This window comes from Abramis brama (genome assembly GCF_963993115.1).
Source record: "Abramis brama genome assembly, chromosome: 14".
NCBI lineage: Eukaryota > Metazoa > Chordata > Actinopteri > Cypriniformes > Leuciscidae > Abramis > Abramis brama.
In genome coordinates this window covers 3,526,422-3,598,510 of record NC_139976.1, presented here as the reverse complement: position 1 = coordinate 3,598,510, position 72,089 = coordinate 3,526,422, and the positions used below count along the sequence as shown (strand labels likewise).

At 37.3% G+C, this 72,089-nt stretch overlaps 3 protein-coding genes across 7 annotated transcripts; all 3 read right to left on the bottom strand.

Moving 5' to 3' along the window:
- Positions 1-10,895: 10,895 nt before the first annotated feature.
- Positions 10,896-15,536, bottom strand: LOC311096127 (uncharacterized protein). Of its 4 annotated transcripts, none has more exons than XM_084135111.1 (5): positions 14,838-15,536; positions 13,298-13,397; positions 12,718-13,011; positions 12,589-12,624; positions 10,896-12,229 (listed from the first exon to the last, which is right to left on the bottom strand). In XM_084135111.1, exons 2-5 carry the CDS (start codon positions 13,389-13,391, stop codon positions 12,114-12,116), a joined length of 540 nt encoding a protein of 179 aa, XP_083991237.1. In that variant the 5' UTR covers positions 13,392-13,397; positions 14,838-15,536; the 3' UTR covers positions 10,896-12,113. The 4 variants fall into 4 exon arrangements, with proteins under 4 accessions (XP_083991237.1, XP_083991240.1, XP_083991238.1 ...); XM_084135114.1 differs by having other exon boundaries at positions 10,896-12,238; positions 14,838-15,530; XM_084135112.1 differs by having other exon boundaries at positions 10,896-12,238; positions 13,298-13,365; positions 14,838-15,529.
- A 1,769-nt stretch (positions 15,537-17,305) lies between these two features.
- On the bottom strand, positions 17,306-20,711 carry LOC311096129 (uncharacterized protein). 2 transcript variants are annotated; one of them, XR_014608961.1, is made up of 5 exons: positions 20,642-20,711; positions 20,466-20,551; positions 18,681-19,341; positions 18,552-18,587; positions 17,306-17,551 (listed from the first exon to the last, which is right to left on the bottom strand). XR_014608961.1 is itself a non-coding variant. In XM_084135116.1 (5 exons), the coding sequence occupies exons 2-5, from the start codon at positions 20,539-20,541 to the stop codon at positions 17,469-17,471; spliced, it is 492 nt and encodes a 163-aa protein (XP_083991242.1). In that variant the 5' UTR covers positions 20,542-20,551; positions 20,642-20,711; the 3' UTR covers positions 17,306-17,468. The 2 variants fall into 2 exon arrangements, 1 of the variants encoding a protein (XP_083991242.1); XM_084135116.1 differs by having other exon boundaries at positions 18,681-18,977.
- A 1,771-nt stretch (positions 20,712-22,482) lies between these two features.
- On the bottom strand, positions 22,483-67,981 carry LOC311095966 (uncharacterized protein). The gene is made up of 16 exons (XM_084134869.1): positions 65,622-67,981; positions 65,349-65,466; positions 64,530-65,049; positions 63,964-64,410; positions 59,563-59,748; positions 58,210-58,290; positions 57,422-57,534; positions 56,752-56,810; positions 53,176-53,265; positions 44,346-44,389; positions 30,987-31,159; positions 30,274-30,344; positions 28,314-28,471; positions 27,357-27,501; positions 26,615-26,758; positions 22,483-24,567 (listed from the first exon to the last, which is right to left on the bottom strand). Exons 1-16 carry the CDS (start codon positions 67,776-67,778, stop codon positions 24,292-24,294), a joined length of 4,782 nt encoding a protein of 1,593 aa, XP_083990995.1. The 5' UTR covers positions 67,779-67,981; the 3' UTR covers positions 22,483-24,291.
- Positions 67,982-72,089: the final 4,108 nt, after the last annotated feature.

Here is a 72,089-nt window from a genome sequence, read left to right as displayed (position 1 = left end):
AGTGTGTGGAGTTCGGCTGGCTTCCATCTCCATTACCCTCCAAATTACAGACAGTTTTACAGTAATTTACATTATGCATAACTGCATGTGTACACTGTAAAAAATTTAACCGTGATTTTTACGGTAACCGGCAGCTGTGGTTGCCAGAACTTTACCGTCAAAAATACGGTAGCAACGTTATTGGTTTTACAGACTTAACTTAAAATTTACAGTAATAAACCGTATTTTATTATCTGATATAATGTGAATTTACCGTCCTATTGAAGTATTAATATCTGTTTTATACCATTGAAATACACTGATAACCACCAATCACAGCAGTGATGAGTCACATGATCAATCAATGCTCATCACAAGCAGCTCTTCCACAAGAAAGTTAATACTAATATAAGCTGCACAGTGTCATTCACACAAACATTAAACACCATCACGGTAACACACATGAAATTTTAAAAATGCAATAAACATTAATTTAACAACATTAAATGTAACATAGAACCCTAATGTGCATAACTGATTAGAAAAAAAAAACGAAGAAAACTATGAAGAAATATAGTTATTTCAACAAAAATGCATCAAATGTGAAGTGTCACACAGGGAATTGTGGGAATGTCAATTTACGTTTTTTCACTGTAAATTATACAATGAGTTGTTCTTTTTCACTTTCAAAAACTGTAAATTTAACGGTATTTTACAGTAAAATTACATTAAGTGTACCATTAGATCTATCACAGTTATTTGCCGTATATAGTATGGAAACTTTCTGTCTTTTACCGTTAAAATTACGATCATTTTTTACAGTGTATGTACCCTGTTTGGTTACTGAACACAGCCAGTACATTCGGAGTGAACTGTCTATGGTCGTTTTCGTTGTGAAGGAGAACGACAACGGATGTTATTTCGGAGACATGGTGACTGGAGTCCCGTGCACTGCTGAACGGAGCAAGATATCATGTTGGTAAGCGTCCGAGCCGCTGGATGAATGGCGCACTGCTGACGGCTGTTGAGTGTGTCTCGCGACGGTGAGATGGATTCCGGTTAGGATCCCGATGGACTGTGACCGATCGTGATTTAATAGATCCAAATCTTCAGCAAAGGTCTTCAGCAAAATCTTCAGCAAAAATCCAAATCTTCAGCAAAAATGCCTATTTTGTTTTATTTTATTTGTGGCTCAATTGAGTGAAGCGGCCGTGTGTTTTTTGGCCTCTACGAACCCAAGCAGCGGAACAGGCCTGCAACAGAAACTAAGGGGTATTTAAAGTATTATTTGCAGGCTTAGGAGGTTATTCTATTTTCTTAAACTTTTCTTTGTCTCTTTGATTTTATTGATTGTTGATTCACATGTGAATTTCATTTGAAAGAGAAAAGGACACACACTTTGTATCTTGACAAAAGCTTTATTGAAAAGGATAACACAGTATCTATGGAGTTAGAATCATGCCAAAACCTCACACACACACAAAACGTGTTTTACTCACACCCAACGATTCACAAACAAACTCAGTGTGGTTTGCAAATACAAAACATCACTCACAAACTAATGCATTTTGTTCTGCAAATAAAAAACGTACCTATCAAACAAATACAGTATGTTTTACATATACAAAGAAACGTATTTCTTCAATGACAAAAATATCCTCCAAGTACAAACTAAAATCTTTCAAGTACAAAAAAAATCCTTCAAGTAAAAAAAAAAAAAAACTTCAAGTACAAAACAAAATCCTTCAAGTACAAAACAAAATTCTACAAGTACGAAAAACTGTCACGTGACTTTTGGCACTAATTTTCCGCCTTGCTGATCCACACACAAATGCCTTCAGATCCACACACATGCTAGTAAACGGTCATGTAATTCGCACTCCACAACAGCAGGTGGCGCTGTTACCGACTTGCTTAGCGCCGCCACGGACATGGAAAGAGAAGAGAAGAACGCTAGCGTGGGGGACGTTTTGAACATGATAGCTGTGTTCCAATGTGAAGGCTGCATCCTTCGAAGGACTGAAGACTTCAAGGATGCAGCCTATATGCTATGGCGGGTAGATAATGCCTTTTCTAAGTCTACCCTGAAGAAGGCGAAGGAGCAGTCTACCCTTCCGTCGCCGTCAGTCCGTGTCTATTTTTGAATGGGATTGATAGAGACGTCAGACGACAGACCGGCGGCGACGTGGCGACGGCGTACGTGAGAAATATAAAAAAATCATAACGTCTGAACCAGGCACGTCGCCTAATAAGACGCCTGATACACACGTCGTCCCTCAGTACGTCGCCTAATAAGACGCCTGATACACACGTCGTCCCTCAGTACGTCGCATAATAAGACACCTGATACACACGTCGTCCCTCAGTATGTCGCATAATAAGACGCCTGATACACACGTCGTCCCAATATAATGTTATTTTTCTCATGTTGATAACGAAAAGTGAATAGCATGAGTAAGATTGGATTTGCAATAGGTTATATCGGGAGACATGATTTTTGTTTTGTTTTGTAGGAAGCTTTTCTTTAAAGTGAATTTTTGTTTAATATTAAAGCCTATCTTAATTTTAAATTTGTTATCACCCAATTGCATGGATTTAATAAAAAAGAAGCGAATATTCCATAAACAGGCTCTAACTTGTTGGTCTTTCTACAGCAGTGTTTCAATAAATGGTCTATCTTTTCTAAACAGAAAAGTTAACAACAAAGTAATAAAAAATCTTTTATTTGCAAAATCTATCCCTGCCTCCAGATACAAATGGTCCCCCTTGTATGAAAATATTAATTGGAATAGAGCATGGAGTAACCCACATACATTTTTAATTACAAACAAAGTAAAAGAAATATCATTTAAAATTATTTACCATTATTACCCCTGTAACAAGATTATCTCTAAATTTATACCGTAGACGAAAAATGCAGCTTTTGCTTTATGGAAACGGAAACGTTAGACCATTTATTCTATAATTGCTCACATAGCTCTTCTCTGTGGAATGATATAGCCTAATGTTTCATTAATGGACAACTTGGCTCAAACATAGCCTACATTTATCTAATTTTGATATCTTCTTTTACTTTTCTGACTCAAATTTCTCTGTACAATATATAGTCAACTTAATAATTTTGCTTGGAAAATTCTTTATTCTTAAATCGAAGTTTAAGAAAAACTACGGTGACACATTGCTGCCACATAGGCTACATATAATTTTTTCCACTCAATTATGTCGTAATAACGAGATCTTATGTCGTTTTAACGACATATTTTTCTCGTAATAACGAGATCTTATTTCATTAAAACGACATATTTTCTTGGCCTTATAAGGACGTGTGTAGTCATGTACAAAATATGCCTTTATCCACATAAAATTGATAGCCAAGCATGTCTTTATCATACGTTCAAAAAGCTGAAGAAATAACAGCCCCCAACGGACATTCATGTTAAAAGATCAAATTCTGTACACGCCTTATTAATAGCAGATGAGCCCAGAATACGAACATTGTGTTTAATTCATAGACTGTAAAAAATAGGTTTAATTGCATATTAGGCTAAGCATTTTCCTCCCATAGAAAACCCTTATAATATGTGGCTTAATAGGCTACTTCAGTGATAAAGATCAAATGCTGTACACACCTTATTAATAAACCATACTATCCTACAGAAAAGCAGATGAGCCCAGAATATGAACGGAATGCATTTAATTATACGTTAAGCGTTTTCCGATAGAAACCCTTTATTATAAAGAAAATAAAGGTGGCTCTTAACGTGGCTTTCTATGGGAGGATGGCATTGCGGTGCACAGCAAATCATTTAAATGGTATTCAATGCAAAACAAAAATGAAAAATAAAAGTAGCCAATAAAATAAACAAATTATTGTGGCATTAATTAGCCACAATAAAAATGCAATAAAATGCAACAGAATTTGATTTGTTAAACATGAAGGACTTATCAGTCTGGCATGGCCGCTTGCTCTAACGTTAACCTAGATAAATGTTCGCTATTATTAAGCGCATATCCGAGTGTTTGTGCGGAGTGTGGAGCGCGCACTGCATGACACACATGGACGCGCCGGTGCCATCACTCGCATTTTCCTATCAACAGTGGAAACAACTTAAATACTCCATTTCTGGTCATACAGAAAAGAATAATACATCAGTCGCAACTACTTTTATTTGTGTAAACTCTCAACAACAAGAAAACGTTGTGCTTTTGTAAAATAAAAGAAAACGAACGCGCTTTCATGATCTCTGTGAATTGGAGCGCGTCTCAAAAATGAACCGAAAAATAGTTAGCCTCACAGACATGAGAAATATAACTATCTATATAAAGTTTATAAAAAAAATAAGAAAAAATGTCCACCAACGAAAAAAAATCCAATCGAAAGCAAATACGGTAGGCTACCATCTGATTATGTGATCCTGTCCGTATGAAAGGCGCATCTCTAGAGGCTAAATTACAGCGGAGATGTAGATTATGTTTGCAGGCAGCCTACACTGATTTAGAAAACACTAGTTCATTAATAAACAATTAAAATGCTTCATTATTTTTTTCAGACACATTTATTATATCATTAGCCTACTTTTGCCGGTGCTTTGCGGCAAGTTTTATGCGCTTGAGCGCGGAATGTAGGCTATTGATTAGAGTTGTCATAGACTAAAGGATTTTTTCTAGACTAGTAGTAATTTATTTAAGCAATTAGGACTAATCGCACGTTTATATTCAATCCTGGGTGTATATATGCGTCACCGTATGCTAGGGGGGAAAATAGATATTATTTTATTGTGATGCGACATTGGAGTCACACGTTGGTGTCACGCGTCAGTGGTGCGACGTGCTGTGATGCGACGTTGGAGTCACACGTGGTGTCACGCGTCAGTGGTGTGACGTGCTGTGGTGCGACGTTGGAGTCACGCGTTGGTTTCACGCGTCTGTGGTGCGGCGTACCCCTTCTGTCACGTAAAAGTACAGACTGTCGACTTCGGTAAGTTATCCGTGGCACTATCCACTCGTCATAATATGCGTCCTTCGAAGGACGCACCATGTAGCCTTCATAGGATTTCCTAATTGCGCAACCAGGTGTTTCTGATCACCGCTCCTGGTGCCAAGCAACGGTGCGAGAGGACAGCTGCCATCCTGATAATTCATTTGATATAATTAAGTAAACAGCTATGGAGCAAGAATTGGCTATTGTCATTTTTATGTTTTATATTTTACTGGAGGACATGGTGAGGATGTTTCAGCCCGGCGCTGCCAGGTCATGTATTTTCGGTTTAGCCCGGTTTGAATATAAAACCCAACTGAATCTAAAAAAGTCCAGTATTTCTCGCGCTCGTTATCGGCAGCTGTCACAGTTGCCAGGCGACAAGAACAATCCTCCACAGGCTAGACCGGTCCGAGCGCGTCAGATGCGCCCTTTGTGGACGCTGTAGTTAGCAACAATTTGTTAATATTGTGACAGTAGACCTACATTTTGTTTCTTTAATTTTAATTTTTTAATTTTTCTTTAAGTATTCACGTTCAAATGTGAAGTAACCTACTGAAGTACTTTTGTTCCCACACATATGATTTTACATTAAACTACACAATTATATAACAACCTTGAAAATATACATAAGTAAAATCCAGTAGTAGCATAATATAAATACAAAACTATAATAAAAACCCTGACAAGGAGTTTTTTTTCCCCTGCAGAATGCATACCTCTAGTTTTACTCTTGATACTTTAAGTACATTAGAGTATGCAAGATAATTTTGCTTAACTAAGGTTTTAGTAGTTTTCCCCCAATGCAGTATTAGTAGTTATTAAAAGTACTTTTTTCAGAAATATACTCTTTGAAAAAAGAGAAGAAAAAAAACCTCAGTGACATGGGAGCTGTCGATTGAGTCAGCCCTGCAGTCCTGTTGGTAGACAACTTAGTGGATAGTGGAAATATGCACTCAAACACTCTGGAGAGCATCCCAGATGATGTCCCACCAGCAGGAGGGGCAGCCCATCCCGGTCCAGCAGCTCCAGGGTCTCCCTGCTCAGCTCAATAGAAGTCTACATCATTTTTTTCTTATTTTATGTATTATAAATGTAAATGTTTATGTTGATTTTGATATGTTTAACGTATGTTGTTCATAGTTGGAAAAAGTACTTTAATGTAGCCTGTGGAACAAATGATTTTCATTTACCAATTGTATTTGAAAAAAAAAGTATAGAAGAATTTGTTTCATGTAGAAATTATTACTGTCATTACAAAAATAAACAATGACCAGAACAATTAATTCTCTTTTATTTACACATTTAAAGTTGCATAAAAACAATGTACAGATTTTTTCTTTCCTTTTAAAAAATAAAAGTGAAAAAAGTTCAACAAGAATAAACAATATATATTTTTCAATCATTCTCTCAAGAAGAGAAAACAGCCTGTCCATCCTCTCCCTACTCTCCAGTGCTCTCCTCGCCTCTGCCTCTCTGTCTCGCCGCCTTCATGCTGCTGGTGGTGCTGGTCCTGGCTCCTCCTCACCGTGGGCACCCACTGCTGAATTCGGCCCTGGTGTGTCCTCAGGGATTGAGGCAATGACGACAGGGGGGTTGGTGCAATGCCTCTGTCCCAACACCTCATCCATGAGGACAAACCAGGGCCAAGTTTCAGCAGTGGGTTTCCCACTCAAACCCTCACCTGTCCCAGGACACTTGCAATCCTAAGAGCAGAGCAAATTAACCATGGCTTGTTAACAACAACAGCACAATACATTTCAGCAAAGACGTGTATTAACTTTCTTACTTTGTATTTTTTTTTTCTCCTGAATTGCTCTAAAAAAGCTTAACACATGGGTGCAATCTTAAGTGCATTGTTAACACTGCAAAATATGACACATCAAGACATGCATACAAAATACTTAAGAAATCATATTCCTATATACTCAAATTTGGTTAAAACCACATAGCTTTCATGACAGCACTATCAACTGCTTTTCCTATTGTTGTGGGCTTTATAGGGTGAAAAAAAAATGTTATTTGAATACTATGAATTTGCAGTTTGTAATTAACTAGCTAAACTACATGATCCAAAGTACTTAACTACTGAAAAAGCTACAGAGATTTAAATGCACTGCAGTTTAACGACAACCAACTACTGTAAACTGTAGATTAACTGGTAATTGAACTATATGCATCATAAACAAATAAAATGGCCAGACATATTTTTACCAGTCTTTCTATTGTTATCATCATCTCATAACTTCGCCACTTCACATTAACTTGGAAAGGTAATAAAAAAAAACTTCCTAAAGTGTCACAATAAATGGGAAAAACGAGTCCAAAAAGACGTATAATAGGTGGATCTGGCAACACGGAGGCTGCACCCGCGCCCTCACTCACAGCACGCTCTCAAGCCCCGTTCACTGTTACCTTCTCGCAGCGACATGAATTGCAAACACTCATATGAAGTGGTTTAAAAGGCTAATTAATCATTCAGAGAGCTTGAAATTTTATTTTTGAATATACATTTTTTTTACCGAGGTCCGGACCTCGGTGACCTCATAGCTGGCTACAGCCATTCACCCTACCCACGACAGACTTTTCTGGAGTTTGATATTTACTAACTAAATATACTAACATTTCTAACATTTGATTTTTCACCAGCAACGACTGCAAACTCACCTGTTGGCCGCTCATCTTGTTCAAAAAACGTCCCCCACGCTAGCGTTTCTTCTTCTCTTCTCTTTCCATGTCCGTGGCGGCGCTAAGCAAGTCGGTAACAGCGCCACCTGCTGTTGTGGAGTGCGAATTACATGACCGTTTACTAGCATGTGTGTGGATCTGAACATAGATATCATATATAAACGCTAGATGTCTTATGGCGCAGTCACTTCCGGCATCACCGTTCGGCCATCTTATGTCAGTGCTCTGTGCATTAAGGTGAGTGATCAGCATGCACACAAATCCTCATATCTCGCTGAAATATTTACGGATTTACAAACGGTTTGGTTTCTTACAAACGTTATTAACGTGGCTATAATTCCGAATGCTTGAACATGTATGTTATAATTTTTCATATGTATGCAGTGTATGTATGTAGTGTCATAACTACATCTCTGACGTTTATAACAAACCAAACCGTTTGAAAATCGGTAGAAAATTGGGCAAGTTATGGTTATTTAAAAGTATTTGCACCATTAAACGAGTGAGCGAGCGCACTGCCGCAAGATGGCCGCCACGTGCGGACGTCGACCTCCATTGGCCAGCAGCGCGCACGAGACATCTAGCCTTTATATATGATATCTATGGATCTGAAGGCATTTGTGTGTGGACAGAGAATGTCTACTTCCGGTTTCTGGACTAGCTGCAGTAACACGTCTCTGTCCATGCGGGGGCGCTCGCAGGCGAGTGCAGAATGAATGGAGGTCTATGGCGAAAACCCCTCAAAATCCACTTTTCTCAGGATATAATTTTTTGTCTAGTAATTTGAAAGTTGTATTCGAAAGGAGATGCAAAGAAATTACACATTGCTGGGTGTTAGATTTTTTATCATCTATCATTTTAAACATACTGTATTTGTTTGATAGGTACGTTTTTTATTTGCAGAACAAAATGCATTAGTTTGTGAGTGATGTTTTGTATTTGCAAACCACACTGAGTTTGTTTGTGAATCGTTGGGTGTGAGTAAAACACGTTTTGTGTGTGTGAGAGGTTTTGGCATGATTCTAACTCCATATGTAAACCTCTTACATTTTATGAAGGCCCTTGGATCTTTGGGAGTGACTGGCTCTGAAGTCCCTCCTGGAATTCCCTCAGCCAAAAATGCTGCTACACTGCTAGACACTGGATGCTATTTAGTTATTTAATATGTCAAATGTTTGTAAAGTCAGGTAGCCTTCACCCATGATATGCTCAAGCCTTACCTGATTGAATTATGTTTTTATATTTAATTTTCAGCTGCTGCCATGTTCTTTTAATGCCTTTAGGATTGCTCCACATGAAAATTAAAATTAGGTTGAATAACACACTGTTCTTCCAGTTTCACCTCTGATATTATAACAGTTGGGTAAGTTACTCTAAAATAATTATCAATGTTATCTTCAACAGTGTAATTAGATTAATGTAATAATTACTATCTTTAGAAAGTATTGGTCTACTTATTACTAATTACTAAATCCTCAACCACTTGAACAATACAAGGAGAGACAAGAAACTGCACTTTTATTGCTTTCAAATAAACAATATACAATTGCATGAACTATTCTTGAATTGACCAAAGTGTGTAGAGGGAGAAGGTTACATAAAAAATATACCTTTTTAAAAATGTATGTTAAATCCACTATTGTTTTATACAGAATTGTTCTCTATAGTCTACTCTATGCAGTAGCCTATTTAATGTAATTACATCAGATTTTATTTTAAATTACAGAAGAATTAAGAGTTATCCCTTTAATTAAATCACAATATTTAGATTACTTGGTAATTAATTACACCCAACACTGTATAACAGTAATTCCTCTTTTTGTTTGGCGCTGTTGCCATGGTGACTCGTAATATCTGCGCTCCATTGATAATGGCTTTTTATAGTTGTGGTGCACGCGCTTAACTCAGAGTAGGTCATTTCAGCTGTTCTGTAACCGAAAACTCAGAGTTTCCCATCTCAGGGTAAGTCAACTCAGAGTTCAAGTTTTAACTCAGAGTTGGTTGAACCTCCTTATTGAAACAGGCCCCTGGTCAAAGACAAATATTTAATCTCAGTCGGACACGCCCTCTGCTGGCAGGAGAATGCATTGCAACAGCTGGGTAACATGGGGCAAAATGATTTTCTCCTGACAATAGAGGCCACAAAATCTCATCTCAACACTTTTAATGAATGGCTATAATATTTTCAATTTTGTCATTTCATCTGAATATTAACATTTGTGAGATTTAGTCAGCTGAAACAAAGTTAAGGATAATTGATTCTTGATGATACTATTTATTTATTTATTTATTTATTTGATATGGACATAACAACAGCATTGGACAAACCAGATACATTGTTTTTTAGTGTTGTAGCAAAACTGCTAATTTGCAACACTTAATTTGCAACACTATGATACTGTATTGTGTTGAATATCAAAGTTTTTTGTGTTTATTTGTTAATGAGTGATTTGTGGACACATTAGTGTTTTTTTTTATTTGTGGAGTAAAAGTTATAGTTCACATTTTATATTTTGAATGTTTATTAGATGTACATTTCAGACATGTTTGCTTTTATTAAAACCTATCGGTTAATTGAGTGAAATCATTCAATTCGCTTTCAGAGTTTCTATTATGACATATCTTCAATTAAAATATGGGCAATTCAATAGGTCAATATTCATTAGCATGTATATAAGTCATAGAATAATTTTACCTTTCAGATTAATCTCTGTTACTGGGATTCTCATTGGTTATAGTCTCATAGTCATTGGTTATTCAATTATTTAACTAAATGTAAAAATAAAATGTTAAATACAATAGCTGATTTATTATTTTACATTAATGCCATTTAAACAATATATAAATATTAATAAGAACTATATCAAAAGTAAATTATAAACTCTGTAAAAGTTTATCCAGTAGGGATCATCTTACCCCTAATTTAATATTTGTCATTTTGTGCTATAAAAGATTAGCAAATGTTTCTAGTTATTTCCTATAAAAACACATTGGCTGACGCATCATCATCATCCAGCACATGCTAAACTTATATTTAAATATGTTACACATTAAAAGTAAATCCACATTGTTCTTAAGAGAGGCATCTTCCTAAAACAGTATATTCATATATGTGTAACACTCGGCTTTCTGACTTTATATTCCTACATCACCAATTACCACAAACTAACTTGTAATTGTCACTAGTATAGTTTTCCCTTCACAGACATTAAAGTTCATCAAAAATTCTAAAAAGAGACTTTGGACAATATTGAGAGTATCATGAGACTTTAATCATTTAATAAATACAATTATAATGTTAACTTTAAAATAAAAGACAATCAATGGCATATACAATGTGGATTGTAATCACAAATCTCTTATCACCTGCAAAAAACAAAACAAAAAACAAAAACAATGTATATCTAAAATTCATCCAATGGAAATGAATCAATGCTGAACTTAAGCTGGACAATGACTTTCCTCTATCTCTGCTGTACAGCCGAAACAAACTTGCATTATTTTCCTGTTATCACTGTAAAGCTGCTTTGAAATGAATCAATCTGTATTTGTAAAAAGCGCTTCATAAATAAAGATGATCTGACACATAACAAATAAATAAGGCATACATTCAGATGATCTCTGTGAGCCACCCTTCACCCACTTTACTAGTTTTACTGGAAGCCGACTGTAATTTGCCCATCATCATGTGGTGATAAAAAACTGTTCAGATATTCATCTTTAGAGAGTATTACAAGACTTTATTCATTTATTTGTTGTTTTAATAATAAAGGACAATGTACAAAGCCACACTGTTCACAGTATTAGAAAATTGCAGGTACAGAGAATGATAAAAGTAAAATTTAATTTCCATACTTAAGGTATAACTTACCAAATACAAAACTGTCATTCATTATAAGCATTTCTGAAAGTCACAAAAAAAAGGACAAAACCAAACAGTTTGGGATTTGTTGCATTGTCTCTTAATGTTCACACACACACACACACACACACACACACACACACACACACACACACACACACACACACATATATATACAGATCAAACACACACACACACTGATCAAAGAGATCAATAATGTACCATTATTTCACAGAAATCAATATAAAACAGAAACGGAGTCATGATGTCACTAACTCGGGAGGAAGCTCTTGTAGTCTCTACCAGCCGTTTGTTGTAGTCTTTAAAAAGCAAATATCTCTCTTTGCTTTGAACTTTGAGTGTCGTAATTTTGCAGATGTTGTTTATGCTCAAACAGCAACATTACACACTAACTAAAGTTAGAAAAATGAATAATCAACCCCCCAGTCAAACAAAACTCAATGCTTTCATACTGCAGTCAGTGATATTAGAGCACATCTTCTGGATTTTGCTCTTGGAAATTGCTGTTGTTATCATCATGTTTATGGCACAGAAACATCCTCTGGAATGGTTTGCTGTAGTTTGGTTTCTTTTTGTAAATGATTGTCATATGATGATGATGATGAAGATGAAACAGCCTGTAACTGCGATGACAGCGTTCTTAGATCCAAAATCATTTTCTGTCCCAGGACTCGCCACTGTTGTTAGTATATCTCGCTGTGCTTTTAGATCTGAAAAGGTGCAAATAAAATAATAGTTTTTAAATCATAAAGTCAACTTCAGCCTATCAAACATCAGACAGATTCTCCACACAAACTTCACAAAACATTTCTGCTGCTGAGAATCTGATCAAACTGATTTCTTGACACACAGACCAGATCTAAACATCTCTAAAATCAAATATCTAGAGAGATGAATCTGTTTGGAGACCATGATCATACATACGTTTCCTTCTTAGACCTTAAACTATAAAATCATTTATTCACAGGTGATTTTTAAAATGATAAATATTCTGACAAGAGACTAAACATCAGTTTTCTGTGTTCCAGTAACTCAATAATCAATGTTATATATTTCTTACCAGGAGCTTCAGTGTCAGGTTCAGGTTTACTGGGCTCTGTTAACAGATTTTAAACCACTGTTAGTAGATTGAAAATAAAAGTACATTTACAAACATTTACTGAATTATAAACAACACTATATACGGTACCTGTTATGTTCACAGTGAATTCAGTTATTTTACTTCCACAATTTGTTTGGATAAAGAATCTGAATTTTCCCGTCATTACTGTAGTTGGACTGAAGCTGCATGTGAAGCTGTTTCTCTGTTCACAGTCCTGAGGAAACTCTTCTCTACAGATTGCAGAGTCAGTATATTTCTCAGGGTACATAAACTTATAGAATTGAATGCAGCATCCAGGCTTCTTCAGAGAGACGCTGCAGGTGAGAGTTACTTCTTCACCCACAGTTCCAGTCACATCCTCACAGCTTACACTGATGGGATCTAAAAAAAAAAAAAAAAAAAGTTTATATCAGTTAAATACATTAACAGAAAAATTATTTGTCATTTTACATAAAGAAATTCAATTTAAAGTTGAAATGTGTTGCTTCTGCAATATTACCATCACCAAACAAAAGTGCAAAAATAATGACTGCGCCCAGGCTTTCCAAACACTCCTCGTCTAAAACTCTTCATCTACCATGTGACTCTGGGTCATATACTGCAGTCCATGTTATGCATAATACAGAAAGTAAATACTTAAGAATTCAAGAAGAATGTATTCTCTTACCATCAGCAGCTGTGGAAGTCCAAACCAGAATGAACATCAGCAGAACATTACTAACACCCATGGCTGAGCTTCCGCAAAAACACATGACAAACATTTAGATCTGAAATGAAACTGCAGTTGTGATCCAACTAGGTCAAAAATTTGATTCCTTTTTGGCATACTTGTACATTTGTTACTCATTTTAAAATTCACTGAGTCACGTCATACATCATTCACTGCGTTCACTAGCTGTAACAAAGTCTCTTTCAAGGAAAAGCGGCCATATTTGCAACGCCTCTGGGCATCTTTCTCAGGCATCCAAGACCAAGTCCTATTTATTTGAATAGGGAAATCCTGAAATCTCAAAAACTTGCCATACTCACATTTAAATAACATATTTCAAATCAGCAACAAAATATGACGTCATAAACTGCCCCATAAATGTTGTTTACTCAAATAGCACCAATAAAGCTTATATTTCATGCTGGACCAGAAGGATGGTGACTGTTTCTATAGCAACTAGAGTGATGACTTCACCAATCTGTGATTGGCTCTTTTATTTATAAGGCGGGGTTATTCCACCATACTACACTTTTCCCATTAACATTCAAACGCACTGTTTTGTGTCTTTGATCAGTGAGTAAGTGAAAGAGAGATGAGGTGCAAAAGAATGGACCTCAGTGAGGGTAGATGCTATATTTATATTTCATTTTGAGATGTGGGCGTGGCACTCAGAAGTTGAGGCTGATTGAGTGAGATTGCAGGGGCGGAGCCTAACCCGACTAAATGATTGGAGAAATCCTGTATATGTCACCAGAGAGAAGTCTGAGATGCATGGATGAATGTTCACAATATAGAAGACCTAAAACACTAGGTATATATTTTGTTTCATGCCAACTTTAAGGCCCTATGTAATGTTTAATTTCCACAACACGTTTTTCAGATTCAGGAATTGTTTTGGGAATAGTATATATATATATATATATATATATATATATATATATATATATATATCCTCACTGGGTTCAGTAAAAACAAATCGTGTGAAAAGCTGTAACAATTTACTGTAACTGTGACCATCCTAGTCTGCCATACATTGAATTATATATTCATTCAATATATCGAACATTTCATGTAGGCCTAAGGGCGTATCGGGACATTGGTTTACAGAGTAAAGCAATTAATCACCTACACAACGAAAGACATACTTGCATTTCAATTCATAGAAACGCACAGTTTCGATTTAAAGAAGAGATTTGTGTTAAGTGTGACTATTAGCGGTAACTATTTGACTTGCTGTCTATAGCCTAATTCTTCGTCCAGTGAATTTATGAACTTTCAATTTCAAAATTACTGTGATTCAGTGGCGACATCCCTTACTCATTTGATGTATAATATAAACAACAGAAATTGACCAAAGTGGTCGCTTAAGGGAAGAATATCGCCTTCATATGCTGTATTGTTATTAAGTTAACGTTAGTTGTTTTGGACAACAGAAAAACATCATCGCTTAGTTCGCGCTGCTCATGAAACAGGACTAAAACACATCTAAAACACTCACCTACTCAGCTTCTTGACTTCCTAATTCCCATCAATCGAAATTTTGTATTCGCTGAGTTGGATGTTTGAGAAAAAGAAAAAGGGATTAACTCTTAGAATTGAAAATTAAAAAGGGAGAAACTCGCTTGTCGGTACAGTCTTCTCCGCCATCACAAAACCACTTCTTCTTCTTCTTCAGTGAATTTTATTGGCAGCTTGCAATCTTTGTGCATTACCGCCATCTACTGGATTGAGGTGTGATCACATTGGGGAGTCATAAATAAATGTATATATATATAAAAAAAATTAAAATTAAAAATTAAAAAATAAAAAAGAAGATCAGAGCCCAAGCTTCAGCTAGCGCTGCGTGTTCAGCTCCTCCAGCTTCAACCTCAGCTCAAACCTCCAGAAAAATAAATAAATAAATAAATTGGCCTAAAGTCTTCTTGCTAGTTGTGTTTTTTTTAGAAACTCTATCACTGCTTTAGTTGTAGACTGTGTACCAGGTAGACTCAACAGGTTTCTCAAAGTAACAGAGTTCTTTGTTACCCTCTTAAATATTTCTCTCTCTTCAGAGTACTGCCTACATGTCAGAAGTACATGCTTCACGGTTTCTGTTTCCGTACAATATGGGCACATTCCTGTCTCATGTTTCCCTATTGTGTATAAGCCGCTGTTCAGTCCTGTATGTCCTAACCTTAGCCTGATGAACCAGGTTTCCTCCTGTCGTGAAAGTGAGCTGATCATTTTAACTGTTACATTCTTTTGAATATTATATAAATGCCTAAATGCCTACCTTTATCACAAAACCACGTGACTGAGTCACGCCTTTGTTAACGTCACCGCCTACGTCACAACACGAGGCGGTGACAAAAACACCGAAGTAGTTCAACACATTTTTAATTCAAACACACATTTTAATTTCCAATAGCTATATAAACAGAAATTACTCTGCCATATATGTGCAGTTCGCTGTCAATGTGTGGCCTAGATTCGTACTGGTATCCAGTCTTGTTCTGGTTTCATACGCTTGTGGCATTTTTAGCTAAAGACAGCAAACACACAACCCCACTACACTTCAGTATAGTATAATATAGTCTTATGTACAATCTTTTATACAATATAATATATTATATATAGGCCTATATCTTATATGTAATATAATATAATTGTATATTGAATATAACATACCAATAGGCTATAGTATAGGCCTATAATCTACAGTATTATCTGTCACCAAATCCAAATTCACAAGAAAACCCTTTAAAGGACTGTTGATGTGCACTACTGTGGAGGCCACTGGAACTGATGCTAAAAATGTGACAAAATAATTATTATATATAATGTAAGATATTTGTAAGATATCAGTGAACATTTATTTAACCAGCAAAAGTACATTTCTTTTGTAAAATTTTCATCTGGTTTTTTTGTGTGTTTATTTAAAATTAGACAAATCTGATATTAGTTTAATCTCCCATCTGTTATTTAGCAGCTGAGATCGTTCTTTAACGCTTCGCTAAGTAGCAGAAGACACTAGCCGGGTTTAAATCCCAGTTGTGCAGGTGGAGAACACTGCGTTACAATGTGCCCCTATTAGAACTATTCTATTCTATTCTATTATGAATTCTATTGCGAAACCATGAGAAAAATGTCTATAAAGACTGAGTCAATGTTTAGAAATTATTAATTATTATTGTTTTGAACTATGCTGTATGGCCGTGTTTGTTGTCAAACTCAAATTTTTTTTTTTTTTAATTATTAAAAAATGCCATTATTTTATATACAAAAAATTACTAATTGAATGTTATTGAGAAAATATTTTGGTTTGTCTTGTATAATTTTTTTATTATCAGATAACTTTTTAATCTGTCATATGGTCATGTTACAATGTACCACATACTGTATATGGGGCATGTTGTCACATTTCACTTCCATTCTTTTGGGGTAAGTTGAGACATTTTTGTACACTGTATTAATGAAACAAAACCACACAATTGTACTAGACGTGTGAAATTAATGCGGGAAAAAATAAATACCCTGAACCCTAAGTAGGTTTACACAAACTGAGAAAGTCAAAAAGCGTTAGGTTGTGCCCCGCTCTCCCTTATAATTATATATCCCATATATTTTTATGGTCAATCTTTCTAGATAGTGCCTGTGGGTTTGCAGAAGTTCTACTCAAAATTGAGTATTTCTTTTATGGAATAGTTTAAATATAAATACAGTAACTCCAACTCATTCCTCAGAATGTGGAAAACTAGTCCCAAAATCAAACTAAAATCTACTGTATATGCTTACCATTTAAAAGAATTATATTTCTATCCAACATTTAACAACAAATGTCTAAAGATTTCCCGGAGAATAAGTTTAGTTCACTAGTTTTACACAAATAAATAAGGCATATTGATCATCTGTGTGTCTCCTCTTCAATAACTTTACTAGTTTCACTGGTATAACTTACCCATCATCACCATGATCCAGATATTCATCTTTAGAGAGAAGTCTTTATTCATCACATTGTTTTTTAACAATAAGGCACACTGTACAATACCACAGTACTCACACTATTACAAAACTGCATGTACAGAATACTTACAGTAAAAATCATTTTAATATATACTGTAAACTATATATGACTATGTATAAGACAAAATCAGTATTGAAGACATCCTTTAAAAGGCAGACCATCTTCTGCGGTGTCTTGAGATGTTCCTGATACGTTCTCGCTGGATTTCTCTGGAAAGTTGCATTAAACAAACATTAAAATCATAATTCACAAAATCAGCCTATCAGACAGTGAGATTCTCCATCACATCACAATATGATTCTTCTGCTGAGAATCTGGTCAAACTGATTTATTTACACATGCATATTGATATCTGTGCACTCTGATGTGTTTATATGGAAACCATGATCATATATCAGTTTCCTTCTTAAACTTTAACACTAATGCATGATTTCACAGACAAGCTTTAAGCCTAGTCTCAGACTAAAATGCATGTTTGTCTTAACTTAAAGCAATTTGCACTGACATTTCTTAAAATATATCAGTGGCATTGTTTTTTCTATCTCCAAAATGCAAACCATTTTTTTTTCTAAGGCATATTTAAAACATTTACTTGAATGTCCTTATTTAATAATCCTTAATCCTGACTTAATCTAAGCCCTGTCTGTGAAACCAAGCCTCAATCATTTATTTGTAGCTGGTTTAAAGAGCAGTTTTCTGTCTATATAAGTAATCCAGAGTAATCAATGATTATAATTAAAAATAGCTTTAACAAGATTTCTTTTTAAACTACTAAACTAAAAATAGATGCACATTTGCAAACATTTATTGAATTATAAACAACAGTATTACATTAAAATTCAAACGTATCAGGTCATTATTTGGAAACTCTTCCATGATCAATATTTGAACACTTTCTTGGACTTTAAGCATCCTTTAACATGTAATTTATTTCTGATTATTTCTGAAAAGTGACAGAAGACCAGTTTCCATTTTTATAGTAATTTGTGTCAGTAAATAACAATCAATTATATAAATATGGTAGATGAATTCTGTATTAACATGAACATCAATTCATGTTATATAACTACTTGATATTCTTGTTATATAACAACAGCAGGAAGTTGTTTTATATATAACAACTATAAGAGCTTTCTGTAAGTTCTGTAAGTAACCTGAATTCATACTCAATAATAAATAATTATAATATGTATGTAATATCTTTCTTACCAGGAGCTTCAGTGACAGGTTCAGGTTTACTGGGCTCTGTTAACAGATTTTAAACCAATGTTAGAACTGAAAATAAAGTACAGTTGCAAACATTTATTGAATTATAAACAGCAGTATTAAATACTGTACCTGTAATGTTCACAGTGAATTCTGTTAGTTCTCGTCCACAATTTGTTTGGATAATGAATCTGAATTCTCCCGTCATTACTGTAGTTGAACTGAAGCTGCATGTGAAGCTGTTTCTCTGTTCACAGGAGTCAGGAGGAAACTCTTCTCTACGGATTGCGGAGTCGGTATATTTCTGAGGATATTGAAATTTATAGAATAAAATGCAGCATTCAGAGTTATTCAGAGAGACGCTGCAGGTGAGAGTTACTTCTTCACCCACAGTTCCAGTCACATCCTCACAGCTTACACTGATGTCATCTGAAAAATAACAGAGTATATCATATAATACAGCAACTTATGTGCATAAAAAACTTGGGGGACTGAGGGACGTGTCCTATGCACTTTTAATAAAACATAAATTCATCCCCTGCATGTTTTTGGGCAAGTGTGTTCACTAGAGGTTTCATGAGCCAATATTAATAAATCTAGATTGAAATTCAAAGAGACATGATAGTCTATGCATGACCTGACGTTTTCTTCTCATCCAAAACGAGGCGATGTGTTTCAATCATACTGGAAGCCGGAGGGCGCTCTCGCAGAAAGTCCAGAACGGACTCATAGAAGTAATAATTTATGATGTTGCAGGAAATCTCTTTTCACAATACAAGTCGTTTCACAGCAGCTTTAAAGAAAATGCATGAGTCCACATTACAATTAGAGTGATCTGTTATCAGACGTAACTGTCTAAGTTATGCATTTCAGAAATGTACATATACAAAATCAGCTAGCTAAAAATGTATTAATTTAAACAATGTAATAATTTAAGGCAGAAACAATGAGCTCAAATGATTATGATATATAGGAAATTGTAGAATTGGTGCAAGGCATCCAGAAACATTTTGACTGATGAAACGTGAAGACAATAAACACACGATTGCGACAAATTACATGATTTATGTGTTTTTCAAACCATCTCTGTCTATATTCATAACAATAAAGTATATGAATAATGCAGTGCTAAGTGATATAACTTTTAAAAACTAAAAAAAATTATTTTCTGCCTTATTCTGTCATAAAAATTACATTTTGTACATAAAATGCACGATGAATTCATGCATAAGTGTTTGTAGGCTACACAAACCAATCATAAAATTGTCATTAGGACAATACAGGAAAAAAAAATGGAATAAAAGTTATTGCTTATTGTTCAGCAGTGTATTTGATTTCTTAGCCATAAAATCCTGCCATTTCTGTTAATTGGAGAGTTAAATATTTTTTATTATTTATTAATTGTACCCTCATAATGCGCACCATTCACTGCTAAAACCAGTATAATACAGCAGTTTTTATAAAACACAAAATATAAAATGCCAAAAGTGAATAAATAAACTAATTAAAAATGGGTTGCTTATGTGACTAAATGAACACTTGCTACTGCTAAAGACAGATGAATCTATATGATTACCAAATTTAAAAAAATTGAGAAAACTGCTGGAAATATAGGATATTTATGACATAATGTTGTTTCCCAGGAACAGTGTTTTATAGCACTTATAATAGACGTACTGTATCTGCATGCAACTTCCCTTTTCTTTTAATCATCTGCATCAGATATAATAGAAAAAGACGAGATCCAGCAGACTTGATGTGAAATGTAACAATGTACTTACTAAAGTACATGAACACATTGTTTAATGGAAAAAAGAGCTTGAGTATAAAAACATTAACTGGAAGAAACAACATGATGGATTTCACTTAAATGTGTAATGATTTACACTATCTTATAGATTTAGTTTATTATCTTACCATCACCATAGACTTGACAGATGGTGGTAAATGTCAAAACCAGAACCAACAGTTGCACAGCATTTCCAGCACTCATGGTTTTGTTTCTGCAATAAAAAAGACATTTGCATTTAGAATTAATAAGGAGGAACTACAAATTAGAGAGTAGATAAAGACTTTAAAGAGGATTCACTCACAGTCTGTATGTCTTCACACTGTGAGAGTTTATTCCAGTCACAAGAGCACATAAATAAGCTTAAATTTAAGTTTCAGAATGACTTCACTTCCTGTCCTGGCTCTATCTGACACTTCATTGGTTTTCAACGGATATGGTTAAAGTTATAAAAAACCCTGTACAGTGTGCCACAAACCTGAAGTGTTGCTAGCGCTGTTGCTTAGTGTCATTTTTTGAACTGACGTCAAACTAATGGGTAGGGTCGTTTAATGCTTATTGCATTATGATATTTGTTATATTAAATACATCATGTATGAAAGGAACTCACACAACATAATCCCACCTAGCATCATCTGACTCTGGGGTGTCAGTGCATGTACTAAACATCCTGAAAACACCTCTACAAACGCTGACCCCTCAAAAACAGTGTTTTAATATAATTCACATAAAGTGGAAATCAAGTAAAGCACCACTATGTAAAATGAACAATGCCGAACTGATTTAAATAACGTAACTTCTGCTGTTTTATGCAATCAAGAACTTCACACGGTAAGTATGGTGCATTTCATTATAGTCTGTTATTTATTTCTGTATTCTAGGCCATCATAAAGAGAGGCTGTACAAACACGGTCCTTACAGAACTTTTTACAAGCGAACCACATACTGTATGAAAGACCAGGAACAAAGTGAAAGAATAAAGAAACTTCAGAGAAATAATAAGTAAACAAAACATCTTAGTGTTTCCTTCACTTTCAGTCAATAACAGTTTCAGTTTTGTCCTCATTTACAATTATAACAAGCTTAAACAAGCAGCAATCCTCCACAAGAGTCATCAGACGACACTCAACCAACAACAGAAATGATGCATATATTCACCTCAGAACAAACAAGACACAAGATGCAGATGAGAGAAGAAGAATTTCATGCTGTTTATGTACATTCAGGTGCTGCTTAAATAAAAATATAGTATTATATGATAATCATATTGGTCAGAGACGACTGATTTCATCATAGCAGGACACGACAGACGCTCATTGTCATCGTGTGTGTGTGTGTGTGTGTGTGCAGAATTAGAGAGACAGCAGACAATAAATTGACAGGTAACCAGACGAGTGGTTACGCCAAGACACATTACTTCAGTCTACATGAAAAGTAAACAAAATGACAAATAAATATGTATACAAACACAAACCCAGCAATGCGTCAGTGGATCTTTCTACTATCGTTCCAGTGCTTGTGGCATAAGTGTGGCTGGAGACAGCGCTCTCTGCTGGTAGAAGAATGCATTGCAAGGGTTACATTATATTCATGACACCTGAGCAGAGAATGGCTTTCCCACTTTATATTCACCGATAAACGCACAAGACTATTCAACATCATGCTCTCTGGATATACAGCGCTGTATTGATGAGGTGTACTGTATTATAGGTACAACAGCAGATTTCATCATCGAAATCAACTCTAGTGGTTGATGATGAATTGAGTGACTCTTATAAAACTGGTCATGGTCCAGGTCATGATTTCACCCTCAAATCAATGTTTTGGATGATGAAGCCTATTTTTTAGGACCATTAAGGTTTTTGCATTGTACATATATATTTTGCCATTGGTGTCACGTGTGTGTGTGTGTGTGTGTGTGTGATGCCTATGCCAATAAAAATAATTTTACTACAGCATGTTTGTCATTAAACAGAATCTAATGAGCATTGTTTTTGCAAAATAAATGCATTAAAGTACTGGGATTTGGCGATGAAATGTTGCGTAATTGTCATGGAAATAATGTCACAATGTCAATATCAAATAAATGAACCTAATGATCCTAAAAAAGCTTTTTTTTTTTTTTTTTGACTTTGGGGTGAAATGTGACTTGGACATGATTTTTTTTTACAATATTCACCCAAAAAACATTACAAAGTTCATAAACAGACTTTTTTTTACTTTTACTTTTAGACCTCTTGTATTTCTTTTGCCCTTTAGACTCACTGTAACAGTAAGATACGCCAGTTTCGACTCAAGACCCAGAAATGTTTGTTACACCACTGAAACACCACACAGTATCTGCAAAAGGAACCATGAAAGAAAAACAAAGCTTGATTTTGAGATGTGATGCCAGAATCTCCTCACCGTGGTGAAACACATGGTACATTCAAGGGTTTCGAGCACCCGAAGTATTGGTCATCGTGTCACAGGAAGCCGCGTGCCGTGTATTTAAACATCCACATTTGCGTTGAATACACAAACAGGCCTATGCTGAATATTGCATGTGGCAGTTTGGATTTTGACACACCACATTCATTATAAGTTTTAAAACATTCCTTATATAGGTGATATATTTTTGCGCATATACAGACTCTCTTTCCTCGATTACATAAGAAAGCAATAAGGGGAAGTGCGTCTTAAACACTGACTAACTGCATTTAACAGGAAAAAGATGACATTCAGTGCGCTGCGTGGGTAACAGGTCCGTTCGACTCGTGAACTACACACCGCGTGCCTCCTACCGGCTCCAAAACACCAAAGATTGTCACTAGTCAGCCATGCCGTACACAGCAGACAACATTCAGCCAAGAGAATAATGCAGAAAGACGAGGACAAGAAGCTAAAATAGAGCATATTCAAGAAATGAACTATACAGACAAAATTTACGCGTCTGTACGTTCGCTTGACTGCAGAAATCATTTTCTCAAACGTTTTATAGTGTCTTGCTTTTTTCTCAAAAAAGATCTAAACATCCCTTTGCATATTAATGCATGTTTTCAGAGATAATATCTTGAATTAAGTTTTTTTTCCGCAAAGGGTTTAATGCATAAATCAAACAAAATTTAGCAAGGGCTTGTGCTTAAAAAGTAGAGGAAAAACAATCTGCTTAATTCAAGACTTGATACACAAAATGTGTTTCTCGTCTCATTTTAAGGACGTTTAAATATTTTTATCGAAAAAAAAGACAGACATACTGATTAAGCAAATGAGTTCTGCAGTGTAATAATACTTAGTGTTCAGTGCAAAAGGCGTTTTAGGGTTTTGCTGTGCAAATGGATGGATTGTAAAGGTGTATTTCGTGACTATGATGTCCTTGTGCATTATTGTACAGTTACAGATTGCTAATGTTGGAGAACAACATGTAGAAATGACTAGTTGCATACGGGCTAGTTAGTTCAGATAACCTGTTTTTCTGTTCGTCTACCGGTTCTAAACACCACACAAAAATAGACGCCCGTATGACAAATAACAAGCATTGTGTTTTCCTGATCCTAGACGTCGTTCTCAGGCATCGTATCTCGTCGCGTGAATATGCTTTGTAAACAAATGAGTTAATTCTAAGGATGCAAAACTAAAAACCTGCCAACAATATGGTATTTTTATATGGTTTTGAAGATGTTTAAGCACGCCAGGCCTAGGTAGTGTGCGATGAATGGCGAAAAGTCGCAGAAGAAACCGAGAACTAGAAGGCAAAGGAACATTTTATGCATTTCGTAATTCCCTTCCGAGAAACACGTTCTCCCGACCAGATTCCATAGCACCTTGTGTTGTGACATCACCCACCCATCAGCCAATCACAGAGTCAGATTCAGTCAGAATCAACACCACTTCCTGATGGCACAGAGCAGGAGGGCGCACACAGGAAAGAGAGAGACCTCACTTCCTCTCCGGTAACGCGAGCTTCCCGCGGGTTCACTTGCGGACGGCCTGCCGGTAGCTGTGTCTCTGGCCCTGTCCGCGGGAGCAGCCGTTGTTGGGCTCTTGCGGGCCACACGCGGTGTTGGTCTGGCTCGGGCTCGGGCCGTCTCTGGTGCTGCAGGTCAGACTGCTGTCCTGTAGTGTGGGACTGGATTGAGCTCTCTGTAACGCCCCTTCCTCCAGGAGCATGGACTCAAACACGGACAGGTCATCGCCCCCGCAGCGCTGCTTGGCCCGCAGGAGCATGCTGTACGTCTCGTAGCGCGTTTTCTGACAGAGAGAGAGACATTTTATCAACATTCAACTGTGCATTGCATTGTGGGCAGCCATTTTAGCAGTAATGGGTCATCAGGGAGATTATATACAGTACAGTGCATTAGTCTTAGGCATGCTTGTATTTTCACCCCAAAAATGGTTTTATGTCAGTTATTTATATATTTTGCTGTAGTGTGTCAGTAGGAAATGTCAGTTTACATGTCCAAACACTCCGTTAATGGTAATAATCCAGTAAGATTTTTGTATGCTCAAGGAGACAGCCGGTATGATCTGATCTCACTATTGTTGAGTCTGTCTGTGATTACATGAAGAAACAGAAAAAACTGAGAATAAATCCAGAAGAACTGCAGCAACGTCTCCAAGACGCCTGAAGAAACCTTCCCGCAAAGATACAGCACTGTGAGAAGTTTTAGGCACTTGTGTAGAAATGCTGTAAAGTGAGGATGCTTTCAAAACTAATGTCATAAATAGATTTAATTTATCAGTTAACTTCTATTAACTAAATCAAATCGATATTTGGTGTGAGCACTTTGCATTTAAAACCGCTTTTGTCCAGGTACACTTGCACATTAGCCTGGATGCCAGCCGAACTTAGAGGTCACAACATTTGAGGTCGGGAAGTTCGGTCTGGACTTGATCCGTTGTGGAGAAATTATGCTCGAACCAGAGCTGTTCGGACCAATCAAATTGTCAGGGCGGGCTTTATACGATGATGGACAGATGATCAACAGTAACGTAATCATCCACGTCACCAAAGAGCGCTTGGGTTGGAGAATTGAGGTGTAGATTCCGCCGTCGCGTCTGTTATAGAAGATATTGACAGCGCATTCATTTTAAAAGAGGAACAGAGAACCCCGATCAAGGCATTCGTCGATCGGAAAGATGAATGAAGAACATACGTCACTTACTCCGTCGCTCTGACTGGTTGTAGGTCTATCCAATTGAGTGCAGAGGCATTTTCTTTCCTGGTTCGGCTGAAACACGCCTCATAATCACAGCCCAATGGAGCAGTATCAGACTCACATTCTGACTAGAATCTGAGTATGACGACGTCAGGCTACTTGCACAGGTAGCTTTGTAGGAAGGTTTCTTCAAGCGTCTTGGAGACGTTGCCGCAGTTCTTCTGGATTTAGTGTCAGTTTTTTCTGTTTTCTTCATGTAATCACAGACAGACTCAATGACAGTGAGATCAGATCATACCGGCTCCTTGTGCAGACAAAAATCTCACTGGATTATTACAATTAATAGCAGGAATGTTTGGAAATGTAAACTGATATTTCCTACTGACACACTACAGCAAAATACATAAATAACTGACATAAAACCATTTCTGGGGGTGAAAATACCAGCGTGCCTAAGACTTTTGCACAGTACTGTATATCAGAGGTGTAAAGTCCAGGTTCAGAAAGTAAAAGTCCTCCTCAGTATTTTGTTCCAATCACCTGGATTTGCTAATTACCGGTAGTATGTTTGTCAGCCAGGAGAACTAATTAGTGAAATCAGCTGGATGAGTTCATGGGTGGAATAAACACGTGGCAGGACTTTTACTTTCTGACCCCTGGACTTTACACCTCTGCTGTATATAAAGATGTCGGTCGAAATGCTCGAATCGGTCCCACTTTATATTAGGTGGCTTTAAGTACCATGTACTTACATTGAAATTAATAGTTTGATACAATGGACTTATTGTGTACATACATGTTTTTTCATTGTACTTATATTTTGAAAATACCTGCATGTAATTACACGGTGGACCCTTCCCTTACACCTTAACCCACCCCATACCACCCGTTTCACAACTCAATAGCAGCAAAAGTGTTTGGTTTTACAACACAACATGAACACAATAAGTACATTGTAAGGAAATAGTACTTAAAGCCACTTAATATAAAGTGGAACCCATGAATCAAAAAAAAAACTACTTTTCAGGAAATGGAAAAACACTGCATTTTTTTTTAAATACCCCAAACTTTTGAGCGCTATGGCACACACTGTCCAGTATGCAGTACACTAGCAGTACTTTTCTTTTTTTTTTTTTTACCTCAAACTCTAGATATTCCTCTCTCAGTCGGTACTCCTCAAGTTCACGACCTTTGACCTTTCGGTCAGGCGGATAAGAGCGCAGTTGTACAAGCTCGGTGGAGATGGAGCGAAATCGTGTTTCATGAGCCTGTACCTGATCCTCCTACACACACACACACACACACACACACACACAAACTTAATAATACTGCAGCTTATATAAACACATATACAAGCACACATACACTCACAGTGAGCTACTGCCTACATAGGCAGCTACATCACGCAAATAGGTAAAATAATTATTCAAATGTATTGTTTTATTAAATAATTATATAATATTTATAAAATTATTATTCATATTTGTTTTATTAATATTTTATATTCTTATTAACATATATTTTATATTTATTCTCATTTGTTAACATTATTTAATGCATCAGTTAACAAGAACCAACTATGAACAATATATTTTTACAGCATTTATTAACCTTTGTTAATATTAGATCATATAAATACAATTCTTCATTGTTTGCTCATGTTAACAGATAACACTCTTTGATTTAAAAAAAATTATTAGTAAATGTAGAAATTAACATTAACAAAGATTAAAAAAAGCAATAGAAGTATTGTTAATTGTTAGTTCATGTTATCTAATGTAGTTAACTGATGTTAAAAAATGAAACTATATTTTAAAGACTTATATTTGATAAGGATAAGATACACATATGACAACATGTATGCTATTGTGATCATTTGACCTGTGATAGTTTGGAGGCGGAGCCTGGCAGCAGCGGTCGACTAAACTTCTTCTGTGAGCCAATGGCAGCAGGGAGGGGCGGGGCTGAAAACATGGCCGCCACTGTGTTGATGCGTGTGATCCAAGACTGCATTTGTTCAGCATTCCTACACAAACAAATCAAATAACTTCTTTAATAAAAAGTCTAAGATAAGTACAAGACTTTAACAGAGTGTGGGTTCTAGTAGAATTCATTTTCTCAAGCAGTGACACTTGAAGAACGACCAAGAATGAGCTCTGCGGTTGTTAAATGATGGTACAGAAGCAGTGTGATGAATATATATTTTTTTTACAAAAAAATGTGTTTAATTATCCTAGTGAAGAACAACACTAGCTATAATCCTGAGGACGGCTCCATCAATCTGAAAAGATGTGAAATCGCAGGAAAAAAAGCAGTGTTTATGTATGTATAAGTGCAAACATGTACCCACAAAAAAGTGGATTTTCCAGCACAAGCAATGAGAGCTGAAACTGGGGCAAACTTCAACTAGAGCAGAGCGAGTTCTCCTGGGGAACGGGAATGTGTGTGAACACACACACACACACACACACACACACACACACAAAAGACAGAAACACAGCCGACGGGACTGCATAAGTGTTTTGTCATAAATTGGACCGAAAAGATGCCAAATGCTGAGCCTCGTGCTGTACAGATTTATTTCAGTGATTTATTCCAGTTAAAGCTTACTGTTTTTGCTTTTTGTACATAAGCATATGCACATAGATGCTTAAGTGATTTTCACAATTGTGTGACACAGATTTGTGCATCTGAATGCTCATTTATCTCCTGAGATCTTTTTACAATACTGTGTCACACAATGCATTTCCAGTATAAAAAGTATTAAACAGTATCTTGAACTGGAACATCATAAAACGTAGGACGGGACTTTATCTGTGGGGAATTGTGTGAACTCACGGCGCCTGGAAGAGGTAGACTCTCCAGTCAGCGGTCCGGAGGTAAAACACGTTTGGCCGTTTGCTGTAGTCTGTGGCTCGGATGGCCAAGGAATGGTGAATCGACACAGCATTCTTCAAATCCTCATCGGATAGCTGTTTATCCGGCCGATACTCGCCCTGGAAAAGCAATTATCCAGTAATTAATTCAATACATGTATCAGAGATGACCTCATAGTACACTCTCGTAATCATTACTGATTTATTGATCATATTGTCATTCTACTCATTACATATATTACCATCAAACTGTGTATATCTGGACAAATGCAACAGCTGTTGGGTTTATATTAAGGCAAACAAATATTATTTGTTTGAAAGGCACTAAATATTGGCAAAAGTGCTGTTACTTAATTAGGGGTGTAACAACATATCGTGTCACAATATATCGCAATACAAAAATATAACGATATGTATCATGGATAGTGACAATATGTATTATGTATAGTTCACCCAAAATGAAAATTACTGTGCGTGAAAAAAATCAAGTTTACAGAGTTTTAGTGTCAGTACTACATTAAAATACTATATATAATGTTAAATATAATATATAATAATGCAATGGGGGAATATTTGTGTGTCCTGATAATGCCAAATATTTTATGTTACCAGTAAAAAGTGGCCTACATTATTTTAAATATATCTAGTCAGTGAAAGAGTGTAAGCAAATTCGTCTAAAATAATTCAGTATTTTCAGCTTCAGAATCATGAATATTTTTATTCTGGTGTCTCTATTGTCCTGTGCATTGGGTTACAAGTCCAAGCCTATTCATTTACACACACAATGTAATATAAAATTTAGCATTTTAATCAACAGTACATTTTTGGTTAACCTTTTACCATATGTCTTGGAGTATCGCAATAATATTGTATCGTGAGTTCAGTATCGTGATATGTATCGAATCGTGACATGAGGGTATCGTTACACCCCTATACTTAATATACCGATGAGTTATCATTTAACTGTGTAATGAACAAATCACACATATAATCACACATACAGTATGTGGAGGGATTTAACAGACTCAGTTAAATAAATATTTAATATTAATAAAAAAAACTACAATTAAATGTAAGCATAAATACATAAGGAGGGAAATACATTAATTTATTTGATAAAATTGTATTAAAGGGGTGGTATAATGCCCTTTTCACAAGATGTAAAACATGTATTTGATGTCCCCAGAGTGTGTATGTGAAGTTTTAGGTCAAATACCCCACAGATATTTTTATATAACATAATATAACAAAATTGTCACTTTTTGAGGGTGAGCAAAAACGCACTGTTTAAATGCAAATGAGCTGCTGCTCCCGGCACAGGGGGCGGAGCTTCAACAGCTTGTGTCCTTTTACCTCACACACACATGTACCGAAAATTTCAAAAACTTTTAGCCTTTTATGTTCAAACAGAAGTCAGACAAAGATGGAGAGACTCAAGAAGAAGTGACAACATGTAGAAGCAACAGGACATTTCTGAATGGTTAGTTGATGAATTTATGTAGCTTATGTGTAGTTATCTTCTAGTCATTGATTAGCATATTCTGTCATGACAATCTATAAATCGTGTTCTGGGGGCGGGGTTTATGTAAATTCTAGGGTTGGTGATGTCACTAACCCGGGAGGAATGTGGTGTAGTCTCTACCAGCCGTTTGTTGTAGTCCTTAAAAAGCGATTTCTTTAAAAGCAAATATCTCCCTTTGCTTTGAACTTTGAGCGTCGTAACTTTGCAGATGTTGTTTATGTTCAAACAGCAACATTACACACTAACTAAAGTTAGAAAAGTGAAATCATAATCAACCGCCCCTTTAATGTTTTTTTATGTAAAATTAAAAAGAATGTGAAGAAAGAAGGATGGGAGGAAAAAAGGAAGGATGGGAAGAAGGAAGAACAGGAGGAAGGAAGGAAGGAAGATAGAAACTCACCTTCTGCAAGTAAAGGATGAGTCCCTTAAGAACAGCATAAAATGTTTTCCATCCTCTTTTCCCACGAGGTGCTGCATTTCACATGAAAAATAAACAAACAAAAATGTAAACAGATTTTTATTATGCAGGAAAATGGACCAAATACATCAATACACTGGTGTTGACTAAAGAGTTTTTGATTGAAACCCACTACACTAAATAAATATTTTTTGTTGGCAGATGTTCTTACACCTTGTTTTATTTACATTTTGTGACATTGTATGCTACTGTTAAATAATATTAAACTATGTACATGCATATATTGTACATTTCAGAATCAGTAAAGTTTCTAAATCTCTACTATACTGGATATAGAATATTATAGCATAAAAAATGGGTTACACTTTATTTTAAGGTGACGTAGTTACATTGTACTTTACATGTATTTACAATAGAGTTAGGGTTAGTTACTTGTAGTTATGAATAATTTACTGTTATTACTATATTAAGTACATGTCGTAACATGTAACTACGTCACCTTAGAATAAAGTGTTGCAAACATTTTTTTGGTAAAGTTTAAAGATACTATTTGAAAAGATCATCAAAAGTAACCAAAACGTCCGTATAAAAGAGCAAAAAGTACTTCTGCTACTGTCCTAAATATAAATTTCTACATAAGACGACTCACAGTAAGGTATATGTAATAATCTAGGAATGCTGCGTTTATCACTCACTTCTCTTTCCATCACAGTCAGCGTGGACCTTCCTCACCAAGAAACCCGTTTTGTAGAGAAGAGAACCAGACGGAGAAACTAAACCACTGCCCGTCCGCTTCATTCCTCTGGAGTTTGATTCGTCTCGATGCTCTCCCAGCTCCGAAAACGACTTGCGTAACTCTTCTTCATCGCTGAGGGAAGAAACAAATAAAACATAATAAAGTACTGACCAGGAGGAAGTGCATAAAAGAGGAATATGAAACAATGAACTCATTACGTATATTACCATCCAACTCTGTATATTTGGAAAAATGCAACAGCTGTTGTGTTCAAATTAAGGCAAAAAAAAAAAATATATATATTTAAAATGTCATTGCAATATATAAATAAAAAACTACAATTAAATGTAAACATAAATACACAAGGCAGGAAATACATTTATTTGACATTTTTATTATAATTTTTTATTTATGTAAAATTAAAAAGAATGGGGAATAAAGTAATGCCTAATTTCAAAACTCATAAAAATACGAAAACTAAATACACTTTGAAAATGTAGCACACAAATCAGTCTATCATTCAATAATTGAATGCATCATGAAACGACTTGAGCAACTCTTCTTCATCGCTGAGGGAAGAACCAAAACTAAAGAAAAGAAAAGAAAGTATTGACCAGGAGGAAGTGCATAAAAGAGGAATACAAAACAAAGTGATCTCACAGATAAGATGCGTTCGTGGTAATCATTGTGTTATTTTTACCATGGCGTGCCTGAAATTATTACAAAAACAGGAATTATATTGAAACGCCTCATATTTTCCTTTTAGTTTCTATTAATATTGCTTATACTTAGTGTTAGGGGTCTGTTCCAGTAACTAACACTAAACATTAAACACTATATAACAGTTCATCCCACATCATTAGTGTTACAGACATGGATGAGGCCTCAAATCATGCAGATCGATCGAGATAACGTGACCACAAACGACTGCTTGAATGCACCGCTATTGCTTTTAGGAAAAGCACATCTAGGGCCCTATGTTACACCCGGCACAATGTAGCGTCAAGCGCGGCGCAAGTGTTTTTTGCTAGTTTCAGCCTGACGCAGTTACAGTATCATTTTCACATCCAGTGCCACGTAGTTTAAATAGCAAATGCATTTGCACCCATCTGTGTGCCCATGGGCTGCTGGTCTGAAAACAAGGTGTGTTCTGGCGCATTGCTATTTTGAGGCAACAGAAATATTTTTTTGTTATTTAAAGAGCATGTTAGTAATGTGCGCCTATAGGCGGGTCCACAACGCGCAAACACTCTGCTGCTTATTACACACACAGGGACGCACAGCAGCACACAAACATGCCAAATATTAAAATTAAAAGGATTACAATGTAAAAGATTATTATTGTGTACATAAAGATATGGTGGAATCCGGCTTGTCCCGTAGATGGTCTGCTTGTGCACTTTTACCTCGCGCACGAGCAGACCAGATGCTCTCTGGAGACGCGTTCGGTCTTTCCACTATCAAATTCTGTCATGTAAATAGCGAATCCGCCATGGCGCGAGCGCAACTGGCATTTAAAGGGAATGGGAGATGAGACTCTGATTGGTTTAACGCACGTGAATCCCAAAACACACCCATTACTCATTAAGAGAATAGAGACGACCCTTTTAGACCATGCACCGGGCACATTAAACTAGCAAAAGTGGATTCGGACACGCCCTAAGTGAACTTATGCCCTGTGCTTTAGACCATGCGCTTAGATCGTTAAAACAGGGCCCTTAGTGTTCTTTATACTGCAGTAACTGTGGAAAGAAATCCACCTCCACAATGTGTTTGGTATTTAAAGACTATGAGAGTTTGGATCCAGCCCCTCTGTCAGACTCGCTGTGATATTTCGGGCCTGTCCTGCTGTGTATCCCGCCTAGAGTGAATAAAAGTGTTTCCCCCGACAGTTTCCACCTCACTCCTGCCGACCATAAACCCCCCAGAGAGAGGCAGACAGTATGGATCGAGTGAGTGTTGAAGTAAAGTGCTCTTCCCAGCGGGTTTCTCCCTCACATCTGCCACCAGAGGTCTGATGCTTCTCTGCAGAAATCACATCAAAGAAAGGCTTGATCCGACAGGACAAACAATTACCGTACACCACTGTGAGCCGAGGTTAAACGCACTGGTGTATTAAAGCCCTCATAAAAATCTCATTTCTTTTTGGAAACTGATGTTCAAAATACTATTTAGACATGCTTTAAAGTGCCCTTATTATGCTATTTCAAAGGTACATCATTTTGTTTTGGAGTCTCCTACGATAGGTTTACATGCATCCAAGGTCAAAAACACTTTCATTTTCTCATACTATTCATTGCACATCACATCATTTATCAAAGAGTCTGAAAATGGTTCATTCAAAGATTCAGTTTCTCTAAACCCCTCCATCCACAAGCAGCTCTGCTCTGATTGGTCAGATGGCCCAGTCTGTTGTGATTGGTTGAAACGTCAATTACCATATCTGAAATTCATTCTTCCTCAACACTTGATACACAGTGATACGAACAGAAACGATGGGGTCTATTTTACCGTATCAATTCCAGTGCGACTCCTTATCCTTCGGAAGCGCATGCCAAGTAGATTCAAAGTGCTGAAAACATGTAGACAACATGATCCAAACTCTTCAACTACAACTAGTGTTTGAGGGCGGAGCAAAGTAGACGTTGTTTGCAGGCAGCCAATGAAGACCACAGGCTGACATTATGCAAATTTGTTACATTGTTACATAGGTATGTTACAGAAGCAAGACTCATTTCAGCAGTTCAGAATCGTGTCTTTCTTTTAGGAGACAATAACTTTACTTGTCGTGCACTTTGATCTTTAACACTTTGCAGAGCTTTTACATTCATAAACAGCTATATTACACATTGCATGAAAGGTAATTAGGGCTGTGACAATAACGCGTTAATTTCGATTAATTAATCTGAGAAAAAATAACGCGTTAAAAAAAAATTACGCAGATTAATCCATTCCGTATTGACCTTTGAACCTGGAGCCGTTCTAGCCACCATTCGACTGTAAAATGAAAGAGGGAGACGAGAACGCGCTGGCGCTGCCTGGGTCATTGATTGGAACATTTACTTATAAAAAAACAGCCGGCATTACAACGTTGATTCACCGGTGAACGTAAGGGACCAAGGTCGAATCAATGTTGGATTATGTTTCGATTGTGCAAAACGAATCAACGTTGAAATCGTGACGTTGTTTCACTGTTGATGTCGTGACGTTGTTTCACTGTCTCTTCTTTCAATATGGGTGAATAAAGATTGTATGTCGACGTTGAACCAATGTTGAATTATGCTTCGGTTTTGCAAATTGAATCAACGTTGATATTGTGACGTTGTTTCACCGTCTTACCTTTCATCATGGGATAATACAATTGTACATTCAATTACAACCTAGTTTGCAGTTGGAACATGAGTCATGACAATGCTGACTGAATTTGTGATTAACTGTACACTAAAATATTGTTAACTGTCAAATTACTTGCAGCAATGGCTTAATTAAACACATTTAATAAAAATATAACACATGCTCAAGATTGTAAAACAAGTTTTATTCTGAAAAAACAAAAGTCTAAAAATACTTTCTAAAACAGATGAAAAACATCTCAAACTTTAAATTGCAGCATTTTCGAAGTAATGTTAAAAACCTGTAAAGAAAGTGTAAATAATGTTTATAATTTAATGTTTAATATTAAATGTATAATTTAATAATGTTCAATAATTTAATAATGTTCAATTGTATTGTATTGATTATTTGCTAGGCACAATTATTTCAATGTTCACCCTTTGAACATTTGAACATTATTTCAATAACATGTTCAACACAATTATTTTTAATTGATTGACAGCCCTAATTTATATGCAATTAAAATGCGATTAATTTCGATTAATTAATTACAAAGCCTCTAATTAATTAGATTAATTTTTTTAATCGAGTCCCGGCCCTAAAGGTAATATTTAAAAAAAGGGACACTTTAACTAGGCCTGTCACGATTATGAAATTTGGCTGACGATTAATTGTCTAAAAAATAATTGCGGTTATGACGATTAATTGTCTGTGTTAGGGCTTTGGCGATTATGCCGATGAATTGTCTGTTTTAGGGCTTTGTGCTTCATTCATTAAATAATTGTGATGAATTTAATCCTTTGTAAGTTATCATTTTGCAGTGTAAGATTACAGTTAACACCTTTAAATATTAAATAAATATATTCAATAGCTATGACAATTTGTTTATTAAACTTAGTGAGTGTATAAATCAGCAGCAAAAAGTAATTTTTGAAAACATCTGCACAGTAATTTAATAAAATCTAAACATGTTAATAAAAACAAATGTGCACAAACCATGATAATATGATACGCTTCAAAACAGCGGAACAAAGCGCGTATGCGCATCGCGGGTGCAGAATGATGTGCTTAATGCGACATGGAGTCACAGTGCGCAGCGCTGCACAAGTGCGCATTTAAAAGTTCACGGCACAAAGCGAAGAAATGTCGAGGGCACAAATCCTAGTGTATATCTGTCCAACAGTTTATTGATCATTTGTTTCTTCACAGTTTTAAACTCCAGTTATTGTGCGTCTGATGCCAATTCATAGTCCTTGTGCTGTGTAGGCACACGGTAGCGAGCGAGTCATTTAGAAACAGCAAAAAACTCCAGCAAAATAAAGTCATTTTATGCAAATCCACAGCCCTTTATCTACAGATCAAGCATTATAACGTCAATGTCACATTGGAGAAAGTTTTACCGTGTATCCTGTCGTAACCGGACGACGCGCGCTGTTTGAATGCTGAATGGAATGATTGACAGCTGCAGACGAGTTTGTGAACTTTAATTTAACAATGTAAATATACTACTGTCCCTCACATTAAGCTATGGAATGGCTTCAGATGACTTTGAATATATTGCTGGAAAACGTAATTAGTGCTTGTCTATTTATTTTGGTCCATGACTCCCCCTTGTGCCGTAGGCCTATAAAAGAGCGCAATAATCGCGGTTGTCTGAAACAATCGCGGTTAGATCAAATAATCGCGATCAGACGGTTATTTAATTATCGCGACAGGCCTAACTTTAACAAAAAGGGACACATTCCCAATCATGAGCACATTTAACTCAACATGATTCTGTTTACTTTCTGCACATTTCTTATCTTTTAACGAACAATTCATCAATGTATGTTATTCCACGTTCAAAAAATCTTTACTTTACTCCACACCTCCAAAACAAATATTCTTTTGGGGTGATGTCACAAATCACTCTTTGTACATCCTCTGTTCCTCATGTAATGTTCATTTTTCCCAATTCCAGGCAGTTCTAATGGGAAAGAAAGCCCAACCTAGCTCTCCTTCACATTACGCAAGTAAAACGGTCTACAAATGCCACTTCATGTTGATTTTTAACACATGGCGCCTGCATTTACATATTAACGCCTATTGGTGATGCATGATGAATGCTAGAATAGCCAAATCAAAACAGAGGTCATTTACATATAGAAGTCTTAAAGGAACAGATGGAAGTAACCATGAAAAATGAAGCAATGTTTTTAGTGCAAGAAACCTTGACCAACATTTCAGCACGTTATTACGTTAACTGAAACTTTATGAAATAAAATAAATGTTAACTAAACTACAAATAAAAAAGCAGTTTTATTTTTATATATTTATATACATTTTGTTTGTTGAAGTAATAAAAAAAATAAAAAAAATTTTTTATATAGACGCATTTAAAAAACAAAAACTAATAAAAAAATTACAAATATATGAAAACAAACATGGAAAATACAGAATTAAAAAAAAAATATTTAAAAACAATTATATTAATGATGCTTCAGAGAAAAAATAAGATAGCAACTAAATAATAATAAAAATAAGAGTGAGTAGAGTAGGAATGTACGCATAAAATGTGGAGTACATGCCCTTTAAAAGCAGGAGTGTGTCCGTGTGAATGTTCATGTTTCAGTCTTTCTCGGCTGTTTTATGAGTTCTCTCGACACATTCGCTACACTCAGAGGTGTAATATTTCTTGTGAACACACTTCGGATTGTCTGAGGTCAGTTAACAGACCCCTTTTAATGGTGTCTTTCTCAGAGAAAGGACACACATCACACTGCCGTCCCGTCCGCGTGATGTTTCTCAGGGGAAAGACACTCGACAGAAGCCAACCTGGAAATCATGAGCTACGGTGGCCCAAACAGCCCAAAAACCTTCAACTCACCTCCACAAACCAACACCTAACCAGACACCAATAGTACAAAAACAGAGACACAAAAACAGTATCTTTCCCAAAAGTGTTGTTGCTCTAAGCATGGTTTAATAATCCCTTAATAAGTCTTTAACTGTACCTACTGTAAAAACGATGCAATAAAACCTCTTCAGAAACCCAATGCACAATAATCTTGCATAATGGTGGTGATCTTTTGCACATGCAATCTCACATTTACTTCTAATACGGAATCTCTCAGATGTCAAAATGGCCTTCTTGATACAATTTCGGATCTTCTGAAATGATCACATGACAACAATAAGCATTCAAATGGCACAATAAGAAACCGACTATGTGTGCGCTGCTCTAAAAAGGGTGAAAAAAAAACAGTCAATCAGTCTCGTACTGAGCATGTGCATTAAACTTAAAGCCTGTTGCCTGGTAACTGTCGGCACAAAAGAGAGAGAGAGAGAGAGAGAGAGAGAGACAGAGAGAGAGAGAGAGAGTGTGTGTGTGTGTGTGTGTGTGTGTGTGTGTGTGTGTGTGTGTGTGTGTGTGAGAGAGATGGTCGGAGGACTGGTGGGGAAAGAAACGCAAGCTAACGAATAAATTTATCCAGAGCCATTACAGCAGGACTGATGTTGCTCGCGGGACGCTCACGGCTCGACTCCAGACATGATTTCATGAAACACTGAGAGACTAATGACACTAATCACACACTCACACTCACACTCTCTCACACACACACACACACACACACACACACACACACACACACACACACACACACACACACACACACACACACAGGACCAGATCAAGACTTCACAACCTGACAAAGACACATGAGTGATACAGATAAAAAAAAACTGTACATCAACATTTTAAAGCCTTTTGGCAATTTTAATATGCAACTCAACTTTTCTTCATTTATTGTTTCCATTATTTAAACTAAAAATCCATTTGCAGCAAATTCGATTTAAAATGTTCAGATCAAAAAGTAAAATGCAGCACAAATACTACTTGCATTTTACGTTAATTTATAGTAAATGTGCACTATTGTTCAAAAGTTTGGAGTCAGTACGATTTTTTTTTTTTTTAAGAAATTAATACTTTTACTCAGCAAGAACACTTTGAACTGACAAAAGAAAAGTGACAGTAGATTTTCATTTAAAATAAAAGCTGTTCTTTTAAACTTTCTGTTCATCAAAGAATCCTGAAAAAAATGCATAATGGTTTCCACACAAATATGAAGCAGCTGTTTTCAACATTGATAATCATAAATTTTTCTTGAGCAGCAAATCATCATATTAGAATGATTTCTGAAGGATCATGTGACACTGAAGACTGGAGTAATGATGCTGAACATTCAGCTTTAATCACAGGAATAAATTCCGTCTCACACGGGGGAAAATTACTTGAATATTGATCATTTTGTGACACTGTGATGAATGCCATGAGAGTCTTGTGTCGGGTAATAAGAGTTCATTATCACTCCTGGCTGAGGAACGGCGGGTTTAAAACTATGACGTCAAGCATTAGAACAGATGTAATGGATGTTAACAGGTTAATGCACTTTAATATTACAACATTTTCAAATTGTAACATTTGTAACTATAATGCTAAGGTGTTTCTTACGGTCTCAAGCATTTCAAAATTTTATTGCAACATTTGAATAAAGCCACGTGGAGACTATAAATAATTTAATTGATTGATTGTAATGAACAGTTTGAACTGATTCAAGAAGATTAAACTTTTAAAGCTGAATTTCGTAAATATGTTTAAATCACTAAAAAAACACAAACACTAAAAAAATCTGTTGTAATGTTCTAAATGTCACTGAAAAGGTCTAAAAAAAAAAAAAAAAAAAATTATATATATATATATATATATATATATATATATATATATATATATATATATAGATATAGATATATATATATATATATATATATAGATATATAGATATAGATATAGATATATAGATAGATATAGAGGCAAAAATAAATATATTGTGAATTTTCAATACATCACCCAGGACTAGAAGACAGAAATAGTGGAAGAGAAAGAGTCGAAGCAGAGGAAAGGAACAGACACCGGGTTAAACGTGTAATCAGGAAAGGGCAGAATGATTAGATTCAGAGAGCGGCATGCTGGGAAAACAGGAGCGCCTGTTGAGGAGAGAACAATTCTCACATACTGACTGATCATCTGTATGCTCACACACACACACACACACACACACACACACACACACACACACACACACACACACACTAACATCACCGACTCTCTAACATAATGTGACAACACACACACACACACACACACACACACACACACACACACAGTAACATCAACAGCTCTCCAACATCCTGTAAGCACACACTCTCTCTCTCACACACACACACACACACACACACACACACACACACACTAACATCATCAGCTCTCTAACATACTGTAAACACACACTCAAACACAAACACACACACACACACACACACACACACACATCATCAGCTCTCTAACATAATACACACACACAGTAACATCATCAGCTCTCCAACATCCTGTAAGCACACACTCTCTCTCTCTTTCTCTCACACACACACACACACAAAGTAACATCAACAGCTCTCCAACATCCTGTAAGCACACTCTCTCTCTCTCTCTCTCTCTCTCTCTCACACACACACACACACACACACACACACACACTAACATCATCAGCTCTCTAACATACTGTAAACACACACTCAAACACAAACACACACACACATCATCAGCTCTCTAACATAATACACACACACAGTAACATCATCAGCTCTCCAACATCCTGTAAGCACACACTCTCTCTTTCTTTCTCTCTCACACACACACACACACACACACACACACACACACACACACACACACACACACATCAGCTCTCCAACATCCTGTAAGCACACACACTCTTTAACACTCCTGGCTGAGGAACGGCGGGTTTATTCTGCTGCTGTTTCCACCAAAATATGAAGCAGCACAACATTGATAATAATAATAATAATGTTTCTTAAGCAGCAAATCATCATATCAGAATGATTTCTGAAGGATCATGTGACACTGAAGACTGGAGTAATGATGCTGAACATTCAGCTTTGATCACAGGAATACATAAAAAAAAACAAAAAAAACTTATTTTAAATAGTAATAATATTTCACAATATTACAGTAGTTTATCAAATAAATATAGCCCAAACATGTGAACGGTAGTGTACAGTTAGCTGGTAATTATCGCAAAAACAAAGATCCCCAAAAGAAAACGCATTAAATGTAATATTATATTACATTTATTAAAACTTCTGCTAATAAAACTATTTCATTACCACATAGACAACAAGATGAACACTGCAACGTGTGATGCTGACGTTTGAGCATAAAAAAGATCTGCAAGGTTACAAAGATCAAAGTCCACTCCAAAAAGAGATATTTTATTTAGCAGAATCCCCTTTTCAAGAGCTGCAACGAACGGCTCATTTTGGACTACAAAGTCATTTTTCTGGGCTTTATGAATCCATAATGTTTCTCATTTAAATAATCCCTGCCCTCTGAATATGCAGAAACGCAGACGAGGCCTGGATGAGCTGCTGCTGTTTTTTCCACAACTCGTATGCTTGACCTTCCTACGGCTGACGAACTTAGAGTGGCTAACATTTATCTTAAACACTGTTCCTGAACATTATAATCCTGAAGTTTATCTGCGTGCTGCACATTTTTACGGAGAACAGCTTCCAGAACCATAATGCAGGATACACACAAAAGCTTCTCCTGAAACGGAGCAGTTTCCACTTTGTCGGGACAATCTGTTGTTTATGGATCACAACTTGTAAGTATGTCTTATTATTTGTAGTTGCATCTATTAACAGTTCTAATTATAAGTTTCGTGTTGTTGCTACGCTCTGCTGCTAGCCAACATTAGTGCTGATATAGTGTTGTTTACTATGGCTTTGTAAGCCCTCACTTTTGCAAGGCTGTTCATCGCTCCTTAGGAGAATTAGCCATGTTTTTGAGATCGATTACTGTTTGTATGACCATAGTTTTCAGACAAATATCATGATTAAATGGTGGATAACATCGTACCTATAATGTACAAGAAAAACATACCACTCTGAAATGTCCTGTGAAATCCGTGCTTGCAAAGTCGGTGCATGAAATCCATTCTGGATGCTCCTCTTGTTTGTTAACATTGTCAGGGTCTGAATCGGGTTTGAAATTGCCGCCATCCTTTATATTTACACTAGAGCAGAACTCGTGGTTATGGAGGGGCTGGACATTTCCCAAACACACGCCAAACGCTGTCAATAGAGTGGTGCAGGTATGACATCACTTTGTAGGCCAAATCGCGGAAGCGAGTTAGCATTTTAGCAATTCCTGTTCCATAATCCCGAAGTCAATGTTTTTTTATGGGATTTTGGTTAAATGGCTGAAATAAGGTCTGTGGTGAACACTCAAAACACTTTCACATTTTATTCTATGACATAAAATACATCAGTTTTATCCCACTCATGATTTTTATGAAGCTGTCTTGAAAAAGGCAGTTGCTAACAAAAGTGGATAAATGGGAGTAACAGAGTCTGTCGAGGAGATTAAACGTCATCACGCCAAACTGGTAAACTCAGTCTGCGTTTATACACTTGTTATGTTTATAATTGTGCTCTTGTAAACTTTTCTAACTCAAACGTTCTGGGAAAATGTTTTTAGATAAAAACTGAAAGAGTTGTCGGAAGCTTAGTGATGGTGACGTTGTAGTCGAGCGTTTATAGCCTACCGTTAGCTTTTTACTTCTGGCGACTGCATTTAGGGTTCAAAATTCATAAAAGTTGTGTTCATCTGTGATAATTATCTTGATGGACAAAACGTGCAAGTATCATAAACTTTTGTTGATTACAGAGCTTGTTTTTAGCGATAATCCAAAAGCCTATGGGAAAATCCTATTAGGTTTTTGTCGAGGGAACCAGCGTGATGCTAACAGCCGGTTGGCCTACAAAGTGACCATCCCTGCACCCCTCTATTACAACACACTGGGCCAGCTGACCAATCACAGCACATTTTGTATTTCGGAGGGAGGGGCTTCACTGAAAACAGCGCGTTCGGGACAGACTGCAGAGAGGGGAGCAGTAATAATGTAAAATATGTGAAAGATTATGTGTTTTTTTGAATAATCAAGCATGAAAGCATATTCTAGTACACCCCAAAAACAAAATCAAGCCTTTGTAAAAGGGCATAATAGGACCCCTTTAAAATAAAGTGTTACCATCCATTATAAATCGCACTGATGTGAAAAGACACGCATTATACAAAAATCTTTTACTGTTCAAACTTCAAACACACCATTGACCAATCAGAATTAATCTATTATGACAGCTAAATAAAAGCTTTTGCTAGACAACAAAGACATCAAATCCAAAATAACAGAGATTTATTTATCATTCTCAACCCAAGACTATCAAGTCATTCTCAGAATTTCAAGAAAAACTAATCTATGGCAGCCAGCAAGACACAGCAACAGTGAGTGTATAAAAATAATGTTCAATGCACCACAGAGCAAGGCATAAAAACACGTGTACAAGATCCCAGAATCAAAGTTTGAGCCGCTGGATGCGGATGAAGTGGCGTTTCTCTGCTGCGCACTCGTTCATGAGCTCAGGGAGGGACGGGGGAGGCTATTTTGGGAGCTGCAGTAGGTGTCTGTGGGTTCACCTTTGCTCAGGATGCGAACGGGACCCTTTCAAGAGCGTTCTGGCGTGTGTGTGTGTGGGCGCGTGGATGAGAACAAGGTTAGGGCTCTATGTGTGTGTGTGTGTGTGTGTGTGTGTGTGTGTGTGTGTGTGTGTGTGTGTGTGTGTGTGTGTGTGTGTGTGAGAGAGAGAGAGGGGGTGAATTCATATCGACAGAACAGAGCCGAGCGGTAACTATGCAGCGGTATCCATGGAGCCGTAACCATAGCAACGGCGCTCGGAAAGCCAGGGTCTTTAATTGGTGAGTGTGAATATATATATATAGAGAGAGAATAGCCAGCTCTGACACAATATTGTTTCTAGCAAACAATTCACATATTTATGGCCTGAATTAAACCTGCTTTTGTTTCACTGTTTGGAACCACTTTCCCCCTGTGACATCACTCGTGTACCTTTCAGCCGTGTGAACATTTACAATGGCAATCACATCAAAATTATTACAGTTATAAAGCATCACTATTAAACAATGAATTTACTTTCCAAGCCATCAAACATGCACTCGGGCCTGCTAGACCATAAAATGGACACGTATATCAATCTGATAGACTTGCACTCAATGTCTAGACACCACACAAATCATAGACCTAAATTTAAGATGTAGAATTATGTATTTGAAATGCATATACAATTTCCATTCATATGCATTACACAGATTTAACATAAACTTAATGTGATGCATATTTGTCAGTCGTGCATAGATGAAACGGGAATAAATTCTGTAATATTACTATTACAGAATTATTATTATATTAATAGCTTTAATTTGTCATCAATAAATCCAACTGGTTTCAATTTTAACAAGCCCGAATATTGCTTGAATATCCACAGCTAGCCATATTTTAATCATGCTCATACTTTCATGTTCAGATTTATGTTGTTTCTAAGCAGTTTGAATAAATGTATTTTGAAAATATGAATATTAAAATAAAACCAAATAGATGCAAATACGCTGTTTTTTTTTTTTTTTTGTAGAGATCCCGTTTCAAAAAATATGCATCACATTAAGTTTGTGCACGTTAAAAATGTGTGGAAATATTATATGCAATTCAAATAAATTGAGGCCTAAATATTAGCAAGAGAAAACAAACGAGAACACTCTGGCAGATGCTTGTTAATGCAACTTTTGCATGAGCAAATACTGTAACTGTATATAGTTGCAGATTTTACAATAGTGACAGAAACTGCGCTATTTTGGAGGAAACAATGGTTACCATGGTAATGTGTTCAGTAAGGGCAGTCAGAATCAGTTGACTCGTGTTTCGATGTGGGTAGTTTGGTAGTAGCACATTGCATCTACTGTAAAACCTTCCAGTTATTATCAGTGAAAGCAGGAAGAAAACACACTTACATTGTCCACTGCAGCTTTTCATTTTTAATAGAGTTGTACAGGGCCTGTGGATAGAGAGAGAGAGAGAGAGAGAGAGAGAGAGAGAGAGAGAGAGAGAGAGAGAGAGAGAGAGAGAGAGAGAGAGAGAGAGAGAGAGAGAGAGAGAGTCAGTAACACTCACACCTAAGCTGTGAATGACTGAGTTTGGTTTCAGAGGCTGCGTATGAGTTGCATCATATATATTCTGCTGTAACTGGCATCATAATCAGGCCGTGAGAGATGACAAACCCCAAAATAAACATATCTGACTCAAACACAGTTGCAAAGTCATTCTGGCCATACCTAATAATCAGTAAAGCATTCATTTAAATCTACAACTAAAAAAAATCTAAACTTTTTCCATTTTATATCAGCAAAAATATCAATAAATAAAACATAAATATTATATATTAATATAATATAAGAAAGGCAATAATAAAAAAAAAAAAAATTAAAAAAGAATAAAAAAAAAAAAACTTCTCTTTCAATACAAGAGATTATTAAAACAGAATCACAGAAGGCTGTTTCCTACTGATCATTAGCACTTCATTGACAAATCATCAGTGTAAATGACGAGTGTGTGGACGTCAGTCGTAAAACACCTGCGTCACAGTGGAATCCTGTCCCTACATTTGATAAAGCCTCCACATGAGAACATTCTCAATGATAATGATTCATTAATTCAATGTGATTTTGTTTGATTAAATATTAAAAAAGGCAAAGTTATGGCTTGGGTTGGGGATAATAATGATATTTATATAAAAGCAATAAAAGTCTATGGTATGTCCTTATTCAGATGGTAAGATGAACATGCATGTGTGAGGCTGTCTAATAAGCATATTATTCACTCTATATGTCCTTTCATCTAGAAAGAAGAAACCTCAGCATCAACAGCTCATAATCTCTCCACAAACCAACGTTCATTTCAAGCACAACTTCAGCTGCATTCTTCAAAATAAAGCTTCTCGATGTGTGTTTTAGCATCAGTGCCATTGAAGAACCATTTTTGGTTCATCAAAGAACCTTTCAGTCAACAGTTTTAATAACTTTTTCCACTTTAAATAACCTTTTGTGGAATGGAAATGTTCCGTGGATGTTAAAGGTTCTTTATGGAACCATCAATGTCAATAAAGAACCTCCATTATTAAGAGTGTAGAGTGTAGTGTACTAAACGTGCTGACTTTATTCCTTCAAAACACACACACACACACACACACACACACACACACACACACACAATTAAAAAGTGAGTATTATAAATTTGGAATCAAAATAAGTTTTTATTTTTAGTTTGTGTAAATGAACCTTCAGTCAATCTATTCTATTATAAGAACACTACTCTTCCATAAGGTATTTAAAGTGATAGTTCACCCAAAAAATTAAACGTTTACTCACTGTCAAGTACTTCCAAACCTGCGTGAGTTTCTTTCTTCTGCTGAACACAAAAGAAGACATTTTGAAGAATGTTGGTAACACTGTTTTCAGGTATAATTATTTTTTAGCAGGCATTGCATTTGGATATATATTTAGACATTAATCAAAGACTAATTTCTGTCACAGTATAGGTTTTTAATTTTCCTTTTTTTTTTAATGTTGTTGAATCTTCTGGCTCAACTACATGGTACCTGGTCTGAGCATTTGATCTCACTCTGCCTCTGTGTGTTTGTGTGTGTGTGTGTGTGTGTGTGTGTGTGTGTGTGTGTGTGTGTGTGTGTGTGTGTGTGTGTGTGTGTGTGTGTGGTCAATGGCTACCATCAACTGTCTTCTTCTAAATATCTTCTTTTGTGTTCAACAGAAGACAGAATCTCATTCAGGTTTGGAACAACTTGAGAATGAGTAAATGATGACAGAATTTCATTTTTGGGTGAACTATCACTTTAAAACAAACTCAGAATTGTGTCAGAACAATAGTGGAGAATAATGTTTGCATTTTTTGGCCTCTGGGGCAGCAAACATGACAGATGATCAGATGAGTGGTAAAGTGGTGTGAGACAGGGTTACCCTCTTCCTCTTGCGGGCCTGCGGGTGGTTCTTTCCATCTTGAGCTTTTCCCAGGAGGTCCGGGAACACCAGAGGTTTGAGCGATCGGGATCGGGGCGTTCGTGGGTAACGGAACGGGTCCATCATGCGGAAATCTCGCCCGTATCGGACCGAGCAGAGCGAACGTGAGCGTAAGCGCCCGGCCGAGTGCAGACTGTTCACTCCGATCATGCTCGAGAACGCAGTGCACTATGGGAAACTACTGACTCCAGGTGGGGTTTAGATCTCGAAGTGAGTTTTCAGAAAAAAACTGTTTACAAAAATATCTTCAATATGAGAAGCACATGAGAAACCCCAACATGTCTTCTTCCACAAGGCGATGAGGTAACTCCAAAAGACAAAAAAGATACAAAAATCCAGATTACAAATAGCGGAACATGACCTAATCCAAGTGCTTAGATAGACTGATGAGAAAAATAGGTGTAAATAAAGTGTAATAAACAACGCAACAGGGAGTCTGTGACCATCTGTGGGATTCACTAGCTAATCTCAACACACTACACGTTACGTTTGTGAGACGCTGACTGAGGAAACGCAGAAATAAACCACTGAAACCAGAGTGTGTTCGAGCAAAACAAAAATGACAGTGATGCCGAAATGGACAATATTTCCCTCGCGGACACTGAACACATGTAGTGGTCACTCACAAACACCATCGGGCCAACTTCTACAAGCTACACATTGATGCCACACACACTGAGTGATGGCACAGAAGGCAAGCAAAGCTTTCAGAAGTGTGAAAGAACAGCCAGGATCCGACAGATGGAATGAGGCGAACGGAAACCGGGATTAAACGTGAAACGCCCTCACAAAAACGAGGCGGTCAGCTCGTCAGAAAACACACAGCAATCCCCACACCTGTCCCCGCTCCAGATGATGTCCCAAATTCAGCACAAAGAATCCCACATGAAGACCGGGAGAATGTTAAGGATCTGTGAGCCTGTTGCTTCTGAGATTCAGATGAGATGTTCTTCCGTCTGCAACCGAACCGTTTCAAAAGATGTGCATCCCTCCTCTTTGCATTCGTTTATCTATCAGTCCATCTGGGATCCATCTGTCCTGGTAGAGCTGATGGATTTTTTGGTCCGTGTGTGTGTGGATGCGGTCTCCCTCTGGCCGTCACAGTCACACGAATGATCTGAAAACGTCCACTGCCCCGCGCTGTCCTGTGTGTTCTGTCTGTCTGCCTCCTGTTTTATCTTTCAGGCTCGCAGATGGAAAGTCTCTAAATCTCAGAGACTCGGAGGAGGATGAAGCTCTCTCGCTCGCTCGCTCATTCTCTCTCTCTCTCTCCCCCCTCAGGTTTCAGGCAGCCAATCACAGCGATCCAACACACACACACACAAGCACACGCACACACACACACACACACACACACACACGCACACGCACACACACACACACACACACAGTCGCACGTGCACACACACACACACGCACGGCTTGCTTTACTTTGAATGCTGATTAACATTCAGCACTTGTCCTCAGAGGTGGGATAGAGAGGGAGAGAACATGGGAGTTATGGAATTATGGGAGAGATGAACACAAAGAACATCATAAAACTACAAGTGTGACTGGAAAATATTCAATAAAAATGTAGTCTATAAAAAAAGCATTGAGACGAGGCGAGATATAAAGGCCTGAAGCTAATTAAAACACACCCAGATCACATTTCACACCAAAATAAGAAGAAATATGATTTTTTTTTTGCATTACAGAAGAGAGATTTTTTTTTTTTTTTGGATTGAAATACAGTATGACCAGTTTTAATATATATATATATATATATATATATAATATAAAATATATATATGCTGAAAGCATTCTTTAGAAATGTTGGCCCATATTGATAGGATAGCATCTTGCAGTTGATGGAGATTTGTGGGATGCACATCCAGGGCACGAAGCTCCCGTTCCACCACATCCCAAAGATGCTCTATTGGGTTGAGACCTGGTGACTGTGGGGGCCATTTTAGTACAGTGAACTCATTGTCATGTTCAAGAAACCAATTTGAAATGATTCGAGCTTTGTGACATGGTGCATTATCCTGCTGGAAGTAGCCATCAGAGGATGGGTACATGGTGGTCATAAAGGGATGGACATGGTCAGAAACAATGCTCAGGTAGGCCGTGGCATTTAAACGATGCCCAATTGGCACTAAGGGGCCTAAAGTGTGCCAAGAAAACATCCCCCACACCATTACACCACCACCACCAGCCTGCACAGTGGTAACAAGGCATGATGGATCCATGTTCTCATTCTGTTTACGCCAAATTCTGACTCTGAACAGAAATCGAGACTCATCAGACCAGGCAACATTTTTCCAGTCTTCAACTGTCCAATTTTGGTGAGCTCGTGCAAATTGTAGCCTCTTTTTCCTATTTGTAGTGGAGATAAGCGGTACCCGGTGGGGTCTTCTGCTGTTGTAGCCCATCCGCCTCAAGGTTGTGCGTGTTGTGGCTTCACAAATGCTTTGCTGCATACCTCAGTTGTAACGAGTATTTCAGTCAAAGTTGCTCTTCTATCAGCTTGAATCAGTCGGCCCATTCTCCTCTGACCTCTAGCATCAACAAGGCATTTTCGCCCACAGGGCTGCCGCATACTGGATGTTTTTCCCTTTTCACACCATTCTTTGTAAACCCTAGAAATGGTTGTGCGTGAAAATCCCAGTAACTGAGCAGACTGTGAAATACTCAGACCGGCCCGTCTGGCACCAACAACCATGCCACGCTCAAAATTGCTTAAATCACCTTTCTTTCCCATTCTGACATTCAGTTTGGAGTTCAGGAGATTGTCTTGACCAGGACCACACCCCTAAATGCATTGAAGCAACTGCCATGTGATTGGTTGATTAGATAATTGCATTAATGAGAAATTGAACAGGTGTTCCTAATAATCCTTTAGGTGAGTGTATATATATATATATATATATATATATATATATATATATATATATATATACACACATGTATATACACACACATGTATATACATATATATATATATACACATATACATACACATATATATATATATATATATATATATATATATATATATATATATATATATATATATATATATGTATGTATGAACAACTGCAAAGAGAAGCATGTATTTCTTTTTAAATTTCTTGATTATTTAAAAAAAAAGTATAAATAGATTTACTTTTTGCCCTTATAACAGCTACAACATATGAATTCGAAATACGGTTCATTTATTATTCATCTTCCTGTAATACATATTCAAATAAAAGATCTCGGGTAGAATTCATCTGCATATTTATAGTTTTAACATCCTAAAACATTATTAAAATTTAATTTTTAATATCCAAGACTACAATTTTATTATATGTTGGTGTAAAAAGTAAAAAAAAAAAAAAAAAAACCTGTATATAAATTTTGAAATCAAGTTAATTTCCCTTCTGATTTACTGACCATAACACTGGAGCAAAATGAACAAAACCTGACGATCAGGTTCTCCAGGATGATTTGAAAACTCGAAAACATGAAATGCAATTAGAAGCAACTTAAACATTTCCTTGCACAATCTTTACTCAAAATTCACTGTAACAAATAAGAAACAAAAAGTGCATGGCTATTTTTGATAACCTCTGAGCAATAATTGTTGTGGACGATATGACGTGCACAGTGTGTTTGAGCTGATCAGTGCAGGACACACACACACACACACACACACACACACACACACCCGCTCAGTCTCAGCACAGTGAGTTGGCTCAACAGGAGAAAGCTAATTGTTTCCACTCTCCGTCTGTCGTTATCTCACTACACAGACAGACTTGCAGTAAAATGGGTCGCCGTCAACCCGTGACCACCCTATCAATGCCTGGGCCTCAGTTCCCGCCCCTCCGTCGCCATGACGACGACGCACTTCAAGCACTCTTCATCACCAGCGTGTGCAAAAGCCCACAAGCAGCCCACGTGTGCGAGACGCAGTTACAAATCCATCGTCTTTCACCGCCGCACTAAATAAATGCCTCCTCGGGGCACACACACACAAAATCTTTGCATTTGACCTCATTTTCCACAACAGATGTGACTGAATATAAACTCACAAAGCATAAAACAACTTTAAATTAACAAATACATCTGCACAAATACTCTTGGATGGTGTCCACTATGGTGTAAATAAATACAAATAAAAAAACACACCCACATTGCAAACATAATAGGAAACTGTACAAAATGATTTAGAAAACAATATATCATATAATAAATAAATAAATAAATAAATAAATACACACACCTACACTCTAAATATAACACACACACACTATATAATATACTATTACCATAAATAATATTTATTATATTTACATTTAGATTTAAGTATATTTAGATTTATTTAAGAATGTATTACACATAAAATAATATTAACATAAAACAATATAAAACCATAAATAATAAGATAAATACGATTAGTAAGTAAATATTAGTAAAAATAAAAGTATATAATAGCTTCGTAAATAAATAAATCTACACACTAAATATAACAGGACCACAAAATCATTTACAAATGATTACACGCACACACACACATACATACACACACACACAATAATATAACATTACCATAAATAATATTTATTTTTATTTTTATAGTTTTAACATAAATATTATATTATATTATATATTTTATATTATATTTAATTTATATTATTATATAAATTATTATATATTTAATAATTTAGTATACATAAAATAATATTATGTTTATATATATATATATATATATATATATACACACACACACACACACACACACACACACACACACAAGTATAATAAGCATATAATATATAAAAAGTTAATTTATTATATTTTATTTTATAATAAATAAATAAATAAATAAATAAAAGCCACAAGAACCCATGGTTAAAGGATTAGGCTATTTACAGTTTTGATGGTGTCAAGCAACATGCCATATCAATATGATCTTTCTGATGTGTGATCAGTGGAGTGTGTCGTCTTTGAAAGTTGCTCATCCAATCAGATTTCAGAGCCAAAACAATCCACTTTATAATAAACAATAACCCTGTGCATGCAGTAATTTAGCACCCCACAATAACAGCTTTGCTTTATATGACAATGTGTGAGTGAGATGTGCTTATATAAGCTGCCCCGCTCAGCTGTTGAGTTTAAATGAGAGAAAGAGAACGAGTAGGAGGAAAGAATGTGAGAACTGATGTTGCGAGGGACAGAGAAAAGGATCGCCAGAGGGAAAGAAAACTAAAAGAGAGAGAGAGAGAGAGAGAGAGAGAGAGAGAGAGAGAGAGAGAGAAAGTGAGGTCGTCATAAGAGCTATAGAGACTGTTGTAAAGCACTTGGCATGAACAGAAAGATCACAGACTGTCAAACTGCTTCTATCCCAGCGAGGAGTCAGTGTTTTCATCAAGAAGATGAAGACTAAAACACAAGCAGCTCCTCAGATAAACCTCACTGCTGTGGCTTTAGAAGAGCACTGAGATTTCAAAGCACTCATGCCATGAAAAACAGGATTTTCTCGGCTTTTCTACGGTCACAATGTGATGCAGCTTCGCAAACGAGGCCATTATTGAAGGATGGGTCAGTGCAAACCAGACTGGATCCAACACAAACCCACTATTGTTCAGAACAGCATACTGTCATAATTCTCTTTCTATTTCTGAGTGTTGTATAATGTGCGTAGTATAAAACTGTTCCACATTAAATTTGCTGAATGCATTTTGCAAAATGCACAACGACCTTTCACTACCTGTGTGGAAAATACACCCAAATGTGATGATTAGTAACATCTCATTCTTGATTCATTATTTCGTCTGACTGACAACTGTTTAATCTGAAAAATTTAATAAAAATGCGAAATACTGGACGATGGTAGATAAAAACATACAACTTCATGAGGTCACATGACATTGGGATCATTACTGCTATCTTTCACATAATAGTGGTCAAAAATATTAGTCAGTATGCAGTAAAAAGTATGATATTATTTGAAGACCACGGGCTGACATTATGCAAATTTGTTGTGCACTTTGATCTTTAACACTTTGCAGAGTTTTTACATTCATAAACAGTTATATTACACACTGCATTAAAGGTAATATTGCATAAAAAAAGCATAATAGGGGCATTTTAAATTACTATAGTTCTTAATTGCCTTTTCTTTAAAAGCTAGTTAAATGAGAAACCATCACATATAGTTGAATCTCACTGAATCAAAAGGAGATTTTTTCATCTTGGCCTCTTCAAATGATCATTTAAATGAAGTGGCCATCATCAGAGTCCAGCTGCCAGATAACACACAGCCCAAAACTAATCTAACCCTCATTTAGCTCATTAGAATTAACTCAAGAACTAATCTGATCAGCTTCAGAATGTGCCTGCAGGGTTAATGAATGGAAGAAAAACATCCCCAGTTTCCTACCAATGACATTACAGCTCTAATCTAATAATATAAACCAATAAATGACCTACTAAAGAGTCATCGCTTCCCACCGGGACACAAATCTCTCCTGCTTCAAATAACAAACAGCAGCGCTGAACGCTATAGCACTGCTGTCACACGCTTGCACAGGTGTTTACACAATCAACCTGTGCCAACACACACACACACACACACGCACGCGCACACGCACATCTATTAAACCTGCACATCCTCCAACAACTTCACTGTGGACAATTTACCATCAATAACACAATAATGCATACACTGCGGTTTCAAAATGCAGTTTAGTAAGAGATATGTATGTAATATACAGCGCATTACCTTGAGGAGGTCTTTAGGAAAATCACTGCCACTGTTTAGTCCTTCCAGATTCCCGATGAACTGAGAGCAGGACATTCGCTTGCCGACGTTCTAACAACAGAAAAGATCAACACAAACCTGATAAATGAGCACAACTGCATTATGAAAAAGCATTATAACTGACTGAAATACATTTTTCACATTTGATCATTATTTACATGACAATTAAGCACTTTAAATGCAATTTAGCACACTTAGTTAAAAAACAAAAAAGTTTTTATTATTTAAATTTTAATGCACACTTGTAAAGAACAATTGTATATATATATATATAGTATGTATATAAACATATATACTACATAAATTATATAGCACATAATTTATCATTTTCTCATTATTTATTTATTTTTTGCAGATTTCTCTTTTTTAAACCTGGGCAGGATGATTTCCAGAACTGTTCAGGAGTAATAAGAATGAGATTTTTTCACATTTTGGCAATAATAAATTGGGGGGAAATGTCAGAATACAGAAAAAAAACAGTGAAAATCCCCCAAAGTAGATGTGTATGTAGGCATAATTTAATATATATATATATATATATATATATATATATATATATATATATATATATATATATATATATATGTATGTATATATATATATGAAATATGTCTAGGACATTTCTATTATGCATTTATAGGTACTCAGAAAAAGTTTGCACATTTGCAATTTATTTTCAGATGAGATGTCAGAGTCAGGCATTTTAACAGGCCACTTTGAGCATTTTACCCCTCTTAAAGTCAGCATGGGATGTCCTACATTCAAGCTGCGAGTGTGTGATTGAGGCTTGTATTATATGAATGTCTGGAGCTGTAGAGAGGGTCTGGAATACATAATCTGATATTGTGGACAGAAGAGCAGAGTTTCATCACAGGAAAGCTGAAATTGCTCAGTTCTCATCAGGACCATAAACCTGTTACCATGGCGACAGTGAGTCTGGCCTATAACAGGCGTTATGTGTTCACTGACAGCCCTAAACCCTTCAACAAAGGCACAGGAGCCATGCTAAATATCCCTCGAGCAGGAACTGATGCAGACCGACAGCAGTGATTGACAGATCACAGTTCCCTCTGGACATCATCACTCTGCCTTTTCCAGAGCAGCCTTCCATTAAACGCCGGGGTTTTATTGTATTATGTGCTTCTTCACAAACTGAGATAGGGGGTCAAAATTATAGTTTGTAATCAGAATATATACAGAGCTGTTTAATCATGACTTCAAGCCAGAAGGCTAATAATCTCAGAATTTCATAATTCGTGCTATAATCGGGTGATTTAAAAGAGTGAACACCCAGTAACTTTGTTTTGGTGAGCCTTTCTCTGCAAGCATGTCAAAAAATAAGCCGATCAGATTTTGTTCCCCTTCTGACGTAGGATGGGGATCTTATTATAATATTACCGGCCCTTAATCTGCACGTTTACACCCACGGCGCCGCCATTTGGTTTTCACAAGCGACAACAGTGTAACCAGATCTAACACAATGGCAAAAGTACGAGCAAAGCATGCAAACTGTTCTGTCCTTGCAGCACAGCCGAGCACAGGACACTAGTATTTGATCAAAACTGTCAACCTGTGTAAAAGTTAAACATGTCGATGAGATGAATCAAATCCACAACAACTACATAAATGTATCCACTAACCATTCAGAAACGTCCAGGTGCGTCTAAGCCAAGGCCTCGTTAACACTGTCAGTGAAATGTGACCCAATTCCGATTTTTTTGCTCATATGTGACACAGATCGGGTGTGTTCTATGACAGTGTAAACAGGAAAACACATGCATTCGGATATTTCGAGATCGGTTTCAGGCCTCATTCATATGTGGAAATAAATCAGATATAAATCAGATATGTGCCAATGCGACTGTCATGTAAACAGGCTGATCGGATTTTCTGAGGCATTAGGCAACGTCTCCACAGTTTAATGACGAGAGAAACCCCAACGCACATCTGCAAAGGGACGGATGGCCTGTCGAAATGTTGTGTCGTCGTAGGAGAGGAATGTGGACAAACATTGACACAACATATCAAAGGTTGCCTTGCTCATCCTAAAATTTCGGACCCACTGCTTCTCGTTAAAGCCCGTCACAATATGCTCCCACCGGTCCTGAGATCTCTCTCGCACACAATAACTGAAGCATATGCACAGGCTGAAATGATGGCATTGCGTCATTTTAGTCCTCCATTTTCATCTTCCTCCGCCTCAAAATCATGGTGATGTTTGGCGAACTTCGCATATATCACAGAGCTAGCATCAAGCATATTTTGCGTTCGTCCATCTGTGCAAGATAACTGAACCCTTTAAGCATGCGCGATGTTTCAGATAGTATGGCAAGAGTAAACACATGAATCAGATGTGGGTCACAGTTGAAAGAACATGTAAACGGACGGTCAAAAAAATCGGATATAGGCAACAAATCAGAATTGGGCATTAAGACCTGCAGTGTAAACGAGGCCTAAAAGTTGCAACCTCTTCTGAGTCTCTCTGTAAAGCTGCACTCGCTACTGGTTATTTCTGAGATTTTGGCTGAGTGAGATTATTTGCGTGTTTTGTTATTGTATCCGAAGCTCGTGTAAAGGCTCCGCCCTCTTCTGAACAGAGGCGGGGCAGCAGCTCATTTGCATTTAAAGGAACACACACACAAAAACGGCAGGTTTTTGCTCACACCTAAAAAGGGGCAAATTTGACAGACACATTCTGGGGACACTATAGATTTATATTACATCTTGTGAAAAGGGGTATAATATGTCATATATAACTCTACAATATAAATTACACACATTAAACATACATTTTGAAACATTTTAAAACCTTAAGTGCACCATAAGGACTTAAACTAAGGATGTAATTTTATGTGCTTTAAGAATCAGACAATCATATTAGTCCTTATAAAGCTACTTGGTAGGAACTCATTTCCTTAAGGCCCTGAAATCACAGAACAAACTGTTGTGAAGCAAGTTCAAACTAAATTAGGCCAAAGCAAAGTTTTGGGAGTTCGAAACAGCTTGTCAAAGCGAACTTTCTGGAAACGTTTCACTCTGGCTGGTAAACATCTACGAACTTCCATTGGCCCGTGGTGATGATGTAATAGGTGGGTGTGGCTCTGAGGCTCCGCCTTCTTTGACACAGAAATCTTCTTCACACAGTTCATTTCTTCTGTTCAGTCCCTCGAGGTCGGATGTTTTAGTTGTGTGTTTATTTTGTTATCGAGTGGAAAGTCAGCACATATTTACACATTCATCTAAACACCGCTCCCAGCAGTGTGGACGGCGTATGGATGTTTTAAACGGTTTATCGCTGCTCAGGTATTTCAAACTTCTTTCCACCCTTAAGCGAAGAACTGAGAAAGTTGTAAAAAAGCATAATAGGTCCTCCATAAAATGGAGGTCTCAGACTTCTGAAACCCAATGAATGTCCTTTAAAGTGTGGAAACTCTGCGACTCTGCTGCACTGTTGTTGAGACGGAAGATTTTCACCCTCCATTACACTTGTCTGTATGGTGAAGTAATAATAATGTGTTCATCCATGCGTTTACTCACGTGGCCGTGCAGGTCAGTGTTGAGCAGCATAAGAGCACAGATCAGCGTGTGGACACCGTCTGCGAGACAGAACATACACAAAATCATATACACTCACGTATGGTCTTTTTATCATATGTAACACATAGAGAGAGGTAGAGGTAGAGGTAGAGAGGTAGAGAGAGAGAGGTAGAGGTAGAGAGAGAGAGAGAGAGAGGGGTAGAGATAGAGATAGAGAGGTAGAGAGAGAGAGATGTAGAGGTAGATAGAGAGAGAGAGACAGAGAGAGAGAGAGAGAGAGAGAGAGAGAGAGAGAGAGAGAGAGAGAGAGGTAGAGGTAGAGGTAGAGAGAGAGGTAGAGGTAGATAGAGAGAGAGAGGTAGAGAGAGAGAGAGAGAGAGAGAGAGAGAGAGAGAGGGGTAGAGATAGAGATAGAGAGGTAGAGAGAGAGAGGTAGAGGTAGATAGAGAGAGAGAGGTAGATAGAGAGAGAGAGAGACAGAGAGAGAGAGAGAGAGAGAGAGGCAGAGGTAGAGGTAGAGGTAGAGGTAGAGAGAGAGGTAGAGGTAGAGGTAGAGAGAGAGGTAGAGGTAGAGGTAGAGAGAGAGGTAGAGGTAGAGAGAGAGGTAGAGGTAGAGGTAGAGGTAGAGATAGAGATAGATAGAGAGAGATAGAGATAGAGAGATATTTACCTTCAGATAGTGTGAGGGATGAATTGCACTGCTGATATCGATGGGAAAAGTGTGCTAAGATTCGCTCTCTCTCCTGCGTCTCGCCCGTCAGTGAAAATTCTATTAGAAATGCCCTGAAATAAACAAACAAGAGTAAACAAATGCCCCGAGATAAACACAAGCTGATGAACAAAATATTATAAGCCTCTGTCATAAATATAATTGATATAATCCAAAATTAAATGTATAGATCCAATTATACAGGAGTACAGTATTTTTAAATTGACTTCAAATCCCATTCATACATGCATATCCATTAAAAAAAAAAAAAAAAAAAAAAAAAAATAATATTAATAATAATAATAATAATAATAATAATAATAATAATAATAATAATAATATATATATATATATATAACCGGTATATATAGTTTGTGTGTGTATATGTACATGCACACACACACACACACACACATTAACATAATACTACATATACACACATATATTATATAAATACAAACTTTTATTTTATAACTGATTAAATCGCGATTAATCGATTTGACAGCACTAACACACACACACACACATGCACACGCACACATATAACTCTAACATAACATGATTTATTACTAGTATTTATTAATATTCCATACTACATCTCTCTCTCTCTCTCTCTCTCTCTCTCTCTCTCTCTCTCTGTGTGTGTGTGTGTGTGTGTGTGTGTGTATTATAATACAAAATTAAATGTATATATGAGTCCAGTATTCTTCAGGTGAATTATTTACCACTTGCATATTTAATGTGCTGACCTTAGCGCTTGGTCCAAAGTCATTCCTGTAAAATTGAAGTAGTGCAGATATTCCTCTGCTACCATGCGACTGAAGTCATTGCTAAAAAGGAGTCAGATATAAGAAAGACAATCAAAGAAGATGACAATGCAAGAACAAACAAGGGAGACGTGGGACGCAGGGTGACAGACGTGTCCGAGGCCTGTCAAAGATGCATCGTGGAGGAACATTCCCATGGTGCACCTGTCAGAGAGAGAAAAGCTCTTAAAGTACAGATGCTCTGAGCAATACAGGCAAAACCAGAGAATAAAAGCAGCATGAAAACCTGCTTTATATAACACTAACACTCCAGCAGAGACCTGCGCAGGACAGAGAGAGATGGAGAGGTCACAAGGTCACAGGAAACACAGTGAAGATGCGCAAACTTACTGAGGATTGATTTTAAAGTTAACATGAAATTAAACTCAACTCCATTTGCTTTCTAACATGTTCCTGGTTTTATTGTGCACAATTCAAAAGTGTACTATATCTATACTATAAATATATATTTTTTTTTACTCTCATTCAGAATTTAATAATACTGGAAATAAGTGAATGTGATTTTACCAAGTGCAACTTGTTCCTGGAACAACATTCCAATCAACCAATCAGATTTGAGGGACAAGCTTACAGTTTATGTCAAGTTTAGGCTTAAAACCAGGGTTAGATGCTTCTACATCAGTGTTATTCACCTGTCATTTCCCAATGATTTTAGGGATAACTTAGGGGTAGAGTTAGGATTAGGGAATTTTAAGACAGGAATGTTGTTCCAGGATCAACAAAATATGTTGATCCAGGAACATGTCTTACTTGGCAAAATCATGGTAACCAATGGAAATAACACAGCATTTATTTCCATCAAGAGGTGCATCTTTTTGGTCAAGATCTTGTATTGACAATACAAGAGTCAAGTCTCCTCCAGCACATCCCAAAGACTTTCAATGAATTTAAGCTCTGGACTCATAAGTGCAAATTTATGTGTGAAAATGATTCTTCAAGCTCCTCCCAACCATTCTTTCCCAATTTGAGCCTGATGAATCCTGACTTTGTCATCCTATGGTCATGATGTGTTTTCCTACATGGTTGTTTAAGAAATGAAAAGCTACACACTCCATCAGTTAGGGTTAGAAGAACAGTTGCCAAACATATAACATGTTAGAAACATAATAATCGCTGCAATAATGATCCAAACATCGACAAATTGTATTTATTTTTTGTCCGGGTGTGTGTGTGTGTGTGTGTGTGTGTATCAAGATAACACTGATGTGTCATGCACCTGAAGGGAACATTCAGGACATACTATACGAGCATGAGAATCGAAGAAGATTTACTTACTTTTTACCCAAATGACGTGCAACGTCACACTTCCTGAAGCCGTCGAGGTTGAAGAGGCGTTTGGCCAGACGTTTGGCCGCTTCCAGGTCGGCACGGTTGCTGAGAGTGTCATTACTCCCTAAACCCAAACGCTCACTCAGTTCCTGATCCAACTCCGGGTCTGCGGTGAAGCGAGGAGATTTCTCTCTGAACAAATACAAGAACATCACAAGTGACCTGTGATCTCTGAACGCTGAGCACTGAACTGGGAAACATGCATTTACTATACTCAAATCCTGAACTAAATTTCCTCACTGAAAATAATAGATTTATTTTTGTTGTTGTGGTATTATTTAAAAAAAAAATTACCATGGTGTATGAATATGGTAATCTTTCAGTATCATATCATTCACTACACCATCACAGAACCACTGCAGTACTGAAATCTGTACAGTATGAAAACAGAAATATAATAGACTAAGAAACACTATTTCATGCTGAACCTTGGAACTTTCCTATAAGAAGCTCAAAAGCCATCACAACATATACAAAGATATACAAAAAGTTCTGACAAACCTCTTCCGTGTTACAAATTTCCACATTTTTAAATAATATGATCACAAATAAATATAGTGACCAAAAACAAAAGTTCTTCAATATAGCCGACATACGACATTAAACTAAATGACAAAAATATTCAGAAAGCTTCTTGTATTGTTTGAAAGGAGATCACATGTTAAATCAGGTTTAATTTACACTAGTAACACTGCCATTACTGTAGTATAAACTGTGCTTTCCAAGCCGAACAGCGAACACAAACAGCTTTACATTCAGAAATCATTTTGTAATTCTGTTAAACTGTTATTGCGACCTATTGATCCGACTTCCCCTGGTTTCTCTAAATGAACGTGGGAGGCTGAATGCCAGCAGTCCTCTCTCTTTCTGACCTTCTTATCAATGACTCATGCTAAATCCACACGAAAAACAAACCACGGGCAGAAATGTGTGAAACTCAAATAAAGACGTCTGGAAGCAGACCAGTTCTTAAAGAGACAAGCACGACAAATGAGTGGTGACTCCATTTCAGGGTTATTATTGTTGGTGACAATTTATTTTAAGGTGGCATAGTCAGTTACATGTTACTACATGTACTTACTATAGTAATAACAGTAAATCATGCAACTAACCCTAAACCAAACCCTAACCACAACCGTAACTTTATAGTAAATATGAATCAGAATGTAACTACATCACCTTTAAATGAAGTGTAACCAATTAAAATGAAAACAGAAGATATAAAAAAACCCTCAAAATATTAACAAAAACTATAATTAGTATACAGTATCAGTAACACTACTCCATATTTCGAGATGGATCATCTAAGGGTGAACAAATTGATAGTCTTGATAGATTGATAGATAATTTTAGCCTGCAGAATAAGCACACCATTAGAATTAAAAGCATCACCACTAACAAAATAGACAAATGCATTAATAAAAATCACTTGGCTGCAGTAAATGCACACAGATCCACAAATGTGAATATCATCTACTCATTTTGGGTTGTTGCTAGGTTTCTACAACAGTTTTTCGCTGAATACTTTTATATGAAACTCATTAGGACAATGTCTACCACAGGAGGTGAGTGATGATCTGCATCTTTCCCAGCCGCTTGTACTTGTACCTGTTCAGTGTGTGGCAGCGGGTCAGGACGCTTCTCTCCTCCAGCGCAGGGCAATGCCAGCAAAACACTGAGTGCTGGGCTTTTCTTCTCACACCATCTCTGCCAAAACACCTCTGTGCCGTGAGTCTCTGGATCTGAGCCATGTTTGTGTTAGCGCTCGTCCAGCGAGAAGCTAACATCTCCTCAGGTGTTCGTGGACATCTCCGCTGCTGTTTTAATCTCGGTGTGACTGAATTAATCTGTCGTTTAGTCGTTTATTCTAATGATCCTGAAATTCCAATCCATCCTTGAACTGTTTAGTACGGCTCACAAACTTGACAGATTATTCCATCCCAATAGGTTTCCCACTGATTACTCTCGCTCTCTCTCTTTGTAAACTTTGTTGACGCTCCCTAATGGCCTTCTCAGTTCAGTGTGGCATGTAACATCTCTCAGTCTCACACGCACTTTAAAATGTATACACATCTCGTTTTATTTCTCACGATTCTTTAGAATAATGATAAGCAAAACACTCATTTGGTCACGAACCGACTGCAGCTGAAGTCCCTCCTCAAGTGAGTGTTTAATCTTTCTCTGTACACACAGTTTAGTTATTTACAGGTGTAACAACAACATTCTGCAACTAAAATCATTTAGATTGAATTATAATTAAGGTTATTCATTCACTTGTGCATTAAAATGTTAAAGTTTTGCAGCACAGTTGTGTGGTAAACATAATCAGCAGTGCATTGTGGGAAAGCCAGAATAAATCTGATCATACATTCGATTTACTGCTTCTAAAACCTACAAAAAACTAGAAAAGAACAACAAAACTAAGTATCAGCTGTAAATATGCACACATACACACAATACCGCTCAAAAGTTTGGGGTCAGTACGAATTTTTTGTGAAACAAATTAACACTTTTATTCATCTAAGATACATGAAATTATTCAAAAATGACATTAAACATGTATAATGTTACAAAGGATTTCGATTTCAAATAAGCACTGTTCTTTTGAACTTTCTATTCATCAAAGAATCCTGAAAACAATATGTATCATGGTTTCCATAAAAATATGAAGCAGCACAACTGTTTTCAATAATCAGTAATTTTCTTTAGCATCAAATCATCATATTAGAATGATTTCTGAAGGATCATGTAACACTGAAGACTGGAGTAATGATGCTGAAAATTCAGCTTTGATCACAGGAATCAATTACATTTTTTAATATATTAAAATAGAAAACACTTATTTAAATTTTAATAATATTTCTGTTTTTACTGTATTTTTTTTTCTTTTTTCAAATACCTGCAGACTTGGTGAGCAGAAAAGACTTTTCAAAAACATCTAATCGACCCCAAACATTTAAATGGTAGTGTATATTCACATGCAAACAGCTTTATGATAAACCTTTTCTCTGTCAAAACGGAAATCAAAAAGGAATGAAAGAAAGAGAGAGTAAAAGACTGAGGTTTTCTGTGTCACTGGGCTTAAAGATTGTTCAAACTGCTTCACACTGATGCTACTGTTCCTGCCATGCTGAATGAACAACACACAAACAATTCTAATTGGCATAACAACTGAGCAAGCACATTATAAGATATCTAATTTGATTGGCTCATAGGTTGGCAAATCTATTATGCAGTGTACATTTTATTACTTAACCTGTTGCACCGGATCTATTACCAACTTATTACGCAATATTTTCTGATGAAATGTGCGTGGGTTAATCAATATGAGCACAAGCGATGCTTTTAATTCTAATGGTGAGCTTGGTTGGTTCTAATAGTGACACAAATAGCACTTATGAACGACTGTCGCCACCTAGTGGTTTAGTGGAGCTACTACAGGAGTGATGTGCAGTGCTGCAAGGTGACTCCAAACACACATAACATTTTACAGCAGATGCTAACTTGTTTTATGAGACAAGAGACATGGCAGATTTAAAATATATAAGAGTATACATCCTATAAATTAGGATTTATGTAGCAAAATTCAGATTGTGAAAATAAATATAATTTCTCAAACTATTCCTAGCCTCTATGTTTGTCTCAAGGTGATCTATGCGGCAGTTACTTCAGTTCTCTGCCAGCAATCGGCTTTGTCTTTCATCTGTCCTCTCTCTCACACACACACACACACACACACTACACACACACTACACACACACTACACACACACACTACACACACACTACACACACTACACACACTACACACAGGAAATATTGCTTACAATCCACCTCAAGAAATATATACTGTCAAACCAAACTGAAAATAAAAAAAGTGTATCACATATTAATTAATATAGGCTTAGAAATTACAAGTGCCCCCTCCCCTCCCAATAATTATAACATTTTAAATTTAAATTTAAATAATATGTTGCCATTAAAAAAATATATGTTTATGCAATTTTTGTCTTCTTGACTGTGGGTTGAAATATTAGGCATTTTGAATTTTTTTTGGGCACTTTTCCTCAATATTCACCAAGATTCAAGTCATAGTAAAACAAAGTACAGTATGTTTCATTTCAGAAGAGACTGTTGGTTGCAAACTCCATCTGCTGGAGAAACTGAGCTATTGCAAAGACTAAATGAGTCTATGAGCAATAACGTATTTGTATCTGTATAACAGGTATGCTCATATATAATGTATACTACATTTTCCACAATTTACAGTATACAACCATAGCACACTACTAAGTTTTCCAACCTAAAACACACAGTTCCTCACTTTAGTGATGAAAATGACACAAACCTGGGCAGTGAAAGTGGTGGGTTGATCTGCCAGCTCCGCCCGTTGCGATCGTCAGACCCACTGCTGAGGCGTTCACTGGATGGTGCCCGTGTGGCATCGGTGTCACCCGTTATCGTCAGCACAGACTCTGAGAGGCTGGGCATCTCTACGTGAGCCAATGGAGCAAAGCTGAGCTCCACGATTTGCCGCACACTCTGGTAGATCTGACCCTGCACTTGTGGAGTCAGAGTGGGAAGGTCAAAGGTCAGAACAGTTTGAGTACTAGAGGTCAGAGGGTCGAGACTGTCCAGACTACTGTAGGAGGTGCCTTTGGCACGATGTGACTCCATGATGTTCTCAAAATGCCTGCTGAATGTGTCTAAACTGTCTCCGGACTTTCTCCGAGGGCCACGGACCAGAATGGGAGATTTCAGAGCTGGGTGGTTGTTAATGAAATGATCTCTGGGCCTAAAAAAAAAAAAAAAAAAATTACCTTGTTATTTCTGATATTCTGCACCAGTAACACATTAAATATTTAAACAGTTTCTTGAAAGAAAACATCAATATGCGTGTTTGCCACTTCCCACCTCTTTAGCATAATGCTGTAAAACTCCTCTTCTTCGTATCGCTCCTGATCGGCCAGCAACCTCCTCACATCGCCCTGCATCCTGACAGTGACCCAGCTCGCAACACCTTCCTCCTCCTCCTCCTCCTCCTCCTCCCCATCCTCCTGTCCATCTGTTCTTTCATTCGGCATCTCTCCTAGAGGGCTGCTCCCAGCACAGGAAGTTCCCATGACACTTCGATTACTTCCAAACGCTGAGTCAGCGTCCTCTTGCTCGGCTAACAGCACTTCATCTATATCGGTCTCCCGATAACATCGTAACGGAACGGCGTCCAGATCGGTCTCAGAGTATTTTAAAGTTCGCCGAATTATGCCAGTTTTGGGGGAGGTGCCTGGGGCGGCAGGGGGCGGAGTCACTAGCTCCACCTCCACATGTTGAACGTCATGATTAGCTCTGAGAGCGAGCTCCTCAAGTGGCAGAAAAGAGGGCGGGATTGGGGTGGAAAGACCACTTGGTGGAGCTGTGGAGGTTTCTGGAACATCTAGGTGGATAACATACAATATTCATTCAGCTATGAAGGGAAATAAATCAATCCATTTTGGTGCCATTGAAACTGACAATGTTTTGCTGATGACTATTCCAGCTCAGTGATATTGCAGTGTTATCCCACTTTCACATGAGAATGCTCAATGAGTGAGTTACTCAAACACTTGCATACACTTGAAATGATCTTAATGTACTTCAACCATAAAATAATCATGGAAAAAGCAATTAATTGCTTTTTTATGGAATCTAGATGATCTTTAAAAGTGACATTAAAGAGGTCAACAGGCTACTTACTCTTCTCTCGTTCACTGGCAGTGTTTTCTGCTGGAGTGCCAAACAGAAACTCCCACTTGGCACGAGCAATTTTCTGACAGTGCAGAGATGGACCTGGCACCAAAGAACCACCATCGGACTGTAACATCCACACAAAATAAACACATTAACTTATAATAAAACGTGAACAGCCTCATTCATTGGAAGAAACTTTAAATTGTTCTTAAACCATTGTAGAATCATTGGTAGAATTAGACCGTTTATGTAAAAATGGTTTTATGAACAATGTCTCACCTGTATTCCTGATGATGGGTGATCTGAATGGTTGCTGTTCTGGCTGGACTCAGGTGAGATGCAATCTCTGTCTCCTAGGCTTCCCGTTACTCCACTGGAGCTCGGGGATGACCCAGCCAAAGCCTGGTGTTCTCCAAACCCCTGTTCATCCTCCCCTCTCTCCCCATCTCCCTCTTCTAATACCACTGGCCCTAGAAGCAAAGCCTGCCTTCTCCTCCATTCTGCCTGTCTCTGTTGCTGCGTTATCCTGGTCATCTCCTCTACTCTTTCCCCTGGGCTGTGGTTTGCTCCACATACTGAATTGCTAACATTCTCCTCTCCCCGTTCTGTGACCTCAACCCTTTTTTTGTACACTGGACTGCTGCTCTTGAGAGTCCCTTCAAGTTTTTCTGTCAAGCTGAACTTCACTTCCTCTTTCTTCGCCTGCTCTATCCATTGCTGTCTAGATGTCCAACTGACTGGAGAATCGTCCACACTCTGACCGATGAACAACCGCCTGGAGATCTCCACGCTTTCTGCAATGACATGGTCATCCCAGTCCTCCTCGTCCAGGAACCAGGGTTCCCCGGAGGTCCACTCCTCTCCAGTGTACTGTGGAGGCTTGTGACGGTGTAAAGTGGGGCTGTTAGAGACTGGCAGGTCAGCCCTAAGCTGACGAGGATCTCGGAGTGGAGAACACACGTCTGCATTGGACAGACTTGGACGAAGAAGACGAGACGGGAGGGCTGGAGAATCAGGGGCTCCCACTGGGACAGAGCAGAAGGAGTGATCGGCCAGGTCATCTCTTAAATCTGAGCTCTTAGTAGCTGTTGCTTCATGCAGGTGCGGAGAAACCCCATTTGTTGTAGGATGGTCTTCATGCACAGGTATGTTCATCTTAACAGCCAAATGCTGCACTGGACTCTGTTGCAAGGTCTCATGCTGGATTTCTCTCGAAGGATACCCATAGTTTGTGCTGCTTAGATTAGATGAACCTCTGAAAACAGTGGGAGGAGGAGAACTGCGGACCTCGTTGAAAATAGTTGAAACCTTGGTGGCTTCTTCTGCAATCTTGCGGGCTACCTCAGGACTGTTCAGGGCTGAGGAGTTATTGCTTCCACTAAGCTGGTTCAAACCATGAGTGGGTGTGTTTGTGAGGCTGGTTCTTTGTCCTGACAGAGGCTTGTCTTCAGCCCGGCTTCCCCAACTTTGACTGACTGGTGTGGAACAGTCTTGCTTTGAAGGGAGGTTCTGGTTGGGGCATCCTTGGGACCTGGAGGTGGATTTCTGCTGGTTGTTATGCCCTGTGTGGGATGAGAAAACATCTGATGCTGGGCTTTTGGGGACACCACATGCAGCTCCGACCCTGCCTGGGTCAGGATCATGGCGGTGGGCACTGCAGTTTGGCACTGGTGAACCTGCCCAAGACTGGCATCGTGCCCTCTGCTGTTGGTGAAACTCCGGACTCCAGTCTGGGCCACGAGAAAACTTACACCTCAACTGGGGAGAGCCAAACTCCTCCAGGGCTCGCTGTGTTGCTGCTTGACCGACGGGATCCAAAGTAGAGGAACAAAATCCTGGATAACCCATGTGCTGGTGAAATGGACTATTATTGCAGGAAGACTCATTAGGGTGAGACCGCTTTGGATCACTACACCTCTTACGTGGGCAAGCAGCTGCCTCCTTTTTTCCACTGGGACTGTTACAAGGACTCTCCACAGTTTTGATGTGGGGCTTCTCAATGTAGCTAAAAGTGACAACGGACCTCTGTCCGGGCTCTGGTTTAGAGTCCTGTTGATGACTGCAGACTCGACAAGGCGTCCCCGGACCAGACGTCCGTCCAGAGAATGACAACGAGTGGACATGTTTCAATTGTTTACAGTCAATGTTGTTATTGAAGCCAGAGGACACCTGTTGGAATGGTTCCTGCTGGGGAATGCTGCGTCTTTGAGGGGAATCCAGATAATTGTGTGTGGGCTGTAGTAGGAAGCTTACATTTGGTCTGAATGTGCTGCTGGGAGGTGTGGAAAATCCTGAAGCCACCTGTGCTAATTTGGTCAAAGCCTCAACAGGACCATCTTGCTCCACTGTTGTTTCACAGGAACTACCTTTCTCATCATGCTCTGGTGGGGGTCTCACCTCCACATACAAATGCAGGACTTTTCCAGTTTGAGACATGGCGTCATAACAGTACAACACAAAGAGACACTGAGAGGAAGACTGAAGAAAAGACAGACAGAGAGAGACAGAGATCCTTTTCCTGTTCTGGTCAGGTTGTGAAATCCTGTGAATGTATTTTTAGTCCATGGAGATGCCGTTCTTCAGATACCCTCTCCTGCCAGACCAGCTACTACAGATGGAGATGGCATGGACCATTGCACCTAAGACATAAGGAAGAAAAGACAATTAATGAATTGCTACCTAAATATACAGATTTTTCCTCTTTGCCACAATTATTGTTGGTTATCTCAAGATTTATATAGTGATGGTGAAAGTGACGTGATGGCCAAGTATGGTAACCAATACTTAGAATTTGTCCTCTGCATTAAACCAATCCAAGTTAGTGCACACACATTAGGAGTAATAAGTAGTTAACACACACTGGAAAACTGTGGACACACACACCTGGAGAAGTGGGCAGCCCGGGGAGCGAGAGCCTTGCTCAAAATGCTGCTGCCGGCATTGAGAATTGAACCCACAACCTTCAGGTTACCAGTCTGACTCTCTAACCATTAGGCCACGAGTCAAATGCACAATGACTTTAAAGCTTAATAATTTTCTGTAAAGCTTCTTTGAAACAACATGGCATCTGAAAAGGTTTAACAAAAATGACGCCTTAAATATTCTATGTAGTGCACAAATGCCATTTTGAATGTCTATGTTGACATTAAATGTTAAAACAGGGTCTGTAAGGACAATTCAAATTGTTCCAACATCTAAAACTTTCTTTCGAAAACAAAACAATATGTCAGAGAAGTACAGTGCATTTCTCGTCATGACATATCAGTAGAAATCCAATTACAGAGGCAGCGACCCCATTATATCAGCAGTGGTCATCTGACTCATTTTCTCACTGATGACATACTCCTCCTATCGTTCAGCCATCCATTTAGCCTACACATAGTACTAACCAAACAGAGAGAAATGTTCTCCAGCAGAGACTGAACAGAGATTTCCAGGCTGCATTTCACCGTCATACTATTTTGAAATCGACTGATGGTATTTTACCCTTTTTTTCTGCAAAAATCTATTTTTAACAAATCCATTCTGCATAAGAAATGCCAAATTGACCATCTGCATGAAAGGATTGGCTTATTTACCGAAATTAATCCCTTAAAATCCAACATAGTTGTGCACACACACACACACCACACACACACACACGTTATGTGTTAAACCTCAGTGACTCATACAGTAAACTCCCATTCAGGTCTAAGTATTAGCAATGTGTATAAATAAATGATGATACTGCAAAACTGTAGCTTTTAAACCATGTAAAGGAAAATTTCAAATAAGGGAATAAATACACATGAATTTGGCATTTCATAAAGAAATATCTGAATGCCATGATTGACCAATCAGAATCAAGTACATCAACTTTGAAAAAAGGGCTAATTCTCCGACACACAGGCAAGTTCAAATAAGCCATTGCGTATTTTTACTTAGAAATATGAAGCTCCTCTGCGGAAGTGCTTCCTGAAGCCTCTGAGACGCCCGGTGATTGATTGAAGTATCTCTCATGTTTCACACACACACAGACACATCTGAAAGTGCAGGTGCATGTCATTGATTTTGCTGTTGCAGCACAAGTGAAGGATAAATGAAAGCAGCTCTCATGTCAAAAATTAATCAATGAAACACACATACGCATAAAACCTACACTGACACCGTTTACACCAAGAAAGGGTCTTTATACTAGGAAGCCAGCACCACTATACAGGTCAAGGTTTTGCTGGTTGGCATGTCCCAGTTAGCCCCTGCTGGTCAATGCCGTAACAACACCATCTGGACCCAAAAACATCTTCCTCCATTGATAGCTATTTATGCATTTATTTATGCATATATGCATTCAAGCTATACATTTTTAACAGTATGTTAGTTAAGTGACTTCAAGACTAATTTGGTCAAGTTTTAGAATTTCAAACAGTTGGTTTCAAACATGTTTTGTTTCTGGATTAAAAAATTTAAAAAAAATTAAAACCTGTGCACATTTAAAAGTGTCCAAAAGCCTGAAACCACAAAAAATAATCTGGAATTTTGTTCATTTAAACCTGTAAATGAATCAAAGTTTCCATGATTTTGAAAATGTTTAAACAGAAAAGCTATTATGTAAAATAAATTATAATTATTTCAAATTCTGCACTATATATACACTAACATATCAATACAAACACACCGAAGCTAACTTTAATTGAGTACACATATTGTCGAAGTTGTAATGTTTAAATTAAGGGGAAAAAAGTGTTTGTGTGTGCACTTGATTTGAGTAAACAGAACAATTGCAGTGAGCCTCATGTGAACTGGACTGGGTTATTGCAATAATAGTATTTTTTTATAATGTGAAATAACTGTATTTATATGCCGCAAGTATTATAAAGTATTATATAGTATTAGTATTAGTATTTTTAGTATTATATTTTAATGCATGTTGTAGCATTTTTTTAATTATATTTTTATGAGCCAGTGGAACGGAATTTCATTCATATGTGCACTCAAAATATCTATCTATCTATCTATCTATCTATCTATCTATCTATCTATCTATCTACACAAATGTAAGGAAAACATCCATACATGTAGGCTATGTATAAAAGCAGATAATGTTAAATGAATAGTTGGTCCAACAATCAAAATTCTCTGACCTAATTAATATTCATGAGATCTGCAAGTAGATTCAAGTGATTCACGCACACACAAAACAGCCTGAGTCGATCCTTACAGTGTAACCCTGCTCTGGTTCCTCAATATCATCCCTCTCTCCTTCACTCATTTTCTCCCTGGACTTTCTCTCTCCAAAAATACTCGCTCATCCTTCAGCACTGCGGGAATATTACAGGCCATCTCAGCTAATTCATTGAAAACCATCTGTGCCGTCAGGCCATTTAAACACCTTCACACCTTCATCACCAGCTCTATTACTCTATTATAACCTTCCTCATTAAAGGTCTCGCTAAATACCACAATCTGCTGCACTTTATTTTCCAAAATGCCATGTGCAGTTTCTTTGAGAAACATGAGAGGAAAATGCATGTCACCAGGGTTGGTGAGATTCACATTGATGGGTTTTAATTGCACCGGGACATTCACTATAACAACAGATCCACTTTATAGAACAGTCACAGAGGAAATAATAAGACATTGCAACAGCCGTAATGAATCCTCTCGGCAGTCAGTGTTCCCCAGGTGTGCATGTTTACAGGCAGAATCCCAGTCTAATTAACCAGTGCCACAGAAACCATCTCTATTGTCAACAGAGCAGGATCTGTGCTAATATTAGCCGAGTGTATGACTACCTTCAGAGAACACACAGCTCACTGTTTTCATGACTATATGAAATCAATGGACACTATTTACTGTTAAAGGGATATTTCACCACTGGAAAGATGAATGTGTATTTAAATTGGGTCATTTATGTAGTAGAAATGTGAAATTATTTTAGAAGTTGGTGCCTTCTTGCCTCTAGAAATGTATTTTTGGCTCATGTGGATGAAAGACAACAACTCCCAGAATGCACTTGCTTCACTGCCCTACGAGGACACTCCCACGCCACGCCTACCGGTTACAGAGGGCAGTATCGGAAGAAATGATACATCTAGGCTACTAGTGACTCGAAACTGAAAAGACGGCGTTTTATCGTGAGATCCCCCTATGGGCGGGTTGAAGACATGCGGGACGAGCTCCTCCTACTGGCTGGAGTCTCTCGCCTCTGGACAAAAAAGCCTCAGATGACGCTAAATGAGAATTTTTGCGTCATCTGAGGTTTTTTTCCAGACACACAATACAGAAATCTCTCGTCTCAGGGAGACATGAAGCACGGTCACTCGAAAATACTACCGGGTTTCTACTGATACAAAGCTTAATGCTAATCGGTGAAGTATCCCTTTAAGACGTATGAAATCAAAATTGGACTTAATTGGTGTTGCTAGTAAATTTCACTAATAAATATTACAAAGAAATGGCATGTACAGTACGCAACACATTGAATTAAACAAGTTTAAAAAAGTTAAACATATTCCATTAATCTTTGTTTTATTGACAACTTCAGAAAATATTTTTACAGTGTGGCTGTAGGGGTCATTTCTATGCTAAAATGTGATAAATATAAACATGATTCTATGATGGCAGAATTTTAATTTTTCGGCAAACAAATACATTTAAAAATTCTGCAAATTACTGTTTCCTTTCTATCTAAGAAGTGAGGAAAAACACCCACAAGAACGACAACAGGAACAAAAGACGACGAATACAAATTCAAGACAGCCGTGACAA

What these genes read in the sequence shown, in the direction of transcription:
- LOC311095966 (XM_084134869.1), bottom strand. Translation starts at nt 67,778, where the DNA reads ATGTCTCAAACTGGAAAAGTCCTGCATTTGTATGTGGAGGTGAGACCC. An exon ending in TGCCAGTGAACGAGAGAAGA is followed by an intron (nt 65,050 to 65,348) that starts GTAAGTAGCCTG and finishes TTATCCACCTAG; the next exon opens with ATGTTCCAGAAACCTCCACA. An exon ending in TGACTGTGATGGAAAGAGAA is followed by an intron (nt 30,345 to 30,986) that starts GTGAGTGATAAA and finishes TGTGAAATGCAG; the next exon opens with CACCTCGTGGGAAAAGAGGA.
- LOC311096127 (XM_084135114.1), bottom strand. Translation starts at nt 13,391, where the DNA reads ATGTTTGTCATGTGTTTTTGCGGAAGCTCAGCCATGGGTGTTAGTAAT. An exon ending in GACTTCCACAGCTGCTGATG is followed by an intron (nt 13,012 to 13,297) that starts GTAAGAGAATAC and finishes TTTTTTTTTTAG; the next exon opens with ATCCCATCAGTGTAAGCTGT. An exon ending in ACCTGACACTGAAGCTCCTG is followed by an intron (nt 12,239 to 12,588) that starts GTAAGAAATATA and finishes GCACCTTTTCAG; the next exon opens with ATCTAAAAGCACAGCGAGAT.
- LOC311096129 (XM_084135116.1), bottom strand. Translation starts at nt 20,541, where the DNA reads ATGAGTGCTGGAAATGCTGTGCAACTGTTGGTTCTGGTTTTGACATTT. An exon ending in CTGTCAAGTCTATGGTGATG is followed by an intron (nt 18,978 to 20,465) that starts GTAAGATAATAA and finishes GTTATTTTTCAG; the next exon opens with ATGACATCAGTGTAAGCTGT. An exon ending in ATTCACTGTGAACATTACAG is followed by an intron (nt 18,588 to 18,680) that starts GTACAGTATTTA and finishes ATCTGTTAACAG; the next exon opens with AGCCCAGTAAACCTGAACCT.